A 72,089-nucleotide genomic window follows, 5' to 3' on the forward strand; every position below is an offset into this window, starting at 1 on the left:
AACCGGGGAAGCCCGCGGCACCGGTCCAGCTCCATACTCGCCTCCTCTCCTGAGGCATGTTCGTCGGAGTAGTCGAGCAGACTTTCCGACTTGATTTATGTGCTCCGGAGAGATCGGGAAAAACCGGAGGGTAGCGCCACTATCTCAGGGTCTTGGGCGACCAAGAGGGCAGTCGCGACCGGCTGTCACCCCAGGGTGGCTACCGAACGCTGAACTGCCTGGGGCCGGAGGGACGCCCAGCCCTACCGGGGAACGCTCCCCGGTCGGCGCTTGACTCGCCCCCTCCTACGCCGGTGCGTTCTCATAACGCGAGACGCCTCTGGGCCCTGGCTATAGACACAGCCACACAAATGTCACACCGGGGCGTCACCGCTCAAGCTGCCTCCAGCAGCGGTCGCCCTTCTCCCAAGCATGACCACCTTCAGGGTATGCTTGACGCAACATATCTGAAACACAAGAAAGATTAAAAGAGCACACTATCACCGTAAACCGGAGGTTAGCAACCCAAGCTAGCAGGCTAGCCCCATGCTAGTAGGCTAGCCAACCAAGCTAGTAGGCTATCAAACCACGCTAGCAGGCTGGTCAGAGACCGGCCAGCCTTACAAGTTAGACAGTGAAACTCGACTTTCTGTACGACGAGTCAAACTTGTAGCACTCTAGAGGTAGTGAAGGTTAGAGAACCTTTAACTCACCAGCTCATATCGAGTTAAGTTTAAAATAGAAACAAGTAATACGACCGTCTGGAATGGAGCGTCGAATAGTCCTTGGAACGTCCTAATCTTACGCGAAGATTTTGAAAAGAAGATGGAGAAGCGCGCCGTGGGTTTTATAGGCTCCGGTGGGGGCGGGGCCAGAGCCCGGGGCACTTCTCCCTGCCTAGCGGCGTGAATGAATAAGTTCTTCGAACAAGTCCATGACACTAGGTCAAGTTTCCGTTTATTATATCGCAGTTTCTGCGATAAGGAACCCTCAGCCTACACCTACCCACCCCATCACACTGTCATACACTTTTTACAGCTCTGCGGCTGCTACAACTGACAGATTTTTTTCTTTTTGTAGTAGGAAAACAGGAATTCAAGACATACAACAAGAAATAAATCGCATACCCTGCCTTTAATAACTGGTCTTTCTCAGATGATTTTTTTTAGTTTTCTACGTTCAGCTTCAAAAGCTGCTGCCACTGTCTTTGAGAACGTGAGGAAGTTTAGTTTGGCTAGAGTTGATGTAAAGCAAGACTACTTAAAATGATGTTACCAGGTGACATCTTACGACAGTTTCATAAGCAAGAAATGCCCTCGTCGTTAGCAAAATATGATTTACAACTTTCTCTACACATGACATTCTGACATTATAGGCTCACACCTTCCCCTATTTTGATCAGTAGGCCTATTAGGAAAACTGAGATTTTAAGGTAGGCCAATGTATTTTTATCAGCACTTGAAAGTGGAGCGCTGTTATTCTAGCAAAAAAACAAACAAAAAAACACCTTGCCATATAGCGACTACCTTAATAAATAACACTAGCTTTTTCGACACTGCCCAAACCTATCCGTAAGCTTTCCATTTCGAGTTGTATTAATGCTATGCTGTCCAGAGCTACAGTACAAATACACTGTGCCGCCACTGTTAGTTTGTGCAGATGAGTTGTCCCATTACCCACGCCTCCCACGAAATTTCCTCTGTAAATCTTAGTCTTAGGTCGAACAGCTCATCTGGTTGCTCTTCCTGAGCTGGGACAGCATGACTGGCGGACTCAAGGACAACATACCAGAAGAGGTAGGACCTAATTCTAATTTTTAACGTTTACCTTTACTTTTTACAGTTAGCCTACGTTATAGTATATTATTTTATAAACGAATGCTGCATTTATCCCCCGAGTCTTTATGAGGGACAAGGTCTGTATTTGACGTTATTCTAATACTATTCTAAATAATTATAATCTGCAGCTTACCACTTTTGAGGAACTTTATCTCCTATTTCTGTGCACAGCGCAGCATTTTCTCGTTTTTCTAGCCCACTTGCAGTGCCTACCATTTTAGCCAAATTGGAAATAGGCTACTTTAATCTGACAGTGGTTACAGCGAATTCCCAGCAGATTTGGCTAATGTGGGCTGTAGCGGAGGCTATCTAAATCAAACCGTATTTAGGGTCGTATTAACTTTTCCAATTATTGTGAAAAAATGTGGCGTTATTTCAGTGAAAGTTTTCACTGGGATAAACAGGCGGCTGGCTCCCCTGGTGGCGAGGCTATATTTGGAGGGGTGTGGTGCCTCCGCCTAAACTATGTTTTTTCAAACTTTCCTACACTAGGGAAAATGCAAAGAGGATCTTAAATTGCACAACGGCGGTAGACAACCTTTTCATCATTCTTCAAATTAATTTGGTTGTTTCTATTTGATTTTCAGGAGTATATTCAGGCACCCTTCATAAGAAAACAAGGAAACATATACAAACCAAATAACAAAGACATGGATAACGACAGCATCCTTGAGAAAAATGCGCTGGACGTTCATACGAAGGAAATCGATTTGGTAAATCGGGATCCAAACCATATAAATGACGAAGTTGTAAAGGTAAGGACAGTTTTTTCACAACGAGCAAATTGTACTGTAACCATTATATGTTAAAGTAAAACTCCCAGACTTAGCCAACAGAAAATATACTAGTTTATTCAGCAATTTTAACAACTGCCTTTGGAATGAAACCAACTAGGCTATGTAAATCTAAGGGCTTACTGAAAATGCATTTATGTGAATTCTGATCCTCTGTTCCAGGACTTGTTTAACATATTTAAATGCCGGCCTCTTTCAAGTCAAAATCAGTGCAGTGTGGGGCATGGGACTCTTTCCTTACAAAATAATAATTATAATGATGCAATTTTCTGCGATTTAACATGTATCCAAAGACTTGGGGGGGGGTCACCACAATATAGGCAGGAAAGGGAAGGGAAAACTGGGAAGTCTTCATAATATTACTCAAGAACATGAGATTTCACTTAGATTTTGTTCGCAATTTTAGTATTATCTGTATGACTACAATACATTAGTGAAATCCAGTGCATTACATTTGATGGTTTTATGTTGTATAATTGGTACTAATCCCTTTTTGGTCCTCGCTGCTAGTCAAAAACTGCTCACAATAGGAACTGTGTTTGTGCGTGTATATGAGAGAGAGAGAGAGAGAGAGAGAGAGAGAGAGAGAGAGAGAGTATGTGAGAGAGACAGAGACAGAGAGAGGAATTACTTTTGTGAGCTTTCATATCAGTGTAATTAACAGCCAAGAATAAAAAAAATAGCTCACCAGATGATAATAAGGTTGGTATGCCACCCTGGCTGCAAAAATACAGTCAGGTACACTAGCTGTAATTTTAATTAAAAGTGCCTGCTAACATTGTACTGCTGGGCATTAGTACAGTTCTCTACAAAACTCAGTTACTCATCTCTCACCAATTGTTATTGTTTTATTGTTTCTTTGAAAGTATGTTTACAGGGAACTTACAGTGCCTTGCATAAGTATTCACCCCCTTGAATGTTTTACCCTTTTATTGCTTTTATAAATCAGTCATGGTCAATATAAGTTGGCTTTTTGGACAAAAAAAATCACAAAAAAAGCCCTCTTTAATGTCAAAGTGAAAACAGATTTCTACACAGTTATGTAAATTAAATACTAACTACTTACTAACCGAGAGTGAGGTCATGCAGGCAAATTATCAGACTGAGGCCGTAACGTATCGACCGAGCGATAGCGAGGTAGATACGGCAAAGCCGAACTGCATGACCGAACGGTCGAGGTTAGTAAGTTGTTTATTATATGGCATTTTTAACTCTTTTCATTTTGAGAATAAATGGTAATTGTAAATAGAAAACATGTCGTTTTGTTCAGCTCTCAAGTCTTCTCACGACACAGTGTTTCAGGTGTTGCCTAGCAAACAATGACTTGCTAACTTCAAGTTACAATAATCAATAGAAAACGGACAACAGGGCTCAGCTTAAATGGCTTTAATTTACAGTTAAACACAAGGTTTTCAAACTTCATCATCACTTTCAAAAACACATTTTCGCTGCTTCTGAATTGTACTGACCTGTACTAAGTCCTATAAAGTATTACCCGATATCAAAATGTTCGCGAATTCTTGAGTCTTTATTCTTCAACTGTCATCAACTGTCATGGTACCACGACATTCAACTGGTTTCCTGTTCTCAGATAATTTCATAATAGGAGTCCTGATTCTATCAATACATGCTCATGGCTGTTGATATATCGCACATTTTTAAGGATGTAATGTTTAGTACTTGGTACATGGCAGGTGCGTAGGGAAATAAGGGCCAGGGTGGGCCAGTGCCACTATGATTGACAGCGGGTCCACACTAGCCTATCGGAGGTGTCCAAAATGATTGACAGCTGGCTCACCCCGTCGGAGTTGCCCGTTAACTTTACATTCAATGAACGGCTACAAAAGAGCAACTAACCATAATGTCACATTTAATGTCTCACACAACATATATAGCCTACACTTTGAATGCAGTATTAAATATTACAACTATTTACAGAAGTTTCGCTATATGTTTTGTCAGTGTTTACTTGCCTGCGCATCATTTGGATTGGGGAAAACGGGACTGATAGGCGGTAGCCTAAGAAATAAACATCCGTTGCTGCTAGTGCTATGCCAACACTCGGAAGTTTTGCTGAGAGAAAATGCTAGCCGTTCAGTAGAAAATGTCAAAACAGACATCGTTGTCATCCTTTTTCAGCAATCCTTCCAAGAGGTTAAAATTAGCCCCCACGGTAAGAATATGATTTTAATATTAGCAATCATAATAATAACAATACTAGCGTTGGGTGATGTTAGACCTAATTAAACACAGGTGTATTTTACTCCAGTGTAAGCCTATTTAAGAAACTGGCCCTGCATATTTGTTCTCTTCTGAATGCAAAAATCTTCCAAATCGGGTATCTCAATAACTGGTCTACATAGGCCTTACCTACCACCATTCTTGCCTGTATTCGTGAATCCTAGGGAATGGCGCCCCCTTTTTATATATATATATCTTGTTCCCTCTAACAACACAACCTATAAAGACCTGCTGCCTCTTATGTAGGGGTTTTAAAGTAAGAAAAATAGAAAGAAAAAAAGGTCCACACTCTTTCACTAAAGGTCCACACTGTTTTACATTTCTCCCTACGCCACTGGTACATGGTATCACTCATTTTTAAGATTGATTTCACCGGAGTGCAATAACAATAGTTATCTCCCTCTGGAACGAAATACTGTTTTCTGATTGGCTAATGGGGTGTACAATAAGTTCGTATAGATGGACACCTCGGACGTAGTCCCAGTAGAAAAGTTAAATCGCCGTTCCATATCAACGCTCTTGAATGGTTACCATTGACAACCAACGTAACGTTTGTTTTTTGACAGCTAGGATAATTCGAACAAAGATGGCGGCGTGTTGGGAGAAGTAAGTGGGAAATGTTTTATGTGAATTAAGCTATCTACACGACTTTTCAAGTCTAAATTGACTCGGTTCGTTGTTTATGTACTCCACGAATGTTGCAGAGTATTGTAAGTCTTAACTGAAAGTCTCGAATATTATTTGTAGGCGGCTGCTAACGCGTAGACGAAAAACCCATTCAAACAGATAGTAGCTCACACGGCTAACTCGCCGACTCGATTGTGAGCCTTCGACCAAAATCACCAAACTTGACCTCCCTGTTGCTCTGTCCAACTTCACCATCAACGGAAATGTGGAGTTCAACTTTAAATAGTAAAACCTTATGAACAACACCTTTGTCCGTGTGTCCGTTTACAGAGGAGAGCTCATGAGGGTCACTTTGCAGCAATGCCCGGGGAAACTAAAGGTCATATGATAAGACCAGTTCCACGCACTACTTTCTCTAACGGGAACACTAGGCTTCAAATCAAGAATTCATCAGGTTATTATGCATATTTAGTTTCCGCTAAAGATAAAGGAAATTCTAAATAATAATAATAAAAACATTTTTGGATGTTGTAAACAGGAGATAAGCGGGATATTATCTTTGTAGAACTGTACAGCTCGTCGGCCGTTATCCCTTACTTATCAGACCGCAGACCGGCTAGAATGTCAAAACGCAGCTGGCATGACTACCCATTAGCCAATCAGAATGCTTGTACTGTCGTTGCCATATCAACAGAGGTCCAGCCAATTGGTGCTAGAAGTCTCACAATTGACCCTTCGCTAAGCCACGCCCAAAAACCGCCCCAGGCCAATCGTAGTTTAGCAACGGGTAACTAAGCGCGGAGGACCTGACAAACTTTTGGCAAAGTGAAGATTCCGAAGCACTGTGCCTATGGGTTGTGCAAAACCGACAGCCGATACCCAAAGAGTTTGGAGGGTTTTCCATTCCCAAAACTCAATATGAGAAATGCCGTGAGTGGATAAAGAAGTGTGGGAGGCCCCAATCGCAGCTGAATGTTTACAAAGAACACTTACATTTGCTTACAACAAGCTAATGTTAGCAAGCGAGCTAACTCATCTCAGTATTGCTTGCATATAATTACGGTCCTTTGTTCACAATGCACATATTTTAACGTAAAATGAGACTGTAACAGTGGTGGTCCGTCAGGGCCTTCAAGGCCTTCTCTGCTGGCCTAAATATCATCAGAAAATAAATGTAATAAAATAAATTTTACTTTAATATTTTCTTCCCATAAATATGTATTCAATTATTCCCTATAGTCCATTATCTTCATTTCATAACTTCCAGCGTTGTTGAGCTTTCATCCAATCATATTTCAGCTATCGTGTGTTGCCACGCTCCGCGAAATCTTCCCCAAGAACAGAAATCTTCCCTGAGGCCTTCAGAATTCACATTGAAGGCCCGTGTACATCTGATTGGTTATCACAACTGGCTGTTTCATTTAATTTAAGTTGAATGAACTGAAACAGACAGTTGTGACAACCAATCAGATTTTGAGTTGGCGACACTGGGCCTTCTAGAAGGCCCGGAAGATTTCTTTCCTCGCGTTGAACGTGACACGTAAACGTCCTTTGATTGGATACTGAGGCAGACCCGTGCAGTGCTTCAGTGCTCAGTTTAGGCCGCGTTCACACTAGACTTCTTTTTTTAGAAAAAAGCGCCGCCTTCTGCGCCTTTTTTACATGCAACTCTATGGGAAAAAGCAAAAAGGCAAACGCCTTTTCAGAAAGGCGCCGCCTTTTATAAACTTCTAAAAAAGCGCAACCTCCGACGCCTTTTTGAGTTCAATTTTCTCAACTTTTCAGAAAGGCGCCGGGTGACGTCAAGCGCCTTTTTGACAGCTGACCTATCAGGACGAGGAGAGTAGGTAGTCGCGTACCTTCCCTAGTAACCTTCTATCTTAGTTTAACCGACCAAACGCAGTAGACCATCGTATTTGAACCTAGAAGTTTTTAGTTTAACTTTTTTTTGCTTAGATTTTTAGAAAGTTACCGAGAAATAGACACTGTACAATTTACAAACCACATTATTGTATCTGAAAAATACGTCTAAGAGGATTTGCGAGGTGTCTGAGCTATGATACCTAACTAATGTTAGCATGCTACTAGCCGTTAGCGATTAACTGTGTTTTTGCAAAGCATCTGCCCCAACTTTCTTTTCCCGACATTGACATGTACATAATCCATTCCCATAAACCGGAGATTTCAAGCGTACAGAAACTCTTCTGAGCAGGCAAGAGTGCCAATATTGGCTAACGAGTTGTAGCCAAATTCCTGGGTGAAGGGCTAAATAGCTTGCTAGCTTTGATAATACACAGCCATTACTACGACTGTATCAATGTGCTGCGTTTCACTTTACAGGTCAGTCATTCCCTAAATCTTTAGCTATTGTATATTTAGGTTGTCACATTCAACAGCGCAACATATCCCCTAGCGTTTTGAACTTTCTGTGAGTTGTGACCGTATGTTATGACTGTAATGTGTTTGCATCAGACACAAATATGGCGGTGCTTAAAAGACAGTGACGTCACATAATATCCATGAATTCTGAAGCGCTCAAAAGGCGCTGAAGGCTGCGCTTTTTTCTTAAAAAAGAAGTCTAGTGTGAACGCCGCTTTAGCTGGCTAATGCGAAAACGACGTACATGCTTATGCTAGTTGTTTCAATTGGTAAGACTAAATATACTTACATTAACCAACTCATATAAACTAGTTTACACCAACTTGATAATTCCAGTTTTTGATACAATTACAACGCCATTTTCAAGACGGAACTTTCAAGAAAAACTGGATATCGTGAGGATGGGAAGTTTATTGAAACTGCTTTGCAGGTGGGACAATGCGATGTTTAGTGGACAAACTTGTTAAAGCTTTCGGTGGACTTAATAAAACTTTGTAGACTAATCCCTGAAAATCGCCTTTTATTTTTAAGTTGTGACAGTAATATCCAAGCGATCATATAACTGAGAGTTTACTACTCTTAATGTATTGTTAATACGGGTGTATTGATTTTAAATGCTCCGGAAATATTAATAAAGTCTGTTGTACTCGACTATGTTAAGGTACTCACTGCCTTTCTGTATAAATATAATGGTTCTAGAGCCATGGCGTCATAATGATGGTATTAGGAGGCGGATTCACTCCGTTTAACATCGTGTAGGACACTTTTTGAGATCAGTGGTAGGACATCGCTGAAGGCCCAGTCGTGAAATGCACGGACCGCCACTATAAGATACATATCTACTGTTCGCGTTTGACATACTGTTGAATGTATTTTGGCACTTTGTTAAGTGTCCAACATGAGGACAAGCTAATGTTATCAAGCTAGCGGATAGTTAACTCATCTCAGTATTGCTTGCAAATGATTACGGTTCTTTGTTTAGAATGCGTACATTTTGACGTAAAATAAAATGGTAAGAGACAAGATGCAGGCTCGCTTTGACATACTGTTCAATATATTTTAGCATTTTGTTAAATGACGGCCGACACACGACTTCCCCAATCCGATTGCTGCTCTCCCTGTGTCAGTTCCTACGTGGGAGCATCAGGGGGGTTGCTGGAGGTTTCCATATGTATTTTCCCATTGTCTGACTTCGCGCAGATATCATGTATGTATCCCTCAAAAGCATACTGAAGCCCCTTTTGCCTCGTTCTTTCAGAGATCTCCCCTGAACTCCAGAAATTAGTTATTATCTCTCTGAGGACGTCAGATAACGGCACTTATCATTGAGATTGATATGCCAGGTACGAAAGCTTGTCAGGCGTAGCAACAGTAGTTAAGGTGGGCGGGGCTTAGCGAAGGGTGAATTAGTGAAATGGGGATCAGTGTGTAGTGAATATGTCTCAAGTGATTAGAGTATAACGACACCTGTGTCTGGAAGGTCCATTTACTGGTCAGTATGTGTAAATCTGCCTAGATCAGGCCGTCCTCACAAACTGAGTGACCTTGCAAGAAGGAGACTAGTAAGAGAGGCCACCAATAGACCTATGACTACTCTGAAGGAGTTTCAAGCTTCAGAAGTTGAGATTGGAGAAACTCTGCATACAAAGACTGTTGCCTGGGTTCGTAACCAATCAAAGCTTGTGCCATATTCCTTCCATTTCTTGATGATGGATTTGAACAGACTTTCAGGGGATGTTAAGTGCCTTGGACATTTTTTTGTATCCTTCCCCTGACCTATACTTTTCAATAACCTTTTCTCTGAGTTTCTTAGGGTGATCTTTGGTCTTCATGGTGTAACAGTAGCCAGGAATACTGATTACTGAATACTGACCAGTGAATGGACCTTCCAGACACAGGTGTTGTTATACTTCAATCACTTGAGCCACATTCACTGCACACTGATCCCCATTTCACAAATTGTGAGATTTCTAGCACCAATTGGCTGGACCTCTGTTGAATTAGGTCAGTCTATTTAAAGGAGGTGAATACTTATGCAATCACTAATTTTCGTTACATATTTTTTATTTAATTTACATAACTGTGTAGAAATCTGTTTTCACTTGGCCATTAAAGATAGCTATTTTGTGATTTTTTTTTTTTTCCAAAAAGCCAACTTATATTGACCATGACTGATTTATAAAAGCAATAAAAGGGTAAAACATCCAAGGGGGTGAATACTTATGCAAGGCACTGGTAGCTAGCTTATATAGTATTGCTGTCAAACGATCAAAATATTTAATCGCGATTAATCGCATTTTTGTCATAGTTAACTCAAAATTAATCACGATTAATCGCAAATTTGCATCTATTCTAAATGTCCCTTCAATCATTTTTTTTTTTAATGCTCTTATCAACATGGAAAAGTGGATTGACTTGCTTTATGCAATGTTTTATTTTATTGAAAAACAACATTGCCAAACAGGGCGGTACAAAATAAAATTATAAAATGCACATTTCAGATAAACAAGGACTCAGCCTATAGTCCAGTTAAACCATGGCTTAATATTTTCTTTTTTTCAAGTTTGCTGTGAACATAGAAGTCAGGCCTCTTATTTAAAAAACAATGAACCGTAACAGTTAGGTGACCAATAAAAGGTAAGCCTACTACTTCTGTGTTTTCAGCCAACTGCCTGTTGACATTTCAGACAACAGTGAAGCTAGCTTTTTTTTGCACAACACAACTTTTAAAGGTAAACTTTCTATTCAGAAGCTTTTTATCATCCATTTCGCCGTATCGCGTTCACCATTCACTTAAACGTAACGTTAGCCTACTACACAGTTTGGGAGAGCAAAAAGACAACGCGTTAATCGCGCGATAAAAAGATGTACGGCGTTAAAAAGGGCTTGCGTTATCGTCGTTAATAACGCGCTAAACTGACAGCACTATTATATAGCAATAGCGTAGCACTGACAGGTCTGGTCACACATTTTAGTTAGGGTTAGGGAGATGACTACACTGTGCTAGTTCTTGCAGTTGGAAGATTTAACAATTGAAAAAAATCCTGTAAGCTCTGAATTTACGGGCCATTTGTTTGACCCCCCTGCCTTATAGTACAATTCAAATTGTGCAAGATGACTCAGTACTAGCACAATGCTGCATCATCTTAACAACAAACATTCATACTACCTGGAACCAGCTAGCATTAGCAGTGGAACTAAGCCTGAGTTTGGCCAGCAACATAGCATCAGAGGGCCTTAACAGAGGCTAGAAAGCAACAGATTACAAATGTATTTGTCAGTTTAATCGTTAAGGATATTCAGCCCCTGTCATCAATATAGTTAGACAGACAGTTTTTTTTGGTTTTAACCAAACCTGTGGAGCCACATTGCCTATCAGCACCACTTAGTTTTCTATTATGTTTATGTTAACACATTTTTTTTATTGTATTATTATAGTTAGCTTCTAATATGTAGGCACTCTGATATTCCTCTGAATGAAGGGTGCATTAAAAATCAAATTAATTATTATTATTATTATTATTATTACCTATTCAGACACTAAAATCAACCGGAATGTTGCATATACAGGTTTCCCTCACTGCTGATCTGTGGACGTCATGCACAATTGACACTTATATTACAGTAAACTTCACATTACAGTCGATTGGGTGAGGAAATCTCGATTATTGTGCACAAGCCTGCTATCACAGAGTCACACTGCTCTTAACATTGCATAAAAGCTGACAGAAATGAGAGTGGGGCATGTCCATCTTTTGTACTTCATCATGACAAAGGAAGCAGCATGAACTTGGCTTTGGAGATTTGCAAACATCATCTCAGTTTCACTGGACACAACCACTCACTGAAGCTAGCTGTCAAGGCGCGACTTGACTAACAAGAGATAGCAAAAAGGGTGGATGCAGCATGATGTGTGATGAGTCATTTCCATCACTCAGCAGTGGCGACTTCTGTCTTAAACAACTCAGCGTCAAGGAGAAAAAACTCCAAAATAACTGCAACTTATTGGAACTCAACGTTTGTGATGTTAGAATGACTGTGAACCATAAATTGGTGCAAACTGTTCTGGCTCACCAAGCCACAGACTCGCCATGTGTGGACCCTAAGAGCCTCACTCGTGTGTGTTCAGTTACATGTGTGGACCCTAAGAGCCTCACTCGTGTGTGTTCAGTTACATGTGTGGACCCTAAGAGCCTCACTCGTGTGTGTTCAGTTACATGTTTGGACCCTGAGAGCCTCACTCGTGTGTGTTCAGTTACATGAGCCTCACTCTTGTGTGTTTAGTTACATGTGTGGACTCTGAGAGTCTCTGTGTGTGTTCAGTTACATGTTTGGACCCTAAGATCCTCATTCGTGTGTGTTCAGTTACATGTTTGGACCCTAAGATCCTCACTCGTGTATGTTCAGTTACATGAGCCTCACTCGTGTGTGTTCAGCTACATGAGCCTCACTCATGTGTGTTCAGTTACATGACTCGCGTGTGTTCAGTTACATGTGTGGACCCCAAGAGGCCTCACTCGTGTGTGTTCAGTTACATGTTTGGACCCTAAGAGGCCTCACTCGTGTGTGTTCAGTTTCATGTTTGGACCCTAAGAGCCTCATTCGTGTGTGTTCAGTTACATGTTTGGGCCCTAAGATCCTCACTCGTGAGTGTTACATGTCAAACATTTTGTACCCAGTTGTTTTTAACCCAACTGACAGTGTTCTAATGGCCAGAGAGTCTGATATGGCAGCTATTTGTTCATTTAAGGGCTGCAACAATAACTGCATAACCAGCATGCCGTGATGTTAGGTGTACCGCGGTGTTGAGCCTGTCACCATAATAACAGTCATAACAGCTTGTTGAGTGCTGCCATCCTTATGTAGCTTTTGGCTTTGTCTGTGGTCTTGTCTTCACGTATCTCAGATATTTTCGAAAACTAACCTTTTTTATCAGTTTTGATAAGGATTGTATCCACAGTACACACGTACAAAATAATACACAGAATATTTAGCAAGCACGTCATTGTAACCTTCTGGTTGACTGACCATTAATCGCTTGGGAAAACACAAATTAAATATGTAAATATTGCATTCAAATAAATGTGAATATGACATGCAACATGTAATCATAAGTGGATGTTATGATAGTGATTATGGCAACATTAACAGACAAGATAAGACACGATTAATTTGTAAAAAGTCAAATGTATAATGTAAATTGATAGAAGTGTATTGCAGGAAACAGAAGAGAAAGACATTTTGAATTTAAGTCAAGTAATTCCCGAAAAAGGCTAAAACGTGAAGGTTTCTAGGGATCTATTTGTATGAAACTCTGGGATCGACCTCAGAATGTTGGACACATGAAGTTTTGTGGAAATTAGACAATGCTTTGGGGAGACACAAGACATCTACTGGCTAATCGAAACGGATTGCCATATAGTAACTTTTTGTCAGCATCATCTGTAGATGATGAATGCCAAATTTCATGAAAATCAGTTAAAGACCTCTGTCTTGTTCTTTTTACTTTTTACATTTTTAAAATAGAAGACCTGTGAAGCAAAGAAACTTTGAGTTCATGACTTGAACTTTGACTATGGATGGGTGTGAATTATGTCAGTGCCACCTTGAGGTCCATGAGTATCGTTTTATGTGTCTGAGTAGTAGTCTGCTTCTTCCAACCTAACTGCAGAGTTTGGTGTTTTTAGAACCTTAGATTTTTGACAAACACTCTCAGCAGAGACAAATCAGAACGAGTATAATAATAAGAAGAAAAACAATAGGTTTGACGAATCAGAACAAGTATAATAATAAGAAAAACAATAGGTTTTAGGAATCAGAATAAGTATAATAATAACAAAAACAATACGTTTGACGAATCAGAATAAGTATAATAATAACATAAACAGAAGGTTTACTGCTTGGACCTCAAATCAATAGGGTTTTCTGGGTCCAGGCAGATTTGCAACAGTTGAAAAGAAGGGTGGAATTGGAGGTGGTTCAGTGGCTTTAGCAAGAGAAAGAACAGGTGGGATTAGTTGTGGTTCAGTGGCTTGTGCAGGGAAAAAAAGGGGGTGGAATTGTGGGAAATATAAAAAATTACATTGAAACGGGCTGAATGATTTGTACATTGTTGTGTAAAAAGTTATTGACATACAGAAAATGTATTTGTTAGAGTGCCCCCTACTAGATTTTGCGACATTTAATTTCATGAAGATCGACCATTCAAAAATGCAAATATGGATTACTGCAATTTGATTGGCCGTTGGCAGCCACTTGGTACCATTTTGTACTTCATGCTGGCATAAGTAGGCCTAGTACAACCACACCGAAGTTTCAAATTTACAGTTAAAATGGCTGTTGAGATATTGTTACAGGTCTAGAGCCCCCAATGGACAGAATTTCACGAAATGTGGCATGAGCCCAAAGAATGTTGTAATGACTAACTGTACTGAGTTTCATGAATGTTGTAGTGACTGAATGTACTGAGTTTCATGAGTTTCACAAGGTATTGGCCCATTCAAAAGGGGCCACACCCCAAAGTTATTTTACCAACTTTTTAGCATGGTCTAGAGATGAGATGAGTTTATTTTTTTCCCTGACTTTTTTGTGGAATTGAAATAGAATATTTTTGGGGTGAAAAATTCACAGGTAAAGACCTATTTGATTTGGTAAATTATAAGGAATCAAATAAGAGGTTTTGTTCTGACCCATTTTGTAATTTTGGATGAAGTCGGATGAGCAACCTAAATGTAACACTGGCATCAGGTGAAATACAGATTATAATGAATCGTTTGACAAGAAATAATACACAATGTTTTCATGAAATCCCAAGAGTCTCCCATTGACTTCAATGGGGCTTTTCTTCTGCATAAAAATAATGGTTTGGAATAGGCCAATATAGTATTAAGCATGAATAACAGCCAGATATGTAAACTTGATTGAAAATTAAAGATAGGAGAGTTGGACCTGGAGATTTATGGTTTGGGCAGTGGTGAAATGCAGAGGTTGAATATTAAATGTCTGACTTCAATCAGCTGATTTTCTTGTTAAAACCTTGGGTTTTAAATAGAGCCAACAGACCTTCAAAGTACTCTTCAGGTGTTAAAACTTCTTTGTTCAGCTCTCACTGTACTTTGACATAACACCCGAATATGGTATACTGCTTCTGTCTACTAACAATCACCTTTATTTTCCCACAGGTAGAGTTTGAAGATGTCATTGCAGAGCCAGCAGGGACTTACAGCTTTGATGGTGTGTGGAAAGCAAGCTTCACCACATTCACAGTCACCAAGTATTGGTGCTACCGGCTGCTGACAGCACTTGTTGGCATCCCTCTCGCACTAGTGTGGGGCATCTTCTTTGCTATCCTCTCTTTTGTGCACATCTGGGCAGTGGTGCCCTGTGTTAAGAGTTACCTGATTGAAATTCAATGTGTGAGCCGTGTCTATTCTATTTGTGTGCATACCTTCCTTGATCCCTTGTTTGAGGCCATGGGCAAGTGCTTGGGCGGCATACGAGTGTCCTCCACCAAAGTAGTGTAAAAAAAGGATGTAGAGGGTTTGAAAGGATTTTTTTGTTTGTATGTTTTTGAATTTAATGGACAGTTGTGAACTGTTCTGCTTTTACTATAAAAAACACCACCTCTTCAATTCTTCTTTACTTTAGCTTTTAGGTTAGCCTGGTTTTAAAGTGTGTATCACATCAAAAGGTCACCACACTGCCCTCTGCCTTGTCCTGCTGACTTAGACATAATAACACATAATTCATTCTTTGACTTCAGACACAGAAGTATCTCATAAATTAAAGGGGGCTAATGATAAATGAAATAAAAATAAACAAACTGATTACTGATCATGAAAGAGGGGTTTTCATTTTCTTTGACAGAGTTTGAGCTGGGAGGAAGATAATGCCACTGTCACAGTTACTGACATTCAGCACTGATTTTCAGGCATAGCCTTTGTTTGTGTAATCACAGTGTGTCTGTGAAAGTATGTCGTCTGTGAAAGTGAGCCCACAAACCCCCTGCAGAGTTATCTCCCAATGGGGCATGTGTTGTGTTGGTTTATATCTCAATTGGTCTTTCCATGTTTATGTATCTTTAACTGCTGTTTTCAGGATATGCTGTATCATATATAATATGCTGTATTATTTCAAAATAACACAAGTCCTTTCATGTTTATTATTTCCATATATAAAGCAGATCACATTAAAATTAGTTTATTTTCTGTTGTAACACTGTGAGACATTGAAGTATATAGGTTTCATAACCCTACCTTTGGGCCTTACTCAAGTGTAAGATCCTGTATTTCTGCTTTCTGCACCCTTTAAAAGTTAGTAATTTATCGCATGTCACAAGTGTTCTAAGACTTCAGGTGGGTTAAAAGGTCTGTGCCAAGCACCCTTTAAGACTTTGAGTCTACCAACCAGTGCCTTATTGACCTGACTTTATTGATATTAATCTTTTTAGAACTAAAGCATCTACAGTGGGTACATATAATTAAATTTTTTTTAACACATATACACTTTTATTTATCTGTAACAAGAACAATCCAATCCCTTAATAAACACAGCACCAGATCTGGGGTATCTGCCACCTGTCTGACACTTTCAGTCTGTGCTGAGAGTAGGAGTGGTGAGTGGGGGAGTTATGCACAGTTATGTGTTCGTTGTTTTCATTTTTAATATGATGTAATGTCAGAGGGCTACTGTGTCCTGTTAAATGTGCCATTTTTTTTTTTTTTCAAGAAAAACTACTTGTCAATTCCTGAGGCATACATCCTCTCTCCTTATTTGTTTTGTTTAACACTGACTGCCATACACACATTCGGTCATCTGAAAAGAAGTCATACGAATCATCTCAGTTTTTAGGTCATTAGAAAGTTCTTTTGAGGTTCCCATGTTGCTACTTTCCAACAGAGAATGAAGGGGAAGCACACCTAACAATTACCAATGTTGAAAGAGTTTTTCATGATTAAACTGCAAACTAAGTTACAACCAAGGGTCAATCAGCTAATCAAAATAATTTTGTGTTTCAATCAATCAGCTTTACGTGACTACAGGTATTCAAATCAACACACTTCAAAGGTTTGATTTGATATCATACAACTCAATAATGCTACATTAAGATTTTTTTGTCTGAAAAACATCCCACTATCCAACTTTCTTTAGAAAGATGTTTTTTTATCAAGAGAGAGCAAATTAACATGCAACCTCAAAGGGGTGCCCAAACTTTTGCATAAAACTGTATATAGAGCACTTAAAAACAAAAGGAGTGGAACCTCCAGTCAAGGTAATACAAATATACAATGGCTTGCAAACCATCAGTTATGTGATGTAAATACTTTTGTATTCAGCGTCCCTGGAAGTAATCACCCTTTTCTGGTTCCTGTGTATGCTGGAAGCATTCTTCTTCTGTTGGTGGTACGCAAACAGCTTTAGGTGCATTATGGCCACCTTCTGGTTGTAGTAGTGCATTACCAACTACCAGGCACTCAACACAACAAGAAAAAATGTTGTCCTGTGTATGCCGAGTATTAACCACAGGTCTGTAGACATTTTACAAAATCAATGTATAAACCCCAGGTATAGTAAGGAAGTTACAGCTTAGTAATTATAGTAATGTAACAGTATTTAGCAGACACTTTCGTCCAAAGCTCACAAAACATTAAAGCAAAAACATTTTAAGTAAAAACAATCAATTAATAATAATAATCATAATAATACCAAAACTATCATTATATTTTTAAAATATGCCTTAAACAAATGATCCAATTAGACAAATGATCCTTAAAAAAGGTGAGTTTTAAAATGCTTTTAAAAAGTACCAAGGCTGTCACACGTAATTGACAGCACTAGGTAGGTCATTCCACCTCCGAGGTTCCATGAATGAAAAGAGTCTTGACTGCGATCTCTTCCTGCTGAGAGAAGGTTTGCACCACGGACCTCAGTCCCAAGTCATTTATCAAACGTTTGTTCACAGCCTACACCGTTAACTTATGTATCGTTTTCCGAAAAGGTAACATTACTAACTAGAATGCGTTTCGTGAACGAACTGCAAGAGTGTGCTTGCTCTGCAGTGCAGTGGCCAAGTGCGCATATGTTGTTGAGGGGCCTCACAGACTGATATCTGAGAACAAAATCTGTATAGTACTGTGTTTTCTGTGTTCAGTACAACATTGAATGCAGGTTGTAGAATGAATCTGCCAGCCTTCCAGTGTAACCGTCTGCAGTGACACTGAATACACCTTTTTGTTTTCAACCAATATATTTCACTGCACGAAAACCAAGATTATCGGGCCCGTAAACGCTGTGATACACCCGCGAATGATCAGCATTAATGGTTGATCACGGATATTCCCCCGAAATATCCGTCTGCCGCAAATCATCGGAATTTCCCAGGAAGGAACCTCGAGGGGAGGGGGGGCGATGTGGTACTTCTCACCTCCCGCTGACAGAGGTGCGAAAGACTCTTATTAGCATATTGACTGTAGCCTCACACACAATACAGCCATTGGTTGAAAATTACCAAGATTTAAAATGAAACTGTCTTGTGATTGGGGAAAGAGATTCTTCCCTATTGGTCACTTTCAACTGACAAAATCGTAGCCCCTCCCATTCACAGCTATTGCCTCATAAAAACGAAATTAATAATTTATGTATAATAATAATATTATAATAATATACTAATAATGGTTATATATGAAATTAATTAATTTCTTATTAATCATTTAAATAATCATAATCATAGTAGGCCTAATAGAAAGGCAGTTGCTTTAGACAAATCGAGCATTGAAGACCTTAGTCAGGAATTGAAAACCAAAGCTTTATTTACAAAGACAAACAGACATTACATCTGAGAAGAAAACCAACGAGAAGGAAAAAACAGCAGCAGCAGTAACAGCGACACATCACTGGGACATTTTTTTTTTTTTTACACGGCTTTAATACTGGCGGAAATGTCTCTTTGCAGCCTCAGAGTCATACACCGGTGGTGGTAGTCTTGGCGACGGTGTGCCGACATGAAGCCTTCTGTGGTGCGTCAGCGCATATCTGGGGTCCAGGTTGAGTCTTCCCTGCAAAGTCGCACACAGGTCAGAGAGCTCGTTGCTCCTGAAAGCAGGCTGCCGCACGATCCAGCCAGTTCCCCAGCCAGAGGACCATGCGCTGCAATTACTGTAGCCTACAGCTGATCTAATCCTTATCAATCTTACCCTCTTTCTTCTCTGGCGTAGACGGGATGCAGACTTAATGGCTGATGCCTGGGCTGCAAGGCTTGGCTGGCTGTATCTGTAATTCCTCCGTACAGTTTCGTAGTACGTCTTACAAGCCGCTGGAAAACAAATAATTAAGTTCAAAGTTAAAGTTAAGTTAAAAGTTAAATAGCAGATAACATCGTTGTGCTACCTCAGATGCCACAGATAACAACAAACTGAAAACAAAAGTAATATCTAAGATCACTTACTTAAAATAAGTCCAGGGTCAACACAGCTCATGTCCGGACATTGGGACAGGGCCGCCACCAAATCCGTTGTGACTGCCTCGTTATGCGGTGAGCTCAATCTGTGAAAAACAAAATGTCAATAGTTTAGTTGAATGATAGAGAATGATACACCGACTTTAGCTGAACAGATCCAGTATTTGTCTTTAAATCTCACCCTTGCATTGGGTCATATGGCATGGCGTTATCCTCTCTGTTGTGTAAGCGCCTCACTGTTTCCTGTAGTAGTACAATACACATTTTCAGAGTTAAACAGGCATGTGCAGTCTGGCACGTTTCACAATGATTTCTCTGAATAATTGACATGGCTTGCGGGCAAAGTCTGATGCCTTGTATATCTGTAAGAAGAAATCACCTAAAAATAAATAGACTTACGGCGATTTTTGGATTGTGCGCCCTTCGCTTCCTGGGCGGCTCTGGACAGCTGCAGCTGTGATGCGGCGGTAGGAAATTCCCGTTGAGAGGGAACTGGAGTGAAGAACTGGAGTGAAGAACTGGAGACGTTGACGTCTTGGTCATTGGCATTCTGGCAGCAGTTTAAATTCCGCGGTTCAGGTTGAAATTGTTGGCGGGAGTGATCTCATTTGTCTCGCGAGACCGTTCGTGCGCCCACGACGCGTGTGTTTGGACGATGGCTATTAGTCAACAAATAAATCTAAAGTACCTGACACATAAGCTTGGGAAAAATATGGAATTATAATCTTTTTATGGAGGTCTAAATTGCTGGGGACAAAGCTGCATGAAGAATATACAATGTATGATTTTGAGTATATTAGTGCAGCTATCTTTAAAACAGACATTGGTATTTATACAGTACATAATCACTTGTGTGTCATCCTTTTCTAAAGTGCCAACACTCAATTACACAGTAAAAAGTGGTGCTGGGTTAAAGTTAATTGCACTAGATTAAAATGTAAAGATTTACTCAATTCAATGTAGCTTTTGATTAAACAAACTAATATTGTCTTCAGAAAACTGTAACGTGTCTTAGAAAACTGTAACGTTCTGCCAATCTCTCCATTCCATAAGATTATCTTGGATGAGCATGACAGATGTGCTTTACGAACAATGTATCACCAGATGTACCCTTACAACTGTATAATTGAGGTTGACTGTTTTAGCATGACATGCAAAAGGATATCATATCTCAATGTAAATTACTCCATAGAAGGATCTAGAGCAAAGAGATCAGCGTATAATAAGTGGTGTGCCAACACTAACAGTTTTGAGGTGCCCATCATTGACCCTCTATCTGAACCAAGACCAGCTGTTATAAAGCAGTTCTTAGTTGTTAATGTCATGACAAAAAGTACCACATGCAAACATGTTCTAGCTAAAGTTTCTAGGCTTAATCCCCATCCTGACAGACATTTTTATGGAAAGCCAGTAGAAGTTTGGAGTTTGCAGGGAGCAGACACCACCCACCCAGCATCGTTCCTCCCTGTAGAACGCATTGCTGGGAGATGTGTTGTACACACATCCACTGTGCAGTTAAGCAAGACAAGGGAAAAGGTTACTGTTGTCATGCCACTCTGCACACTGGCTGAAATGTAGCATATTAAGTGCTAAATCCTGTAGGTGACTGTAGTTCTGTACACTTTGCTAATGACAATTTGTAAATATTTTCAAAAGATATAAAAATGAGAAATTATTTTCTTGTGTTCCCTTCTTTTTCTCTGACTGTAATCATACTAATTACCAAGCTGAAGTTTTAATGAAATATGATTGATGCAACCGCCGTTCTCCACAACAACATGGATTAACCTGGATGGCTGGATGTAGTTTCAGAACGAACGTCAAAGATCTTCAATGGTAAGACTTGTCGGTTGTGCCTCTGTTGGTGTTTCGTAAAACGTGAGTTTTATTAAAGCATAGCGTGTGTATTGTGAAGCTATTTCATTCCGAGATGGCAGGGGAGTAAAATGCTCCGCTCTGCTGCTGGTATACAGACAGCCGGAAAGGTTAACAAACGGAATGAAATAGCTACACATTACACACGCTATGCTTTAATAAAACCCACGTTACTCAAATACTGGTTAACACTGTTAGAGCGGGTGTGTAAACTGTACCTGAAACTGTTGCCACTACATTCGTTTTAATATTTTGCACTCTCTATCTAACCACTCGTTCAGGTGTTTTCTTGAGTTGGTAAAGCCAACTACTGCACACGTAGTTCCCGAACCACTTTTCCTCGTTAAGTTTTCCATCCTTTTTCACACTGTGTCTCTGCGTCGATATCGGAGATACCTAGCAAAATAAACCTGAGCCTGGGTGAAGGCTAAATAGCTCGCTAGCTATCATCACTCTATTCACGATTGTATCAATAGTATATCTAGGTTTTCTTTGGTGACTGTTGTCGGGCCTTTTGAACTGTCTGTGGGTTGTGAACGTAAACAACTCGCTAGCTATTACTACTACTGTATCATGATATAAAGCTTAATGGTGGTTTTCGATTTACATGATTTTTATGGCATTTAAGAGATATAAAGCTTGATGGTGGTTTTCGATTAGCATGATTTTTATGGCATTTAAGAGAGCTTCGCCTTCTCCTATCTCAACTGATCTAATTTCAGTTGGCTTGAGTGGGTGACGTCACAATGGCTCAACCTTCCACCATGTTAGTCAATGAGAGAAAAAGGTGATGAAAAAGAGGAATAAAAAAGGAGTGGCAAGGAGTACCGCCACGAAAAGTCATAGCAGGTTGCACCGGATCGGGCCGGACGTTTCGGTGCTTGAATGGCGTCTCTATCTCAATCGGGCGAGGAGTAGTTAGCTGCAAGAAAAACGGGGAGAATAAATAAATAAACTAGAATGCGTTTCGTGAACGAACTGCGAGAGTGTGCTTGCTCTGTGACAGAGAGAACAAGTGCCAATGAATTAACATGTATTTACATCTACTTAATCAGTGTAGTGGGGCCTTCTTCCAATATATTTTAGCAAGCAACCAAGCTCAACCATTATATTTTGGCTCCACTGACGTTTAGACATATGAGGGTATCTTTGTTGTTCTGTTTTTGTTTGTTTGTTTGCTTGTTTATTGTGAAAGGGTCTAGTGTGTTACATTTGGTCATAGCCTAATAGTTCCAGAGTCTCGTTATACTGACTTACTGAGCTAAGTGAATTGTTGAAATTGTTATCTTGGTAAAAGGAAACATCTCTGCAAACAATATTGGAATGAATGCGGTTACATAGCCAGCTTTACTTAAAGTTTATTGTAAGATAGGCCTATATGTTAGACTTAATGCAGTTAGAGTTAGACTGTAGGTCTAGTATCAAACGTAAGCAACACTTTTACTGTATAGCTAGAGAGCACGTGTATCACATTGGTTTATAGTCTGTCAAATTAGTTCTAGTTATTGGTGTTCGTTGGCATAAAAAGTTAGTCTTCTCTTATAAGCCTATAGTACATCTGATTAGAGCTAGCAACCATGAAAAACCTCTTCTGAAACTAAGAAGGATAACTATGACTAAATGTGACTAAAACTAATATGCATTTTTGTCTTAAGACTGAATCTAAAATAGCTGCCAAAATGAATACATCTCAGTGTTCATTTTGGCAGCTATTTTAGATTCAGCAGCTATTTTAGATTCAGTGCATATTAGTTTTAGTCACATTTAGTCATAGTTATCCTTCTTAGTTTCAGTCTAGTTTTCGAAAACTGAGCACACTACAACAGCTACGCTGTGTGTACATCCTCAAACGTTTTTCAGTTAACCTAATGATTCAAGGTCTCTCATGAATCATTACTCCCAGGACACGGGTTAATGTTAACTCACGCTATCGGTCACAACAAGTTACTTGGGATATGCTACCTCATAGTTAGCTAGCTAAACGTTTACAGAGGCTAACGTGAAGCTTCAATCAAAAATTATTAGCTAGCTTTCCAAGCTAGCTGACACAACCTAAACACTCGACTGCCCCTTTGAAGTCAACTTAACGTTGGCTAATATATTCTAATAACTAGTTATCATTGACAGTTACAAGCTAATTTACCAAACTCCTTTCTGTCCTAAATTGAGCAGTTGCTGGTGTGAGCTACAATATGGGAGCTAGCAAAGCCATTTCTAGCTCTACTTCACAATACTGCTGCCTAGTGTAATAAGTTAACGTAAAACATAAATGTTTATAAAGTATCAGACATAAACAGGATACAACACACCAGTTACCAATTGATATTATGTGTTTATATATACCGAAAATGTCAGTAAATCCAGATGATGATTATGCTGCTGCTGCTGTTGGTCCCGTCGCAGGTCCCGTCGAAAACCCTGGAGTCGCGACCCTGTCAGTTGTTTCCATGTGAAATCAATGGAATGCTTCACTTTTTGGCGCCGTATTGACAACTGTCTGTCACTCGCACACTGTGCTTGTAAATTATTTTTCAAGTTTGCACGTACCTATTTATGCGAGTGAAATACTCGCACTGTAGAGCCCTGGAAGGTGTCTCTTAATATTCCTACAGTTGAATGGAGAACGACTGATAGAGCGGGTGACGTCACAATGGCTCAACCTTCCCCATGTTAGTCAATGAGAGAAAAAGGGGATGAAAAAATGGAATAAAAAAGGAGTGACAAGGAGTACCGCCACGAAAAGTCATAGCAGCTTGCACCGGATCGGGCCGGACGTTTTGGTGTTTGAATGGCGTCTCTAGCTCAATCGGGCGAGGAGTAGTTAGCTGCAAGAAAAACGTACGGAATAAATAAATAAATAAAGAAATAAAGAAAACTTGACGATAACAATACTGTGCTTCCCTTCGGGCAAGCACACTAATAAGAACAGTAAGGAACAGGAACATCGTTAGTGGATCACACATAGAAAATGTTGCACCCGCCGCACGGCATTATGGGGCGACTATGCCGGCACGTTACAGTATTATCATTATTTGTTAAATTTAGCTTTGTGGCGAAAGGTATTTTTTCGCTTCAATGTCGTTAAACGAATACGTTATTTTGCGCATAGGCATACGTGATATTGTTGGAGAAAGTTTGTTTTATAACTAGAATGCGTTTCGTGAACGAACTGCGAGAGTGTGCTTGCTCTGTGACAGAGAGAACAAGTGCCAATGAATTAACATGTATTTACATCTACTTAATCAGTGTAGTGGGGCCTTCTTCCAATATATTTTAGCAAGCAACCAAGCTCAACCATTATATTTTGGCTCCACTGACGTTTAGACATATGAGGGTATCTTTGTTGTTCTGTTTTTGTTTGTTTGTTTGCTTGTTTATTGTGAAAGGGTCTAGTGTGTTACATTTGGTCATAGCCTAATAGTTCCAGAGTCTCGTTATACTGACTTACTGAGCTAAGTGAATTGTTGAAATTGTTATCTTGGTAAAAGGAAACATCTCTGCAACAATATTGGAATGAATGCGGTTACATAGCCAGCTTTACTTAAAGTTTATTGTAAGATAGGCCTATATGTTAGACTTAATGCAGTTAGAGTTAGACTGTAGGTCTAGTATCAAACGTAAGCAACACTTTTACTGTATAGCTAGAGAGCACGTGTATCACATTGGTTTATAGTCTGTCAAATTAGTTCTAGTTATTGGTGTTCGTTGGCATAAAAAGTTAGTCTTCTCTTATAAGCCTATAGTACATCTGATTAGAGCTAGCAACCATGAAAAACCTCTTCTGAAACTAAGAAGGATAACTATGACTAAATGTGACTAAAACTAATATGCATTTTTGTCTTAAGACTGAATCTAAAATAGCTGCCAAAATGAATACATCTCAGTGTTCATTTTGGCAGCTATTTTAGATTCAGCAGCTATTTTAGATTCAGTGCATATTAGTTTTAGTCACATTTAGTCATAGTTATCCTTCTTAGTTTCAGTCTAGTTTTCGAAAACTGAGCACACTACAACAGCTACGCTGTGTGTACATCCTCAAACGTTTTTCAGTTAACCTAATGATTCAAGGTCTCTCATGAATCATTACTCCCAGGACACGGGTTAATGTTAACTCACGCTATCGGTCACAACAAGTTACTTGGGATATGCTACCTCATAGTTAGCTAACGTTAGCTAGCTAAACGTTTACAGAGGCTAACGTGAAGCTTCAATCAAAAATTATTAGCTAGCTTTCCAAGCTAGCTGACACAACCTAAACACTCGACTGCCCCTTTGAAGTCAACTTAACGTTGGCTAATATATTCTAATGACTAGTTATCATTGACAGTTACAAGCTAATTTACCAAACTCCTTTCTGTCCTAAATTGAGCAGTTGCTGGTGTGAGCTACAATATGGGAGCTAGCAAAGCCATTTCTAGCTCTACTTCACAATACTGCTGCCTAGTGTAATAAGTTAACGTAAAACATAAATGTTTATAAAGTATCAGACATAAACAGGATACAACACACCAGTTACCAATTGATATTATGTGTTTATATATACCGAAAATGTCAGTAAATCCAGATGATGATTATGCTGCTGCTGCTGTTGGTCCCGTCGCAGGTCCCGTCGAAAACCCTGGAGTCGCGACCCTGTCAGTTGTTTCCATGTGAAATCAATGGAATGCTTCACTTTTTGGCGCCGTATTGACAACTGTCTGTCACTCGCACACTGTGCTTGTAAATTATTTTTCAAGTTTGCACGTACCTATTTATGCGAGTGAAATACTCGCACTGTAGAGCCCTGGAAGGTGTCTCTTAATATTCCTACAGTTGAATGGAGAACGACTGATAGAGCGGGTGACGTCACAATGGCTCAACCTTCCCCATGTTAGTCAATGAGAGAAAAGGGGGATGAAAAAATGGAATAAAAAAGGAGTGACAAGGAGTACCGCCACGAAAAGTCATAGCAGCTTGCACCGGATCGGGCCGGACGTTTTGGTGTTTGAATGGCGTCTCTAGCTCAATCAGGCGAGGAGTAGTTAGCTGCAAGAAAAACGTACGGAATAAATAAATAAAGAAAGAAATAAAGAAAACTTGACGATAACAATACTGTGCTTCCCTTCGGGCAAGCACACTAACTAGAATGCGTTTCGTGAACGAACTGCGAGAGTGTGCTTGCTCTGTGACAGAGAGAACAAGTGCCTATGAATTAACATGTATTTACATCTACTCAATCAGTGTAGTGGGGCCTTCTTCCAATATATTTTAGCAAGCAACCAAGCTCAACCATTATATTTTGGCTCCACTGACGTTTAGACATATGAGGGTATCTCAGAGTTTCGTTATACTGACTTACTGAGCTAAGTGAATTGTTGAAATTGCTATCTTGGTAAAAGGAAACATCTCTGCAACAATATTAGAATGAATGCGGTTACATAGCCAGCTTTACTTAAAGTTTATTGTAAGATAGGCCTATATGTTAGACTTAATGCAGTTAGAGTTAGTCTGTGTAGTATCAAACGTAAGCAACACTTTTACTGTATAGATAGAGAGCACGTGTATCACATTGGTTTATAGTCTGTCAAATTAGCTCTAGTTATTGGTGTTCGTTGCCATACAAAGTTAGTCTTCTCTTATAAGCCTAGGTAGTACATCTGATTAGAGCTAGCAACCATGAATTGCAGATTAAGGGGTCCCCTATCTCAGTGTTCATTTTGGCAGCTATTTTTAGATTCAGTCTTAAGACAAAAATGCATATTAGTTTTAGTCACATTTAGTCATAGTTATCCTTCTTAGTTTCAGTCTAGTTTTCGAAAACTCATTACAATTTAGTCTAGTTTTAGGCACATTTAAAATTCCATATTATAGCCACATTAAACTCATTCCCTTCCCTTCTCAGGCCCAGGGACCTCCTGTGTTGTGTCAACTGCATAGTAGTCTAGCTTGCAGTACTTACATTGTGGATGCAATTAGTCTCCAAGATACAGATCTCATGCCTACAGCTGAATTCGAATTTGTTTGTAATAAATAATCGAATGTGATGATGAAGTACGGTACGCAGCGTCTTAACTGAAGCTCAACTCAACTATTACAGCAGCTAGCTTGCCGCTAACGCTAACTGAAAACACATCGGAACACAGTGGCTAGCTAGGTAGCTAGCTGCTAATAAGTAACATATATAAGTAACACATCAGCAGTAATGAATCAAGTGTACTGATATTAAATGTACTACTTAATGTACTACTAACATGCCATTCTTAAATTAAAGCCAGTGACATGATGGTTAACGATTAACGAGTTAACGATGGATACCGACAATTAGCATACCTAGCTAGGTAGCATTACCATTGGATTTCAATGGCAGTTATGCTAGCTCTGGCTATCCAGTCAAAGGAGCCTTGTTTCTGGACACGTATCACTTGACGAGCGAGGGCAATACAGTCATCTGGAAAGTTTAAAATGATACTAAACGAAGGGAAATCTACTGTATGGAGAATTTTCTGCTCAGTAGACAATGCAGATTCTAATTAGGCTGGTGGATATGTCCAATGTAAGAAGTGTGAAGTTTTAATGAAATATGATTGATGCAACTGTCGTTCTCCATAACAACTTGGATTAACCTGGATGGCTGGATGAAGTTTCAGACCGAACGTCAAAGATCTTCAATGGTAAGACTTGTCGGTTGTGCCTCTGTTGGTGTCTCGTAAAACGTGAATTTTATTAAAGCATAGCGTGTGTATTGTGTAGCTATTTCATTCCGAGATTGCAGGGGAGTGAAATGCTCCGCTCTGCTGCTGGTATACAGACAGCCGGAAAGGTTAACAAACGGAATGAAATAGCTACACATTACACACGCTATGCCTTAATAAAACCCACGTTACTCACATACTGGTTAACACTGTTAGAGCGGGTGTATAAACTGTACCTGAAACTGTTGCCACTACATTCGTTTTAATATTTTACACTCTCTATCTAACCACTTCTGGCATTTAAGAGAGCTTCTCCTATGTCAACTGATCTAATGTCAGTTGGCTAGAGTGCGTGACGTCACAATGGCTCAACCTTCCCCATGTTAGTCAATGAGAGAAAAAGGGGATGAAAAAGAGGGATAAAAAAGGAGTGGCAAAGAGTATCGCCACGAAAAGTCATAGCAGCTTGCACCGGATCGGGCCAGACGTTTTGGTGTTTGAATGGCGTCTCTAGCTCAATCGGGCGAGGAGTAGTTAGCTGCAAGAAAAACGTACGGAATAAATAAATAAAGAAAACTTGACGATAACAATACTGTGCTTCCCTTCGGGCAAGCACACTAACTAGAATGCGTTTCGTGAACGAACTGCGAGAGTGTGCTTGCTCTGTGACAGAGAGAACAAGTGCCTATGAATTAACATGTATTTACATCTACTCAATCAGTGTAGTGGGGCCTTTTTCCAATATATTTTAGCAAGCAACCGAGCTCAACCATTATATTTTGGCTCCACTGACGTTTAGACATATGAGGGTATCTTTGTTGTTCTGTTTTTGTTTGTTTGTTTGCTTGTTTATTGTGAAAGGGTCTAGTGTGTTACATTTGGTCATAGCCTAATAGTTCCAGAGTTTCGTTATACTGACTTACTGAGCTAAGTGAATTGTTGAAATTGTTATCTTGGTAAAAGGAAACATCTCTGCAACACTATTGGAATGAATGCGGTTACATAGCCAGCTTTACTTAAAGTTTATTGTAAGATAGGCCTATATGTTAGACCTAATGCAGTTAGAGTTAGACTCTAGGTCTAGTATCAAACGTAAGCAACACTTGTATAGATAGAGAGCACGTGTATCACATTGGTTTATAGTCTGTCAAATTAGTTCTAGTTATTGGTGTTCGTTGGCATAAAAAGTTAGTCTTCTCTTATAAGCCTAGGTAGTACATCTGATTAGAGCTAGCAACCATGAATTGCAGATTAAGGGGTCCCCTATCTCAGTGTTCATTTTGGCAGCTATTTTTAGATTCAGTCTTAAGACAAAAATGCATATTAGTTTTAGTCACATTTAGTCATAGTTATCCTTCTTAGTTTCAGTCTAGTTTTCGAAAACTCATTACAATTTAGTCTAGTTTTAGGCACATTTAAAATTCCATATTATAGCCACATTAAACTCCTTCCCTTCCCTTCTCAGGCCCAGGGACCTCCTGTGTTGTGTCAACTGCAGTAGTCAACTGCAGTAGTCTAGCTTGCAGTACTTAAATTGTGGATGCAATTAGTCTCCAAGATACAGATCTCATGCCTACAGCTGAATTCGAATTTGTTTGTAATAAATAATCGAATGTGATGTTGAAGTACGGTACGCAGCGTCTTAACTGAAGCTCAACTCAACTATTAAAGCAGCTAGCTTGCCGCTAACACTAACTGAAAACACATTGGAACACATAGTGGCTAGCTAGGTAGCTAGCTGCTAATAAGTAACATATATAAGTAACACATCAGCAGTAATGAATCAAGTGTACTGATATTAAATGTACTACTAACATGCCATTCTTAAATTAAAGCCAGTGACATGATGGTTAACGATTAACGAGTTAACGATGGATACCGACAGTTAGCATACCTAGCTAGGTAGCATTACCATTGGATTTCAATGGCAGTTATGCTAGCTCTGGCTATCCAGACAAAGGAGCCTTGTTTCTGGACACGTATCACTTGACGAGCGGGGGCAATACAGTCATCTGGAAAGTTTAAAATGATACTAAACGAAGGGAAATCTACTGTATGGAGATATTTCTGCTCAGTAGACAATGCAGATTCTAATTAGGCTGGTGGATATGTCCAATGTAAGAAGTGTGAAGTTTTAATGAAATATGATTGATGCAACTCTCGTTCTCCGCAACAACATGGATTAACCTGGATGGCTGTATGTAGTTTCAGAACGAACGTCAAAGATCTTCAATGGTAAGACTTGTCGGTTGTGCCTCTGTTGGTGTCTCGTAAAACGTGAGTTTTATTAAAGCATAGCGTGTGTATTGTGTAGCTATTTCATTCCGAGATGGCAGGGGAGTGAAATGCTCCGCTCTGCTGCTGGTACAGACAGCCGGAAAGGTTAACAAACGGAATGAAATAGCTACACATTACACACGCTATGCCTTAATAAAACCCACGTTACTCACATACTGGTTAACACTGTTAGAGCGGGTGTATAAACTGTACCTGAAACTGTTGCCACTACATTCGTTTTAATATTTTGCACTCTCTATCTAACCACTTATGGCATTTAAGAGAGCTTCGCCTTCTCCTATCTCAACTGATCTAATTTCAGTTGGCTAGAGTGTGTGACGTCACAATGGCTCAACCTTCCACCATGTTAGTCAATGAGAGAAAAAGGTGATGAAAAAGAGGAATAAAAAAGGAGTGGCAAGGAGTACCGCCACGAAAAGTAATAGCAGGTTGCACCGTATCGGGCCGGACATTTCGGTGTTTGAATGGCGTCTCTATCTCAATCGGGCGAGGAGTAGTTAGCTGCAAGAAAAACGGGGAGAATAAATAAAGAAAACTTGACGATAACAATACTGTGCTTCCCTTCGGGCAAGCAGACTAATAAATAAATAAAGAAAACTTGACGATAACAATACTGTGCTTCCCTTCGGACAAGCACACTAATAAATAAAGAAAACTTGACGATAACAATACTGTGCTTCCCTTCGAGCAAGCACACTAATAATAGATACCCTTAACAATACAACTCAAAATGCTTACGACTATGAAATCGTAACACTTACACACAAAATGATCCGTCCCAGAAAAACAAAAGCACTTGTAGGCCCTAGTTTACAAACATAATAATAAATGAGCAATGAGGAAATATGAGCACATAACACCAATATTACACTCACTACACTGGCTCCCTGTCTCTTTCCGGATAGACTACAAAGTCCTTATAATCACCCATACATGCATAAATGGACATGCACCTCCCTACCTGCAAGAATTAATTACTCCCCAAACCTCCACCTGCACCCTCAGGTCTTCAGGTCTTGCTCCTCCGCGTCCCCAAAACCAAGCGTCGCACCATGGGCGACCGGGCCTTTTGCTCGGCAGCGCCACATGTATGGAACAGCCTCCCTGACCACCTAAGGGCAACGCAGACGCTGGATTCCTTTAAAGCTGGACTTAAGACTTTTTTATTCAGGAAGGCATTTCTGGCCTTGTGTTGAATCTTTTCTGTTATGCTTATGTTAATATTTAAATTTGTTTTTAATTTTATTGTATTATTATAGTTATTTTCTAATATGTCGGCACTCTGAGATTCCTTTGAATGAAAAGTGCTTTAAAAATAAAATGAATTATTATTATTACAAATCCTTATTCATGCTAACTGCCTCTAATTCATTACACAGAAACTTTCTGTTCTTTTTTTCAGTAAGGTAAAAATTAGAAATACTCTTACCGTATTTTTCCTTTGAACTTCTTGAACTGGGTGGAAACGCCAAATGAAAGATTGTGCTGTCCTCCTGCAAATTCGTCGGATGCCCACGCTTGGTTCAAGTTAGCTTGTTCAGAATAACAGACTTGTAGAAGACGGTTTAGTGATAGAATGTGTTTATTCAGTCACAAGCCACGGTCAGCTCCATACAGCACAAGCATGCACAAGGCACGTCTGCTGCTGAGGAGTCGGTCTCCTTGCTTCTTCTTCTTCCCATTACAAACATTGTACATACATTTATACTGTGGAATTAATGTATGGTTTAGGGGAGGGAATGGGTGTGTCTGAAGGTCAAAAGGGGATGTCTAGCTTAGAACAAACCCTTGAACAGGTAGGGCCATATGGATGCTAATGTCTTTGCTTCAGCTAATCTTGTCGTGGCTGAAGACAAAAGCCAACTAATGTCTCTGGCTCAGAGACACACAAAAGCTAGGGACCAGGTCTGATGGCCCATCAACATAGACAAAAGGCCAGGTGCCATATTAATCATATTATGTGAAGTTATGAAAATGCCTAAATCAAACAATTTCTCCATCTGATCCTAAAAAAAGTATTGAAAGAAAGAATTTTTTTTTTTTTTACATTAAATAAATATTATTCTCCAAAACAGGTGTGCCACAATTATTGGCACCCCTTAATTTAATGTTGAGAAGCCTCCCTTTGCCAAGATAACAGCTCTAAGTCTTCTCCTATAATGCGTGACGAGTTTGAACACATGGCACGGGATCTGAGACCATTCCTACATACAGTATCTCTCCAGATCCTTAAGATATTTTCTTACATCCTTTTCCGGATTTCTTCAGCTCAACAACTTTTTGTTGAACTTCGACACTGTGTTCTTTTGTCTTCCCCATCTTGATGTACGACTTAGGGTATTTGGCCTGTGTCACCTCAAATTTATACCCGAGTGAAACAGTTGTCACGGTTGACCACTTAACAGTTCCTAATCAAACAGGTGAACTCAAACATTTAAAACATGACTGGCAAAATACTTCAGTTACATTTTAATTATAAGATTGTCTAGGTGTGCCAATAATTGTGGCACCCATGTTTTGAAGAAAAATATTTTATTTAATTACAAAAAAAATATTCTTTCCATAATTTTAGTTCAATAAAAAGGTAAAAATGTAGTGAATATTTTGAGTGAAAGACCAAGAGGATAAACAGCAAAGACAATTCATAGCTTTTTCATAGCCTGTTTTGTATGGAATCAGATCAATGCCATAAATATTTTGTATCTGTAATAGATTTTGTATCTGTGAAACCATCTCCACTTTCAAAACAAAAAATCTACAAATCTACAGATACGGATTTCAAATACAAAATGTATCTACACTTTCAAAAACTATCTTCACTTTCAAAATCTATTTGCAGATACGGATTTCAAATACGAAATGTATCTACACTTTCAAAAACTATCTTCACTTTTAAAATCTATCTGCAGATACGGATTTCAGTAACGAATTACGGATACGGATTTCAAATACGAATTACGGATTTCAGTTACGAATTTCAGATTCTTTTTGGCAGTGTTTTGACGTCCTTTCTAAAGAGCCAATCAGCGCTTTTGGCAGATTTTCTAAAGCGCCAATCAACACATTGTATCCTGTACTGACCAGCCAATCAGCGCTAGCTTGCTGGCAACTGCTGGGAGAGTTGAGTGAAGCGGTGTATGCAGGCAGCTGGAGGAGAGTTACGAGTTTTATGTGTTTGCTTCTTCGTGGTAGAATGCAGTGAACAAAGACCTAAACGGTGACAGTTTAGTGGTGTATTAAAAATAACTGTAGGCTGACGATCTCCGAATCTCCATAGCCTGTGAAGAGTTACGGGTTTTGTGCAGAGGAAAACTACACGTTGCTTGCATGCAGAGCTCATGTCAAGCACAGTAAAAGTATTCCACCAAGCACCGCATTCCCACATGAGTGTCATAACCACTGCGCCTTTGGGCCAGACATAATGCATGCTTGTGTAACTTCCCCCACGGCGTTCGTACACCCAATTGTATTCAAACCATGCGAGGGAAACCCCAGATCTCTCCCTAGGCAGAGCGGTGGCAGATCTAGGTTTAGAACTATTGAATAATGAGCGGGCTAGGTCCGTATTTGAAATCCGTATCTGTAGATAGGTTTTGAAAGTGCAGATGGTTTCACAGATACAAAATATTTATGGCATTGATCTGATTCCATTGTTTTGCCCGTATTCACTAAGGGTGCCAATAATTGAGGAGGGAACTGTATATCCATGGACGGATTATGAAACCATGGGCCCCTGGGCCTGGACATGTTATTTTCTTCACTTGGGTAGGCAGTTGATCATGATGGGGGTCATTACCCACCTCTAAACAGGCTGAATGGTTTCATACAGTCCAGCTCACCATTATTGGCACCCATGAAATTTAAGTACATAATGTGGAATATCTCCTGAAAAAAATAATCAAGTGAAACTACTTTTTTTCTATGGAGAATTTGTTTTTGATACAAAAGTGCAAATGATAAACAACAATTTAGAACAATAAACTTTAAAAACTTAAAGCTTGCTATGTCACTGATATTGGCACTGTCGTGGCAAAAAGTGACTGGGTGCCAAAAAGAGCTCGGGTGATAGTTGCTATACCAACCATTGCATTACATTTTAACAAAACAGGGAATTGTTTGCACAACCTTTTACTATACAACAACGTGAGGATTGCCAATCGCTAATGATATGCTAGCGGTGAAACCTATTGACATTGCTTACAGGATACCAGGAGGCAGAGAGTCTCAAGAGTTGTTTGAAAGCCATCAGCTACTTTTTAGTCGCTTAATATTGTCGCACAACAGAGGAATTGAAAATTGCTAACGAGATATGTTGATATTGATATGTGCTTACTTACAGGAGACCGGCAGCCAATATTAAGTGACTAAAAAGTAACTGATGGCTTTCAAACAACTCTTAATACTCTCTGACTGATAGCCAAAAAGTGTCCGGGTACGTAGTGTCCATTTAGGCACAATATCTTGCGACTAAAAAGTAGCTGATGGCTTTCGAACGACTCTTGAGACTCTCTGACTAAGCCAAAAAGTGCCCCACCTACATGGCGTCCGGGTTACGTAATGCTATCGTTGGTATAACAACTGTCACTCAAGAGTCGTTTGAAAGCCAATATTACAATCACCCAGGTTCTTTTGGCGCCCGGTCACTTTTTGCCATGACGGCACCCTTTGCTGTAAATCAGTATGGAAACACATTATCATACACATATCACTCAACTGTGGTAAATCAGCTGTGATTGTCTGTGCCCATGTGTCATGAATGAGCCAATGAATGAAGACTTCCGTGTTTTAAAAAGCCACCTGTTATTTCCTGTTTCTTTGTCACAATGGTGAAGACAAAGAAGCTGTCTGAGGGCATCAGAAGGGCTATTATTAGCGTACACAAGACCTCCAAAGCCATTTTCAAACACCTTGGTATCCCTGTTTTAACAGTGTGTAATGCTATTAAGAAGTTTGCCCAGCATGGAACCGTCAAGAACCTCCCTGGACGTGGGGGGAAGAGAAAAATTGATGAGAAGTCTTCGAGGGTTGGTACAAATGGTGGAAAAAACACCACGTCAAACATCCAAAAGACCTGAAGGCCAACCTGGAACTGTCCGGGGTCATGGTTTCAACAAGTACCATACGACGCACAACAAACCAAACAGGGCTTCATGGGCGAATGGTTTATGGACAAAAATAGAGCTTTTTGGCAATACACACCAACAGTTTGTTTACAGATGGCGCAATGAAGCCTACAAGCAAAAGAACACCCGACCAACAGTTAGGCATGGTGAAGGATCCATGATGCTCTAGGGCTGCTTTGCTGGAGGTACTGGAGGCCTTGACAGCATCACAAGAATCATGAAATCAGGAGTTATCATGAATTATCAAGAGATTTTAGAGCGAAATGTCCTACCCAGTGTAAGAACTTGGTTTGAGTGGAAGATCATGGGTCCTCCAGCAAGACAAAGATCCAAAGCACACATCCAAAGGCACACAGGAATGGTTGAAAAGGAAGAAATTGACTGTTTTAAAATGGAATTTAGGAGTCCTGGGGCCGTATTCACAAAGAATCTTACGGCTAAAAGTAGCTCATAAGTGGCGAATTTAGGAGAAACTCCTAAAAAATAATGGGCGTGTCAGTCTTAAATGTAGGACTCCTATTTTTTTTACTAAGAGCAATTCACAAAATATTTTATCCCTAAAAGTAGCACCTAAGTCTAGGACAGCTTAAAACTCCTCATGAGGACTCCTAAGTCACTAAGACCTATTCACAAAAAGTCTTAAAATGGCTGAAGCCAGACGTAACGTGTTGGAGACAATGAACGACTCTGAATTGTTGAGAAGATATCGTTTAAACCGTGAAGGCATGAACATTTTACTAGAATTAGTGCGGCATGCAATCACGTCTCCAACTATCCGAAACAACCCAATCAGTCCGGAAGTTAAATGTTTGATAATAACCCCGTAAGATTTTTGGCTACGGGGAAAATGCAACTTTGCAACGCAGACGACTTCAGAATATTGCAATCATCAGTAAGCGTATTCATTCATCAAACAATCACCGCACTCTGTAGACCACACATTGTACAACAGTTTATTCGGTTCCCTATGGACAATCGCCTACTTCAAAGGATCAAGGTCAATTTCATGGCGTTTGCAGGAATACCCGGTGTCGTGGGTGCCATCGATGGAACACACATTAAAATAATTGCTCCATCCAGAGATGAGGACGTCTTTGTAAACCGCAAAAAGGTACATTGAATTAATACACAGATAGTGTTTGATCCAAATTTCACAATCATGGATATTGTTGCGAAGTGGCCTGGATCTACTCACGATTCGCGCATTTTAATGGAGAGCGCGGTCTGCGCCAGCTTTTTGAGCGGCACCATGTACCTGCTGGATGCCACTTGTTGACAGTGGCAACCATGCAAGACATGGCTTTTGACACCCTTCCTCAATCCACAACCGGGAGCACAGTTGAACTACAACATGCAAGTATACACATGAGGCCTATTTTGGTGACACAATACCTGTAGCCGCGACGGCTCTTTTAAAGTCCACTCCGCAATCTCCATCCTACATTGTGACTGGAGCGCATACCACCGCTTCTCGCAGTCATCGACAGAGCGACACACGGCAGGGAATGAAGCATTTATGTTAACACATATGTCCTCCCATGCCTCACGCTTCTTTTTTGTGGTCACCCCACAGCCAAATTTAGCTTTTATAACTCCCTTCCTCTCCAGCACACTCTGGGCCAACATGGACAGTTGGTCCTGGGACCAGTTCGACTTTCTCTGTCTCGCCCTCGTTTCGTCCATTATGACAGGAGGACTTAAAGAGCCGTATGGACTGATATTTGAAGTGTTTAAGGGCTGGAACTATGCCGATTACCTAATAGTTTGCAGGGAGCTTTAATTATTACTTCCTTGATTTCATGCAATTTCCGTGTTTTTTTCGGCAATTTCTCTTTCTCTAACGTGCAAAGCGTCATTCACGTTGGATGCACAAACTTGTCATCATGCGTGTGCATTCTGCTAAGTGCACTATCCATAACTATTTAATATGGCTTCATTTGAAGCCTAGGTTATTCTCTTATTTTCTGTTGATTTAGTGGGATCGTTAGGGGGATGTTAGGACTGAGTTTTGAATGAGAGCGCCTGTCAGCAACCAATCACCGTACGCACCGCTTCTAAACTCGTGCATGAGAATGGACGTCATCCATAGCAACGGAGTTTTTATCTTAAGCTTAGGAGTTGGTATTATCCTTAGTATGAGTAGGTCTCAGAGCCGTTGTGAATCACTTTTAAGAAATTACTCCTACGTAAAAGGTTTTAGCGCGAGTTAGGAGCACTCCTAGTGGTAAGATAAAAGGCTTTGTGAATACGGCCCCTGATCTCAATCGGATTGAAAATCTTTAGGGTGAGCTGAAATCTGCTATCGGGGGAAAAGAACCCTGCAAACATTCAAGAGCTTGAACAAATTGCAAAGGAAGAATGGGGAAAAAATACCAGCTGAGAAGTGCAAGAAACTTAAAGATGGCTACAAGAAACGTTTGGAGGCTGTCATCACTGCCAAAAGGTGTGGAACCAAATATTAAAGAGGGGTCCCCTTTTTTGCTCCACATGATGTTTTTTTTCTGTTTCTTATTTGAAATTACAATATGCAAGTTGAAAAAAATTGTCTTTGTTCAATTATTTTGGACCTCCAATTATTGTAAGGGGTGCCAATAATGGTGAGCAGGACTGTACACACATACACAAACTTGTAAATCGAGTAACTGCTCAGCTTGCTGTATCCTGAGAGGAAAGACCCATCTTGTGATGTGTAAAGAGGCATCTCCTGATGTGTACATTATCTTACAAAATCACTTCCATGTTCATTTGCTTTTTTGTTATTGACCATTTTATTTACACATCAAGACAGCAAACATCAATTTATTCTTAAAATCAGAAAGACAAAAAATATTCACATTTCCAGTAAACATAATCTCCTTCTGTGTGGCATCGAGTATCTTCAACACATAAAAGCTTGTATAGGTCTTGAATTAAGTGTTTTACAGATGATTTCTTTTAACCTGAAATCATCTATGATATCATGTTAGTCTGAGTCAAACAATGTGGTACAATATCAAATCAGGGAGGAGACCAATGCAGAGATTTCTCTCAGATTAAAATGTAAGAAACAAATATTAACACATTTTCATTAAAGACCAGCTAAAACTACAAAAGTCAAGTCTTAGCATTCAGATTGTTAAAACATAAGGCAAGTCTTAAAAATTGGTTAATAATTCAAATGATCTCCATTTATCTCCATGGGGTAAACTATGATAATCCATATCCCAATGAAACAACAACAACAATCCCTTAACCAAAAACCTTAATCTGCTTGGCATCCTCCAAGATTCTCCTGACCTTACATGGTGCTGAACATCTCATAGAACTGTTCATCTTCAGATTTCCATGTGTGCTTCTCTCTGCTTTTGGAGGGAGTGCTTATCTTTAGCATCAGGTGTAGAGAGATGTTCCAGCTCATACCTGCCATTCTGCTCAGCTGGACGCACGTCGCTGTTTATTTTCTTTTGCGAAAGTATTTGCTGAAGCTGGTCCTGAGCATACTCTGGCTTACATGTCAGGGGACACTCTGGCACCTCCATATTCAGAATATCTCCTATCATGTAGGGCCGCAACCAACCCACTAAAGGGGTACTGCCAGGAGTATAGTGGGTTTCCTTGTGGTAAAAGAGGAAGCCATCTATCTGAGAGGGGAAAATCAGAATAAACAGATTGGCCAAAGCAGAACAAACTGAAAGAGGGATCAAAATGAAAAATATGCTTCAGACAACACTACCACTCTGTTTTTCAGCTTATAAAACAATATTTGTCTGTTCAAATTGATGACAGATATACGATACAACTTGTTTTTTTGCTATTCAACTATTCTTACATTGAAGGTGTACTCCTTGACAAGTGCTTCCCGGATGGATTCCTTTGTGCATATAGTGCTCTGAAGGCTCACAAACCGAAACTGTAAAAACAAGAGACAAAATATATCTGTGGTATTCTTAGAGAAAATGTATTGCTCTTCAGGAATACTCAGTTGCCCCTTACAAACACTGATTGTTCATACTCTGTAAATATAAAGTCCTAAAGAGTAGGACTACACCCAAGCACTATCCTTTTTTCCACAATCTTTTCCGTCAGCAAGCTACACCCAGCACCATCTTTCTGAATTTGTTGTTGAGCTGGAAAGATGGATAACATCTTATTTATAGCCATTGAAGGCACATCAACACTGACAACATGTTTTATCAAGGCATGTTTCATCTTGCAACTGAACAGAAACTGATCCAAACCGGCTTTAGCCCCCAGGAGTCTTTCGTGCTACTGACATGCTTCAAACAGAGGTTCCAAACCCAAATATATTTGTGTGAATTCTGCACAAGTTAAGTTAGCATGATATCTAAGTAGTCCGCTTGTTATATTTGTATATAGGTACAATATTATGTAAGTAGTATGCATGTTATATTTGTATTTAGGTACAGGTTTGAGCTGGGTTGTGCTCAAGGTTTCTTCCTGTTAAAGGACATGTTCCCTCGCAACTTGTTTGCCTTTTCTAAGACCCGGAAATCAATCAATTGTAACTGAAACTGAACTTACAGCATTACGCTTGGTTATTTCCAACAGGCCACCTTCCTCCTCCATCTTTGACTGAAGCCAGAAAAACCTGAATTCTGTCTGAGAAAAATATTCAGATAAGAAAGAAACTGAACACATGAACTGAACAAACAGTATGAAATAATGTTCTCCTCCTTCTCCTTCAACTAAGAGGTGGGTTGAGGGAATAGCTCATAAGGGCTGAAGCTTCATCTGTGCACATTTTATAGCTAAACTTAACTTATTAAGATAAAAGGCTAGCAAACACACATTGTATAGCTAAACTTCACTCATTAAGATAATAGGCTAGCAAACTGTTGTGAAGGAGCTGAACATGAGCAGCGACGGTAACGTAGCTAGAGATGGAGTATACGCAACGTTACATGGGCTAGCATCTCTCAACGGTAACGTAGCTAGAGATGGAGTATACGCAACGTTATATGGGCTAGCATCTCTCAACAAGCCACATTGGTAATGTAAGCTGGCTTTCATATATACATTTCAGTGCTGAACATTTTTAGAAAAAAAGGCTGGCTAACCTTCTGCTTCAAGACATGTTATGCAGACTGTGTTCAATGAACTTTTGTGTATCACTCTCAAAGACCTAAAATCAGCTTTTACATAATGTAATATTACATTACTTTGATTAGTTTAACTTGTGTAGAGTTTTTTAGAGAACATTGGTTTTGGCTAACGAGTCTGACTAAAATCTATTATCCTCCAATGGCTAAAAAAAGACTAAAATGTTAGCATTTTTTATCTACTAACACTTTACAAAAATACAGTTTTAGTGTAGTCTGCCCAGACTTTTAGTCGACTAAAACTTGACTTAATAAAACAGGAGGATGTAATAACTAACAAAGACAACTGACCAAATTAAAACTAGTCAGGCCCTTCTATTTATGAAATGTAGGATTATATTATGTAAAATGTAGAGTTATTTGTTGAAGGCAAGAATATGTTTGAGTACAATGCTAAATGTAGAGTAAATGCTATATACAGACACAGCCATAGTGCCTACAAGTTTATAAGACGACAACATTAAATGATAACATTTATAAGACGACAGGGTATACACCATCATAACAACTTTAAAAATATAGCTCACTGATTCTTGAGATAAGGGACAAAACTACTTTTGAAACCTAAAAAAATTAAATGGGCAGCACACAGGTCTGACCTAACAAACCAAATCACTTTTTATATAAAAAAAAAAACTACATTTATCCAATCTGGGTGTTGACATTTGTCAACTCCGTCTGATGCATTAGAAATCATTTTATAAATATTTTAAATGTAAATGATTTGTTGAAAGTTTGAAGTATTTAAATATCTAATAATAGTGTGCCTACTTAAGCAATAAGGTTCGAGAGGCAGTACTGTATAGTCAATAATGTACTTGTTCGAGGGTGTTGTTGGGCCCGACGCGCAGTATTAAGTACAATTCAATTATAAATAGTAAGCTGCCTTTCAGCACAAAAAAGTTGTAGCCACCAAACATTGTGTATCGCATTTCACTAGCCTAGAGAAAATAGTCCCCCTTTGTGTGGCTGTTGCTATGCAACAGACAAACAGCTTGGGAACTTCACGTCTGTTAATAATGTAATGTCTAGAACCAACAGTTTGTTGATGATTAGCTAGGAGTTCGACATTGATCTCGCACCATTTTATTCATTCACATTGCTCATTTTATAAAGTTGCCATTAAAATAACAAAAACTACAATGGGACACTTTCAACTTTGTTAATATTTGTTTATTTGGATATCGCCACTAACTCGCGTGAGAGCTACGTTATACTTATTAGCAGCGAGGCTAGCTAGCTACTATGTGTTTCAATGGATTTTTGGTCTACGCGTTAGCAGGCTCCTACAAATAATATTCGAGACTAATCAGTTAAGACTTACAATACTCTGCAGCATTCGTGTAGCACAGAAACAACTAACCGAGTCAATGTAGACATATAAAAAGTCGTGTAGATAGCCTTATTCACATGAAACATTTCCCACTAACAGGCTTCCAACAGGCCGCCATCTTGGTTCGATTTTTTTTTTTTTGAGTGCGCACTGATATGGAACGCTCAGGTAGATGTAAGCAGGTCGTACAGTTACTATATCGCTGATTATAGCACACCCCGGAACTCGCTCTCAGAATGCTTGATTTCATCTATCCGTGTTATAATCCTAGTTAAGTGATAAAAAACATTGTATTCCCTTTTTTATTATTTTACACAGTTGAGGATGAACGCCATTGGAAAAAAACTTAATTTTGTTATTTATTTTTTAAATGTAATATATTTAATTAGTGGTTATATGCAATCAGGACACCACTGCATGTAGTCCATGCAATGTTTTAGTGAATGAACAGAAGTAAGGTATTTTTTTTTTTTTAAGACAAAAACTCACATCTTAGGGTGGGACAAAACTGACTGTGTTGATGGACTAATGTAAAATTACAGCAAACAAGGTCTGTTAACAAGGCCCATAAAGCACGCATGAGAAATGTATGTGTTTTCAGTCCCTCTGTGCTTGGACTATAAGTGCATTTAACTGGCGCACGCTATGAAGGAGGCGATACTTCCTTAGAACCTTGCCAGACAATGCCAATTTTCCGTGACATGGTTTGTCATTGGCTCGTCTCCGTGATACAGGAGTTTCAATGTTCATTCTCAATTCTTGGGACAGAACATTTTGAAAGAGAAGAGCTCTCTTGATGTAAGGATTCCAAAGTTGACATCCTGTTACCATCTTCTCTGTTTCTGTTCTTGGAGGGTCTACTGTTTTACTCATTGTTTGTTTGACACTTGATTTGTTAGTCATTTGAGCCTTGTTTTGTCGCCATTTGTGCTTTCTTAGCCTGTTTCGCTCTTTTCCCTTCATAGCTTGTGTATCCCTTGAATGATATTTCCTAGCTCTTCTTCTCTGCCTCTCATTTGCAAGAGCACGTCTACTGGAAGTTGGCTCCTCTATAATCTGCTGTAGGGGACTATCTGGAGGGGTGTCTACTTCCTACATTGCATTCTGCACTGCTCTGGACCTTCTTGAGCTTTCCTACAATACTTCCTGCGATGCCTCTGTTCCCTTGGTCCTTATTCTCCTATATTTCTGACTTTTTCATTTTGGACCCTATTCTTTATCTCTCCTTCTCTAGGATTGTCCCTTCTGCTGTCTGGATCACTGTCTATTCTCTGTCTTCTTTTTCTTTGATACTCCCTATTTTTCTTTCTTTGCTCCTCCACTGACAGTTTGCATCTAGCCATATCTGCCTACAGTACAGATAAAAGCAATACATATAAATTTACATTTGTGTTGATCATTACATTTTTGCCAGTCAGTCAGTTTTGTATAAGTATTATGACATGTGTTTATTTTGCATCAAATAATAAGGTTTTTGGAGCATTTATCAACTCCGTCAGCTTGAACGTCAACACCATCAGACGGCCATTCTGAATCGTATCCCGTACACTGGAGCCATTTAGATTTTTCCCAGCTGCTAGTTGCCTACATAAACTCACCAAAAACACCTTCATTTATTTCATAATTCTTATTTAAAATAATCATTTTTGGATGACAAAGTTGACATACAAAACCTGTGACGACAGTTATATCAACTTTCTATAGAAATGTTAAACTTACGAGACCATATGCTGTACTGCTGCATCCATCAACAGAAGAAGCATGTAAAAGGGGTCCTCAGGGTTATAGTTCAGACCATAATATGCCAGCTTTTTATTTATTTTTTAATTCTGACGGAGTTGACATGAACTGAGGACACTACTTTGAGCGGAAAATGTTAATGGATAATTTGATCTGTATTTTGCTTTATGTATTCGGTTACAATTTATAAAGCCATGCAATTCATTTCATAATGTAATGTATTTATTACATTTTTAATTACTTTTCTTTGCAATTAGAACCTGTGACATCTTGCAGAGGACATGTTATTTGCATGTACTTTCTAGGGCAATGCTTGCACTTGGTCAAAATATGTGAATGTGTACTGCCCCTTTAAGAGTTTAGGTTTAGGGCTGCTGGCATTTCCATTTAGTCTTCAGTCTGTGATTTTTGATCTTGCCTTCTCTCCCCCCCCTTACACACAATTTTGTTATTGCATTGGCTGCATGTCGCGTTGTTTGAATCTGTTTGTGCAAAATACAGCCACACTTTTGATCGCTTACCTTTCGGCATTTTCTCTGTTATATTGATGGCTAGCTCTGTTTGTGCTTGCTCTGTGCAAGGCTGCCTGCTCTTCGCTGTCATAAGACTGTTGCAATGTAATCACCAATGAGCGTGAGCAACACAGGCCAGAGTTTACATTGGGAGATGGAGCAGTTTTATATGTGACCCACGAAATATGCTAGCAACCCAAAAAAGTATACAGATCGTACTCAGAAAGATCTACGCCACTAACGTTACTGCTCGTTAGCTATCGCTAGTTTTGAACTGTTTTGGAACCAGCCTTCGTGTTTGATGTTGCCGCCTGAAATAATTCCTGTTTATAAAACAACATTTTACGGAAGTTTTGTTCATTTAGCTGCATGATTTGTTGCTGTATTAATTAAAAAAATAAATTGGCTCAGGCACCGAAAGGAATCTGCGTTGCTTTTCAGTCCGGGTTGGTACCGGTTCTCGGTACCCAAACCTATATATGATGCATGTATATATCTATATATCTGTCTATGGACGGGATCTCAAGCATGCGCAAAGACGTCATCTCCAGATGTTCTCTGATTTCAAAAGTAACATGCGCGCGTTCTCTGATAAACCTTGGGGTGTAAATCGGACTTCAGTCGGACACAAAAAATCTAGATATCTGGAGTTACATGAAATGGATCTTCGATATAAATCCGATAAAGCCTGAAATCCGGACACATGTAACCGCAGTGAGTGACACTGGAGCAGATACAGCTGGGCAAACCAATGGGCCATCATACGGTCTGGAATGATGTTATTAATCGGCCAAATCCAATTTCAGAGACTAATATAAAGACTATAAGTTAAAGTGTTTGTGAATATGTACAAGATGGAAAGTGTTTTTTCCGTATAGATTGTCAATCCCTTTTCAGCGTGCCAGATTGAATTCAGGAATACACCCCAAGTAAGCATGGCCATCCTGTCGTTGGTAGCAAGTAACTCAACACCAATCCAATTATGATTGTTAGGTGAAATTGTACCATCAGCTAGCTAGCTAAGTAAACTTTTAAATATCCTTAAAGCATTTTAAATGCCAGAGTCCCTTTTTTTTGCATAAATTGATAGTCCTTTTGTGACGTAGCACCGCTGTGAGTGGCAGCTGTCTTAGCAGCTCTCCGTTTTTCTACTGTTTTCTTCTTTTTTTCTTGACTTAATTGTTTTATACTGTAATGAGTTTGTTTGTATAGGGATAGTGTACTGACCTACCGTCAGGTGTATAGTTTTTTTCATGGTCTCACATGGCCAGATGAACGTGTTTTTTTTTTTTTTAAACCAGCCGGAGCAGCGGACACTACCGGCATTATTTGATTTGATTAGATTCTATCACTGCATTGGTTGTCATGGCGTAGCAAGAGACAGTCCGTAGCTTTATGTTGGATTTATGACTACAAAGATGATGACTACTTCAACTAGAGTTGTTTACACTAGGCATGCCCTTGTGGCGCTACGTGGGACTGCTATACTGGGAATAAAACACTCTATCCCAACGGAGCTACGGAAGCCGTTCCGCGGGTGCAGAGCCGGAGCTAAGCGAAGGCTAAGCTAACAACACAGAGGATGAGATACAAGCCGTCCTTGCCTTCGATAGTGATGGGAAATGTCAACTCCCTATCAAACAAGTGTGACGAGCTGGAGGCACTTGTGAGGAATCAGCCAGCGTACCGTGAGTGCAGTCTGATGTGCTTTTCAGATAGCTGGTTAAACAACGACATTGACGACTCCTGTGTGGACATAGCTGGCTTCACTACGGTGCGAGTGGACAGGGATGCCAGAACGTGCGGCAAAAACAAAGGTGGGGGACTGATTCTGTATGTGAACAATCGGTGGTGTAACCCAGGTCACATCACTATAAAGGAGAAGATTTGTTGTCAGGACGTTGAACTCCTGGTAGTTGGGCTTAGACCGTACTATGTTCCGAGGGAATTATCACACATCGTCGCCATTGTTGTTTACATCCAGCCACGGGCTGTGCGGGCAGTGGCGTGTGACGTTATCCCGACTGTTGCAAGAGTACAGACCCAGCACCCTGATGCAGCAATCGTGATCTCTGGAGACTTCAACCACGTCAGTCTCTCCTCCCATCTAACTGGCATTGTGCAGTATGTTGACTGTCCCACCAGAGAAAATAAGACCCTTGATCTTCTCTATGCAAATGTAAAGGAGGCATACACCGCTACAGCCCTTCCACCACTTGGCAGATCAGATCACAACCTGGTCCTACTCCAGCCCTCCTATAAACCCTGTGTTGTGAGGCAGCCTGTCACCACCCGTACATTCAGGAAGTGGACACCAGAGGCCAAAGAAGCTCTGCGGACCTGCTATGAATGCACAGACTGGGATGTACTGCAAGACACAGAGGGAAATAGGGGAGTCATGGAAGTTGACAGGAGGGTTGATTGCTACACTGGCTACATGACATTCTGCAGGGACATGATTGTACCAGCGAGGACTGTGCGTATGGAGCTTTATTCCTATCTTTATTCGTAAGCGTGTTCTTTCAGTTTGCAAGCATGAAACCCTGCCCTCGCACTCAAAAACCCAGTCTTTGCACGCAAAATGTGCTGTGCTTACGCTCAAACTGTATGCTCGCACTCAGATACACCTTTGCGCGCACACATTTCCTGCTCGCACTCATATTTTCCACGTGCTTGCGAAAAGTCTCCTTGCAGATTTTTCCTGCTTGCGGATTTTTTCGTGGGCAACCAATAGAATGCCAGATGTAGTGTTGACCAATGAAATGCTCGCTCGCCTGGTTGATGGTGCGTTCGCTTTAGTTCAGGGCTTACTCTGTAACCCATTCATAGATCACAAGTGACGTCACTGTGTCTAAGCCCCGCCATCTTTGTGACCGAAAGTCTAGCTGAGCGCCATTCACAACGTAGACACAGTCGGTCCAAACCCACAGAAAGTTAAAAATGCCCGGCATATGTTCTGCAGATGGATGCGACACCAGTCGCGAAAATAACCCAAATAAACAATTTAATTGTATACTAAAAGATTTAGATCGGCGGAATAAAGTCCAGCAGCCTCTGTAGCGGGCGGCTCAACACCATAAGATCAAGGACTGAGCGACAGAGGAGGTCATTCGTCCTTGCTGCCATTAAACTTTAATCATTATGCACTTTACACCATACATCCTTTATCCTACACTGTACATAGCTGAATTGTATTGTTTGTAATGTCTGTATATATTGTTTGTAATTATTGTAAATATGTGAGAGCTGCAAGATCCCAGAATTTCCCCACGGGATTAATAAAGTATCTATCTATCTATCTATCTATCTATCTATCTATCTAGCTTATGTTACAGCCTTCTCAACTTGAAGTTGATGCTTACTCCGGAATCAATGAGGTGAATGAAGGGGGGACACCATAACACTCAATAAATGCTTTTTTTTTTTTTTTTTTTTTTTTTTTTACTGTGAGGGGGAATGAGGTAGCCTGTTATTGTGTGTGTGTGTGTGTGTGTGTGTGTAGTATTTTTGCTTGAAATGCCCCTTCCTACTTCATTCAACTTTGAAATGGCTAATAGCGCTCGCACCACATCATGGCATTTAGTTTCACATGTGTAACATTGAATTAACTGCCAGTATTGCCAACATTGTGGTGTGCCAATCTGTACTCAATGGTTCCAAAATTAGTATTTTCCCCAGTAAATTTGTATTGTTCCTTAAGTGAAATCTGTACTGCGTTAATGGGTGCATTGACAGCAGACTCTTATTCCCTTGGACTTGGGTGCTGGCTGTTTTTTGTTTGATGGAAGACATGTGTGTCTTAACATCATAGAGTCCACTATGGGCAATGCTAAATGTGGACCGAAATACTGTATAGTGCAAAAGGCATGACTGGTAGACACAGGACTTTAACTAATGTAAGTGTATTCCTTGGTTTAACTCTGGGAGAAAGTCTGTTTCCTAGGAAATGGCTTCTTCTATTTTTCCCAGCCATTATTTTAGATTATAAAGTTTGCATGCTATATTTAAAAACTTGAAATGAGAAAAAAATGAGAAATTGTTCGTCCACAACAGAAAGATTGAGCTAAATGAAAAGACTCAGTAAGGCAAATTGAGCGAAGTAAGAAAGGAGCTGGAATACCGTCACGTGGAAAGTACTGCTCGACAACGACCACAAGAGCAGTGACAGCAGTGCTCATGTCAGTTTGTTGCCACGGGAATAACAACAAATGCGGTCTGTTCCAACTTCAGTCTTTTGTCTTTTCATTTAGCTCACTCTTTTGACAGAAATATACCTTGATTCGAATGGAAATTCTGCGTTAACCATTCGTATTTGTATTAGAAAAATATATATCGCTCGAGTCAAGAAAGTTTTATTCTTGATGATTAGTTTAATGATTGGGGTTCCATATTACTAAGCAGTAGTTGATTAAAAAAGAAAACATCGCAGAAACGTACCCAAATCTGTTGGTTACGGCCATTTGTAAACTAAGAGCAGATGCAACAAGGTAACTTTATCCATCAACGTCAAAAGTAAATAGTCTTCAAAACGATAAAACACATTCCCAATCGCCTGTGCGCACTTAAATAGATAACAATGAACCGAACTCTCCTATTGGTTTCCATGTCGCTGCAGCTATAATATCGACCAATCAGCACAAACGTATCACGTCGGTCAATTTAAACTAAAATGGCGCCCTCCGCGTTAGTAAGCAGGAGGCCAAATCATGACACATTTGTGCCTATTTCTCGAGTTACCGCAAATATTCTTTTCAATAAATAATATTGCAAGTTGACCCTAAATTCGTATGAATGAGTCATTATATTCGTATCGCCGTATTTCCACCACATTTTTGTATAAGTACGGATAAATTCGTACGAGTTGGCATCACTGAACTGCGGTTAATACACAGATGTGGCCAATGCACGGGTTTGTCCTGTACAAAACTGTAGTGCGGTTTATACGCGGTTACAGTAGATTTGAAGTCGGGAAAATATGGTATATGCATTTGAAAGTGGACCTATCAAAGTTTCAAACACATAACATTAAACCATTAGAATATCTTAGCAAAAAAAAACACAAAAGAAACTCACCGAACAATCATACAATGGGTGACCCCTCCAGCACATTACATCCAGAATGTAGAAGGTCCTATCAACTTCACTGTAAATGCAGTCAAGGATGGTATAATCTACAAGGGAGAAAAAAAAAAAAGACACAATTCACTTGTTACTCCTATGAATGTCTTATTGAGGTTAGTGGTGAACATAAAGTAAATAATATAAGTGTCCCCTTGAGACCGATGTGTTCAGTTCAGCACATAGCTTCTGTGTGCCATTATGAATGAGCTTATAAAACAAATACGCAAATATTGGCTGCTGGAGGCCGTCTTGGTGAGCCAACCAACTGGCACTTTAGGAAACGTATGCAAAAGGTCCAAGTAGAAGTATACCAAATTTCAGATTTTTAGCTTATAGCGCCCCCATGGACGATATTTTACTAAATATGTGTTGTGTATTGAGTGCATCAGGTTTCATTATGTTTGGGTCTTCACATTTAAGATAGTCATTATTGGCAAATTTGATGGATGTGTAATTTTGAATTTTCTTCAAGCTAAGAGTGAGAAGGGGTTTGGTCATCCCTACATTTCCTTAAATGTTGTGTGTGTGTGTGTGCTTGCGCGTGTCAAAGGAGCCTGTCCGTGTCTGTGTCCGCGTGTGCGTGTGCGTGTGCGTGTGCGCGAGCGAGCGAGCGAGCGAGAGAGAGAGAGAGAGAGAGAGAGAGAGAATCTGGAGCACACACGCGCGGAGGCACAAAGGCGCAGAGAGAGACCTTCTACTGAAAATCACCCTAGAAATTAGCCAAGCATGCTTGTTTCAAATATTCACCAAAAATCCACTTTTCAGATTTGTGTACTTAACATTCTCAAGTGTCTCCACATGAACTTGTGATTGAATCAGAGTATCACTTTTTGACCTGTTGATGTGTAAAGCATTATTTTAGCATTAACAATGTATCCAATTTGCTTTATATCAATCATTTTTTTAAGATATGAAGTTGCCTTTGCACATGGGAGCATGTTGTAGTGTCTTCCAAGTGACATACCAGTTTGGTGTTGATATCTCAAAGATTAGCTGAGATATGACTTCACTTCCAGTTTGACCGCTTTTCTGCTGACGTAGACCATGGGGGCCAGCTGATAAATTTAACTTTTACCAGATCCCGTAGGAAGGACGAAAAAAACACCTTTTCGATTGACAAATGCCTTGATCGCGTTTCTTCGATCCTCTTTCAAAATGAATGCGCTGTGGATGTCTTCTAAAACAGAATCAAATCTACACATCTCAGCTCTCCAGCGGCAGCCATGTTTGTTGAAAACAAATTCAACTGTTGAACTGTTGATCATCTGTCCATCATTTTTAAAGCCTGCCATGACAATTTGATTGGTCCATACAGCTTCTGTTCGGGCATAGTTTCGCCTCAACAGAGCAATGCCAGACCTAACTTCCCAACCTCAAATGTTGTGGGCGGGGCTAAGTTCAGCTGGCACCCAGGCTAACAAAATGCATTAGTAAAAACAGATTTTCGACTCACAGGGGTCAAATAATGCATTAGTTTGGACACCTCGGGAAGGGGTCCCAGAGTCCAAGTTTGACGTGTAATTCCATCATACTTGTGCCTTTACATCATACTTGTGCATTTACAAGTATGATGCAAATACATCACACAGTTTCTGAGATATGAGCCCACTTCCCATTTGTCACTCAGTAATGATGTGTTTGAAACGTAATGATCAAACTCACCACCACGATGGAGTATTTGGAATGGCGTCAGAAACGAGCTAACTAATAGTTGAGAGCTTAATTAGAGCTTAATTTAAGACCTACAATATTCTGTTTGACCTCACAGCATTCGTGTAGCATATAAACAACAAACCGAGTCGATTAGACATAATACAAGTCGTGTAGATAACCTTTATTCACATAAAATATCCCCCGCCTTCCGCCATTCCTCCATATGTGTCTCCCTCTTCTTCTTTTTTTTCACTGACTGCAGTGGACTTCACTCTAATTCATGAGCGCCCTCATGGGTCTTGAAGTAGTGACTCTGTAGATTAAATCTGTAGCGGGTTTTTGTGAGAGAATCTGTTTAGAACGGCTGTATGTTTATTGTTTAAATATCGATATTTGGCGTCAGCATATCGATAACGTCCCCCAAGACGAAATATCGCGATATGTCGTAATATCGATATTTTGGCATACCCTTAGATGACACCATAAAGCATTACGTAGTTCTCACAAGAGATCTCGTGTCCGTTACCCCAAAGGTACATTTGTTACATTAATTGTTGTATGTTACTTTATACAGTTACTATACCTTTTCCTGTAGCCGAGTTCTGTCTGTTTCCACCTGGAAGTACAGAGGCGAAGCGGTTGACACAGTAGCCACTCTTTGTGTACGCAGCTGTCGACCCCTAAAAGCAAAGTATATACATTTAGTTTATAGCTCAACATAACCAAAATTCCCATACACCATGCCAGGCAGCCTCTCCCTCTCCCTCTGATATCACATTATGCTAAGGAATTAATACTGATAAATTGGCCATACTACCTACTTTTAATTGTTTTTAACTCTCGTGACCTTTGCCCACAAATGCAATTGGCTGTGAAAACATTGTTCCCCATCACCATAACCTGATGACTAAATAAGTAAATAAATATATATCAGGCAACGAGCTGTGCCTAATCATTTTGTCTCTTTATTCCCCTCCTGGTCGAGACTGTCTCCACTGTGGCATGCTGCTGTAGTGTCTCATCCTGATCTACTTGCAGTAACCTCTGCCTACCCCTTACCATTCCCAACACAGTCATGCATTCATTCTACCCCTCATGATACATGTATATACACTGTGCTAGCCTATTTATCTGTAATGTAAATAATTGCCACCATCAACATAGTTTTCTGTTTTATTGCTCTACTTACCCTTGTAATAGTAACTGTACAAGCACATAGCATACCCACTAAACTGTTCTACAATACTTGAATGCTCTCTCTGCATCTTATCCACTATTCATTTTGTAAGTATCATGTATATACCATCTTTATGTTTGTATGTATCGTGTACATTTGCCACATGTATGCTAGCATGGCTATCCTGATGTGTATGAATTCATCTGCCACGTTTCTGACGGCTGCCGCGGTCATTATTTATGAAATAATATAAATATTATAGAATGTGAACCGACAAGACCTCGAGACAGAAGAAGGTCAGAGAAATTAAGTTGGTCATCAAATATAACTCATCCATGCTTTCGTTACTATGGATCATTGTATTTACATTTTTTTAATAGGCCCTATTTGCAATCTGTTTGTTGTCAAGTTGTCCGTAAGTCACACATTCATCATGCTGGGGACTGCCTGTACTCATATCTAGGGATGGGTATCGTTTGGGTTTTTTTCCGATACCGCTACTTAACCGATACTTTTAAAACGATACCGGTACCTAAACGGTGCCTGAACCGATACTTTAAAAAAAAAACACACAAAACGAGTATTGACGACATTAAAAAAAGAAAGGCTATTTTTTCTTGCCAAGGCCAATTTTTTTCTTCAAATTGAACAATATATTAACTGTTTAAAGTATACTATGAATATAAATACATACAAAACACTCAGCTTCAAACTATGAATATTATATTAACTGTTAACAACAGTTTATAGTATGCTTAAATAAATAAAAATAAATACAAAACACACACACACTCTTTACAGACTACAGCTTCAAACTTATGAGCATATTTGCCTTTGGAGTCAAACATGTATTATTTAGTTTGCATTTTTTCATGAAATTTCACAACTTTCTGATTTGTTTATACCTAGCTATCTTTTCTCTCCTGTTAATAGTTAATCTTACATGAATTATATTTTATTTTGTTGCCAGGCATTTTTCGTGGGTCACATTTAAAACTGCCCTATCTCCCAGTGTTATCTTTGTCCTGTGGCGCTCACGCTCATTGGTGTTTTCATAGCAACAGTCTTATGACAGTGAAGCAGGCAGCATTTAACAACGCAAGCACAAACAGAGCTCGCCATCAACCTTTTAACAGAGAAAATAGCGGAAGGTAAACGGTCAAAAGTGTGGCTGTATTTTGCGGTTGCAGATCTGCCCAGGACTCTTGCCTTCTCTCCCCTCTTTACACGCAATTGTTTTGTTGCATTTGCTGCACGTTGCGGTGTTTGAATCTTTTTGTGCAAAATACAGCCACACTTTTGACCGTTTACCTTTCGCTGTTGCTATGAAAACACCAATGAGCGTGAGCGCCACAGGACAAAGTTAACATTGGGAGATGGGGCAGTTTTAAATGTGACCCACGAAATATGCCTGGCAACAAAATAAAATATAATTCATACAGATCATACTCACACATACATACGTCACTCACGTTACTGCTAGTTAGCTATCGCTAGTTTTCTACTGTTTTGGAACCAGCCTCCATGTTTCATGTTGCAGCCTGAAATAATTCCTGTTTATAAGACACCATTTTACATAAGTTTTGTTCATTTAGCTGCATGATTTGTTGCTGTTATTCATTTCAATCGGCTCAGGCACCGAAATTTGTGAGACATTTCGATCCGGTTTGTTCATTTAGCTGCATGATTTGTTGTTGCGATTTATTTCAATCGGCTCAGGCACCGAAAGGAAGCACAGAAATCTGCGTGACATTTCGGTCCGGGTAGGTACCGGTTGTATAGTCCCGGTGCCATATTGGTACCGGTTCTCGGTACCCAACCCTACTCATATCTCATCTGATGTGACAGTAGGCCCATATACATGTGTCAATGTGTCCCGGTCAGTTTATCGTATCGTATTCGTGTGTAGGTGTGAACATTTTTAAGGGAATCGGCTCTTGTCGTTGCGTCTCTACATGTGCAAAATGTGATCCGGTTACCTTGCCTCGGGCATGCGCAAAGACGACGGAGATGTGCTCCCACCTGGTTTGTTTACTAACAACATCAACGTGGATCCGCATCGTGCAGTGTAGTGGCTAAAAGTTCCCTTCTTTCTATCAGCATATAGTTCTTAATATTTTCTTTGAATAACCACTCTCAGACGGAAATAAAACGAGTCTACGCGTGGATGTGTTTCAACAATGGTAGAAAACTGTGCTCCGTCTTTTACTGAACTCATAATTATATGACAGTGGTATTAGTACAGTTGAGACATGCGTACAGTTGATACACCCGAAATAACTTGCATGCGCAGCAATCCTGAGATGTGATTTTTAGTTTGCACATGAATACTAACGTCTTCTTTGATCCCAGGAAATTTGAGCACATAACCCATCTCCATTACGGAGGTATTGGCGAAAGTTGTTTTACCTACTTCATTGCAAACGTCTAGTTTTGCAAACGTGTCTAGTATTTGTGTAGTAGTGAATAGAGTCTCAGTCTACTACACCATACATAGCATATCATGTTTGTAGAAAATGATTAAGGTGCAACAAATGCCAATAACCATATTTAAATTAAATGATTCACATTGCAAGTAAAATGGTGCGGCTGGAGCACATACAGGGAGGGACAACGGTGACGCATAGTTTGGATGTAGCGACAAACATTTATGTGCTGTAACAAACAGTGTTAACCAGTATGTGAGTAACGTGGGTTTTATTAAAGCATAGCATGTCTAATGTGTAGCTATTTCATTCCGTTTGTTAACCTTTCTGGCTGTCTGTATAACCAGCAGCAGACGTAAAGGAAAGGGAATTAACCCCGAAGTTAAAAACATGTAATCTACTTCGGCAGTGGAGCATTTTACTCCCCTGCAATCTCTCTACAAACTTCCATATAGACGCGGGATCAGCAGAGGAAAATCTACTTTCCTTTTGGGAGAAACAAGGCCAGTCGTTCCCACGACTACAGCACCTTGCAAACCCAATTCTATGCGTTCCAGCAACAAGTGCTGCGAGTGAGCGCTCCTTCAGTGCAGCAGGGCGCGTTATAGAAGCCAGGCGCTCTCGCCTGAATCCGGACACTGTAGATGCTATTTTATTCCTGCATAGTGCTAAGACAAATTCTAAATAGAATGAAGGTTAGGCATATCAGCAGAGGTATATTTTGGTTACATTAGGATGGCTACGTTTATAGCTTGCGTTTTGGGCGCACCACAATGCCAAGAAGTTTGTCGCAAACCTGCAAGCTATGAGTCAGCTGTCAGTATTGGAAGAAGCCTTAACGTCTCGTAGATGAAACTGCCTGGGTTATTTTGTTTCGTTAGGCTATTAGTTATATTTTAAAACAGCCAGTAATTGTAGCCTACCACTCGTGGAATAAGGAATTTCAAAGAGATGATGGAGTGATGACTCTTTGGGCATTGGCAGCGCGAGATGTTCAGAACAAGTTAAACTTCTAGCTCAGTAACATCAACAGCTAAGAAAGAAGGTAAGAAAAATAGTCGGAAAACTTTGATTTGCAAGGGAAGCAGGCAAGTGTCGGGGTTGTTACAGTATAGCCTACAACAGGGGTAGGCAATTAAAATCCTAATGGGTCCAGTTTTTAAAAAAAATCCTCAAGCTTGGGTCCGGGGGTCTATCACACATTTTTTATGACCGTTGTTTTCACTGATATAGGACTGCATGTGTTTTATGTACCAACAGTCAAGGTGTGCATTATGATTCAGAGGCATATTTAGCCAATATAAGTACTTTAGGCGCTAGTAGTATCAGTGTCTGTTTGGTCAACAACTGACTATCAGATCAAATGAAGGTCTTCATTTCAAGCTTTTTTTATCCTGACCCAAAATCCATGCTACTCGGAATGAACACTCGTTTGCTCGTTGTTGGGCAGTGAATGAATTAGTCAACATGTTTGTAGATCGGGCATAGGCTACTGGGCTTTAAGATTGTTTATTTTTTGTGCACGCACTTCGGATTTGAGAGGGTAATTTATATCGGATTATTTGTGCTTCATTTCGTAGTGGCATTTTACATTGCTGCTTTTGACGAGCGCCACCATCTCGGAGCATATCAGTCACACAGGCTTATAGAGCTGCACGCAGGCAGAAAGAACATGAATAAGTCTGTCCACTCCTCTTTAAAAGCTCTGTTCTCACTATCTACCTTTCTCTTCTTAGAGCACGCCATCTTTCTCTTGAACTGCAATGAAGCTTTCTCTCTCAACCGAAGGCACTCTTTTCTTCTGTCAATTTTGCAGCGCTTGCGTGCCGTGCACCAGTCCCACAGCTCGCAGCTTTGACAGCGAGCACGTGCTGCGTATAGGCTATCATCTGATTGGCTACTGGCATTATAAGGTTTAAACAAAAACATAGCCTACCATAAAGTTATAGTTAATTTAATGTATTTAACGGGTTCATAAAAGTCACCCAAGCATCAGTTGTTAAAATTGCTTGGTGAAAATTATATATATATATATATAAAAAAAAATCGCATTATTAATTTTATTGTTGCAATTGTGTCTCGGTCCGGAGAGGACGTCAGTTGGGTCCGGACCACGGTCCGCCTATTGCCGACCCCCGGCCTACAATGTGGTGACATTTCGGAATGAATAGGCTCGAGTCGGCGTTTCCTTAATAGGCTTTCTTTCATTTCGCAAAAAACAGTAGGCTATATTACCATATTGAAATGGTGTACCAAATTGCGTTTTATTACAATGATAAAAAATTGTAGGCCTACTAGCCTATGGTAAGGTCAGGTTTGCGATGTGCTTGGATATTTATTTATTTATTTATTTAACTCCCTGTTCATCGATAGGAGACAGATGTCACTTCACTGATAATATTCTGGGGATAGGCTACAACATAGTCAATAGGCTATCATACTAGGGACTTTATCCTTTAAATATCTTTGCAGCATTGGATCAGTCTCCTTTCAAGAACAGGCAAGAACTTTCTAGCCTCTAACTTTCTAGCCTCCTGTCACCGCCTCCCCCATGGCACATCGGTCTTATTTGACACGCCCTTTTCTGAGCTGAACGATCGGCGTAGACCACCTCTCTCAAAAGGCAAAGACATCGTCGGAAAAACGACCGGATCATATTTTGGCGTGTGCTACATGAGGCAATTATAAGCGCATTACGAGTTTCGATCGGATCACACGCGATCTGATCGGATCACATTGACACATGTATAAGGGGCTAGTAACAGAATCCTATCTCAGGCATATTTCATGCATTATTGAAGACTAACTAATAAATTAAAATGACCAAACCTTGGAGGCAATGACAAGAGATCGCTTTCCTACTGGACAGGACAACAACAGCCAGTCCGAAGCCATTTCTGCAGGCACTTCTACTAACCACTCCGATAACATCAGCTAGAAAAAGAGGCATGCAGAGACAGTTAGTGACCAAAACTATGTGCCAAACTAAATAATCACATGAGCATGCATGTGACAATACATCCATTTAAAGGGCTATTCAACTCGCTGTCAGTTTAGGAGAAAATGTATAAAGGAAACCTGGTTAGCATAATGCTTTGGCAACTTCCGCTGGATCTCCATGTCCTCCTCTTCGGGATCCTGCTGGGACACTTGGGCTTTCTCTGCCGTCTCTGCCATCTCTGCAGTCTCCTCATCTTCACTGTCTGCTCCAGTCCAGTCCCCATTTGCCAAACGGCGGGCATGGTTGACGTAGTTCAGCCTCTTCCTGTGAACAGGAACACATGATCATCTTAAGACACCAGGATGTGCCAGTTACGTAAATCTTTGCTGTAACTCTTAAGGAGGGGGAGGAAAAGGAGACAGTGACAGTCAAAAGTTGTGGGTCTATGCTCTATGGTTTGGCCACTTACGTTTTCTGAAGTTCCAAGAATCTGCGCCGCCGTTCTCCCTGCTCCAAGGCGCTGTATTTACTCTTGTATTGGGCCAGCCGCGGATGAGGTGCTGATACACAGTTGTAGTCTTGGGACACAGAAAAACTGCCAGATAGAGCTTTGGTCAAGTCATCCATGTTTGCCCTGTGCAATCAAATGACAGCATTTGATGAATGTACAGCAGCTAGGTATTGTACCTGAGTGACACATCCAAAACAAAAGCAAAAAGCGAACTGAAATGGCTTTCTTTGCATTTATGTTTTTGCTGCTCTTATTACATCTAAAAATTGGACCTTATAAGAAGGCAGGGTAAGGGTATCCACAATTATTCTTTGAGACTAGCAACATCAATGCATTTGGTTGAGTGGTACTCCTTGGGGTACACCTTTACCAAAAACTGCAAATTCAGAGATTGTCTGACAGACCTTGGCCACTGCAGAGTAATCGCTTTCCTTTTTTCAGTACTTGGAATTAAAACCTATTCAAATAAAAGCTACAAAGACAATACAAAAAACACAGGTCAAGAAAGATTAAGGAAAGTAGGGTAAATGTTAGCCGTGTAACGATTCACTAATAGAAATCAGGAACCAGTTTTAACAATAAAGATTCGATTAAATCGGCACGTGGCTCGATCCAAATGTACCATGAAACAGTCGATGCCCTGATTCTAAAGTTACGAATCAGCTGACTGAAACTTAATTGTCTACTTTGTATAAAATAACATGTTACAGAGGACTCACTGATCTACTGTTAAGTCATGTTACTTTCAAAATAATCACCTCTCTTACGCTAATCAATCTGCACAGCGTACGGCATTGACCTTTTTAGAGTGACGTTAGCCGTATGTCACTGATACAACAATGGTCAATGCTCAAATTAAAAACCCACGACGCTGCCTCCAGTCCAAGATGTAACAGTGTTTCGCTTACGTTACTTCATCATGCAAAACCGGATACATACCACCGTTTCATTCATGATACTGACGTCAAAACTGATGTGTGCTGCTCATCACGAACATAGACTCGCAACATGTTAATGAAGTAAACTTATTTATTGCAGTATATTGGATGAGGTCTTTAGTCATTAAAGCCTTGGGTGAGTGCTAGCCATGTCTTATGATGCTAACTTATTGGTCAACTGGGGACACAGGCTAACATTAAATATCACCTGTCTATTACGGCAACGAGGCAACTACCTACCATTTCGAACGCACTCTAAATTAGCATAATACAGTCGCGGCGCGAAAAGAACACAACTTCGAACGAGCAAGCTTCAATAAACTTGTACCGAACTGGGTGCACTTACTCTGGGTGCGGACGTTTCGAACACGGACCTTAAGCGTTTTGCCTCGCAGTTTAGGTGTGTATCCAGTGTATTAAGTGGCCTTAAAATGCTCAAAATCCCGGTAGGTTAACAAACTATGCTAACCATAGTCTTCTTCTTCTTCTTCTTCTGTAAAGTTTTATGGCGGTTTACATTCAATGTGCATTACCGCCACCTTCTGGACCGAGATGTAGTTCATTGGGGTCGTTAAAGAAAACTTAACGAAATCATAAAAATAAAAAATAAAACAAAACAATTAAAACTAAATAAAATAAATCAAAACAATAATTCTAAATCCTGTTAGCTAATTGTGTTTCTTTAATGATATAACAGAATTTGTAATATTTCCTGTTCTAGGCTCACCCAATAACGTCTCCAATGAAAAGACTTGCTTTGCTGCACTAACAGCCCTTTTCATTTTTACCCTCTGTCTAGAGAATCTCTCACAACTTAACAAAACATGTTTAACATCCTCTTTTACTCCACAACCCTCACAATTTCCTGATGTATGTTTGTTAATGATGTATAAATTGCTGTTCAGAGCAGTGTGCCCTATTCTCAGTCTGTTAAACCATACCTCCTCCTGTCTGTTTATGTAACTGATCTTTTTCCATGCAATCTCTTTTTGAATGTTGTAAAGATGTCTCCCCTTTTCCTCCTTATCCCATTCAGCCTGCCACATTGAATTCATTTTTTGTTTGATGAGTACCTTAATCTCTGCTTTACTGAGTGTAATGTTTAATTGAACCTCCTCTTCTTTCGTTGCCTCTTTTGCCAGTTTGTCTGCTTCCTCATTTCCTTTCACACCTTTATGAGCAGGAACCCACACAAACTGGACTGTCCTTCCTTGTTGACTGATTGAAAATATGTTTAGATTGACCTCATCCAATAAATCCTGTCTACATGCTGAATCTCCATTCTGTATAGCTGTGAGAGATGACATGGAATCAGAACAGATGATTGCCTTAGGGAGCCTAGCCTCTTCTAGCCACTGTAACGCAATGATGATGGCTGCCATTTCAGCTGAAAAAATGGATAAATGATCCGTAGTCCTCTTTTTAATGTATATTTCGGTTTCTGGTATAAATACCCCAATGCCAGTCTTACCCTCACCATCTTTTGATGCATCTGTATACATTTCTGTAGTGTCGTAGCACATATTCCCTAGATACTGCCCTACATTGTCTTTTGTTTCTATTATCACCCTAGGGGAACCAAATAGCCAAGGTGAGGTTGTTGACAGATGCAAGGTCTTACTGCATTCTATTTCCTCTATCCCCAACTGGCTAGCTAATCTGTTAGCATCCCATCCAAAACTACTGATCTGAGACCTGCCATATTCCCAACATTCTTTAAGGACCTCTTTCGTAGGATGAGATAGACTATGTCCTTTTAAATTGACCCAATAGCCCAAACTCAGTTTCAGACGCCTGAGGTGTAATGGCATTTCTCCTGTCTCTACTTGCAGTGCTGGTACGGGAGACGTTCTAAATGCACCACAACATACTCTGAGACTTTTGGCTTGCATTCTATCCAGTACTTTAAGGTGTGTCTTTGATGTGGATCTGTACACAATACATCCATAGTCAAACACTGATCTTATCAGAGCTATATAAATTCTCTTTAGAGATGTCCCTGATGCTCCCCAGTTGTAAGCATTTCATTACATTCACCCCCTTCTGACACTTCTCAATTACCTTCTTAATGTGTTCCTTAAAATTCAACTTACTGTCGAACCACACTCCCAGGTACCTAATTGTGTCGACTTGCTTCAACGCTTGACCGTAGAGCTTAATTTGTACATCAGGCTTAATTCTTTTCTTTGAAAAACAGATGATTTGTGTTTTTTCAACTGATAAATGAAAACCCCACTCAAGTGAACATTTCTCAACCTTGTTTATTGCTTGTTGCATTTTGTCAGTAATGTTTCCAATGTTTCTCCCTCTTATCCACAGAGCTCCATCATCCGCATATAAAGCTTTGTTGACTCTTAGATTTTTTATTTGTTCAAAAATGTCACTGATCATTAAATTGAATAGCACTGGACTACATACACTTCCTTGCGGTGTACCATTTTCTATAGGATAGGTCTTGGAATAATCAACCCCAACTCTTACTTCTATAGTTCTTCCTTTAAGGAAATCCCTAATCCAATTGAACATCTTCCCGCCAATACCCATCCTATTCAACTTAATTAATAACCCCTCCTTCCATAGCATATCATATGCTTTTTCTATATCAAATAGTGTGGCCAATACTAACTCCTTGTTATTTTGTGCTTTCCTTATTGTATTTTCCATGCATACCACAGGGTCCATTGTAGTCCGTCCACTACGGAACCCGCTCTGATGGTTGGAGAATAAACCTTTCCTTTCTCCCTCGTACATTAACCTTCTCACAATCATTCTTTCCATTAGCTTACATAAATTAGATGTTAATGCAATTGGCCTCTAGCTTTTCACTTCAGCTCTGTCCTTTCCTGGCTTTCCAATTGGAATCACTACAGAGTGTTTCCAATTCAAAGGCAATTTCCCTTGTTCCCAAATCATATTATACAGTTTTAAAATTCCATACTTAGCCACGTCATCTATCTCCTTAATCATTTTGTAGCATACCCCATCTTTCCCTGGTGAAGTATTCTTGGCCCCATGAAATGCTCTCCTAAGCTCATATAAGGTAAACTCCTTATCGAGTATGCTCTCACTATTTGCCTGTTTCCCTAATATTCCTTTACTTCCCTCTATTGCTTTAATTCTCCAAGCTAATTCTTCCTCTGTTAAGTTTTTTGAACTATGAACCTTAACAAACCCTTTTGCAAGTATCTCAGCTTTCTCTTGAGTACTCACCGCCTCTACATCATTATCTTTTATCACCGGTATAGAGAATTCCCTTCTAATGCCACCCATCTTTTTTATCATGCTCCCAACATCACCTACTCTAACTTCTGCCCCTATCTTACCACAGAATTCACGCCAATATTTCCTTTTAGCCTCTCTTACCACACGTTTTACCATAGACTGTGCTCTTTTAAAATCCATATAATTGGCATATGAGTGGTTAGATTTCACATTTCTGAATGCTTTATTTCTGGACTTGACCGCTTCCTTGCAATCCAAGGTACCATTTTCCTTTTCCTCATGCCAGAAGATTTACCAATAACCTCCTCTGCTGCCTCACACAATATATTGGTAATTTTTGAATTTAATTCATCTACATCACTACTCCTATCCGATACTATTTCCATCAGTTTACCACTCACCTTAAAGTTATACAACCCCCAGTTCGCCTCCCTCATTTTCCGTCTTGGAAACCAATTATCCTCTATGCACACATCTTGATTCCTAACACTTACCCAGATGATATAATGATCACTACCAAGCGAAATTTCATTAACCTCCCACTGACTTACCCCTGCTATCTGATCAGATACTATCATAAGATCTAATGCAGACTCTGTTCCATGATATAAATCAAACCTAGTGCATCTTCCATCATTTAAACAAACTAACTTATTGTCATCCATAAATTCCTCAATAGTACTCCCATTATCATCCACTTTCATTCCTCCCCACAGAGTGTTGTGAGCATTAAAGTCTCCACATAATATTATCTTTCCATTTCCCCCCTCATACAAACTGTCTAGAGTCTGTCTCAAAATCCTTTTACAAGGATTATAATAATTCACAATTTTAGTTCTAGTTTTATCTACCCATATATCAACCATGACTACCTCTATATCTATATTCAAATTTATAACTCTATAGTTAATCCCTTGCTGAATAAATGTAACCACTCCACCTCCTGTAGTATCCCTATCTTTGCGCACTGCTGTGTACCCATGTATCTTAAAATCTAGTGATGGTTTTAACCATGTTTCCTGTATGCAGATGATATTTGGTTTGACCTGTATTTCCTCAATATATTGCTTAAATTCCTGTCCATTTGCTATTAAACTCCTTGCATTCCACTGTAGAATAGACAAGGTCATTTTGTTTGAGAATCCTCTAGCCCCACCTCTGCTAGTAATATATCATTTATACTTTCTATCGTAATTTCCCCCATTCCCATATATTTCTGTGCCGCTCTTATTATTATTTTAATTCTCTCGGTCTTACTGGTTGTTTGTGCAGAACAGTTAATCACTTCCGCTAGAAACGCTACAAACTTTACCTTATTCACTGCAATATATGTTGTATTTGCCTCACCTCCACTATGTTTGTTCCCCTGAGAGTTCCATTGCTGCCTCTGCCCAGGTATTCCTGGACCAGCTCCTGTTGGTATCGCGTTTTCTTTTTTTGCCTTAATTTGTTTAATAGCCTCGGCATACGTCACCTTTTCCTCCACTTTAACCCGTTGAATCTCTGCTGCTCTTTTATGCGCATCACACCCTTTATACGCCGCGCTATGTTCTCCACCACAATTACAGCAATTAACTTTAGTGCCTTGTTTACATTTGCCATACTCGTGATCCTCTCCACCACACTTGCCACACCTCGCCTCCCCTCTGCATATTGCTGCTACATGCCCAAATTTCTGACACTTAAAGCACCTAAGTGGTGGTGGAATGTATTCGCGCACTTGATAGCTCATGTAGCCTACCCTTATTCTTTGTGGTAATTTCTCCTCTCTCATTGACAACAGTATAGACAAACTCTCCTTCTTAACACCGTCTTTGTTGTACATCAGCCTCTTCACCCTTTCCACCTTAGCTCCCGTTACATTACGCATAATTTCTTCGTTTTTCAGCTCCGCTGAGACCCCTGTGATTACTCCTTGCACAATTTTCCTCCTCTCCCACAAAACACACCTGATCTTCTTCCCCTCTAAAGTTGTCATTTTAATCAATATATCTCTTTGTCTGTTATCAACACATGAAATGATTAAACTGCCATCTCTCAACGTATTGACTGACACCGCTCCTACCTTCTCGTGTAACGCTTTAGATATCTTCAGTGGGTCAAACGAACATGGCGTATCAAACTGAAGCTTTACCTTAATTACAGTGCATGAAATGCCCTGTATTGTTATTCCTAGGCTTCTTCTTCTTCTTATTCTTGTTACCTTTTTCTGCGATTAATTCAGCCCGAACCGCTTAACATAGAAACTTCATTCAAACTTTGTCGCGTAGGTCTTGTAAACGACACTTATGCTATGTATTTTTCACTTTTCTAAACTGTATACTTTTTAAGATATTAAAGAAAAACGAATATAAATTTCTCCCATTGACTTACATTGGGCCATTATGACATCATAATAGGGTCTTTAAACTGGCTTGCACCTGTGCTTTACTGACACCTGTGCCAAATCAAAGGAACCTCTTCTCTCTCTGTCCCTCTCAATTTAACTGTAACTAGGAACATTAAGACACCATCCATTCTCTATTTTTTTTTCTCCATCTCTCCATCTTTCTCTCTCAGTCAACTTTCTCTCACACTCAATCTCTCTTCTTCACTCCATTTTTATCTCCTTTTTTCAATATTTTCACTCTCTTTATCTCTTCATCCATAGCCACTCTTGTTCACTCTTCTTTCCTTCTTCCACTCTTCTTTCCTTTCTTATTTTCTTCTTCCATTTTTCTTTCCTTCTTCCACTCTTCTTGCCTTTCTCTTTTCCTTCATCCACTCTTCTTTCCTTCTTCCACTTTTCTTTCCTTTCTTCACTCTTCTTTCCTTCTTTCACTCTTCTTTCCTTTCTTCTTTCCTTCTTTCACTCTTCTTTCTTTTCTTATTTCCTTCTTCCACTCTTCTTTCCTTCCTTCACTCTTCTTTCTTTTCTTTTTTCATTATTTCACTCTTCTTTCTTTCCTTCTTCCACTCTTCTTTTCTTTCTTCACTCTTCTTTCTTTTCTTCTTTCCTTTCTTCTTTCCTTCTTCCACTCTTCTCTCCTTTCATCACTCTTCTTTCCTTTTGTCTTTCCTTCTTCCACTCTTCTTTCCTTTCTTCTTTCCTTCTTTCACTCTTCTTTCTTTTCTTCTTCCTTTCTTAACCTTTGCATTTCATGCACTGGTATTTCCTTCAGGAAATGCATTTTCTAGTTTCTTCCTGCTGTTTTACATTTACTCTAATATTTTCCTCACTCGACTCCGGATTGTCACCTGACCCATTATCACTGTTTGTTCTTTTTTACAGTGCATGAAATGCCCTGTATTGTTATTCCTAGGCTTCTTCTTCTTCTTCTTCTTCTTCTTCTTCTTCTTCTTCTTATTCTTGTTACCTTTTTCTGCGATTAATTCAGCCCGAACCGCTTAACGTAGAAACTTCATTCAAACTTTGTCGCGTAGGTCTTGTAAAGGACACTTATGCTATGTATTTTTCACTTTTCTAAACTTTATACTTTTTAAGATATTAAATAAAAACGAATCGAAATTTTCCCATTGACTTACATTGGGCCATTATGACATCATAATAGGGTCTTTAAACTGGCTTGCACCTGTGCTTCACTGACAGCTGCGCCAAATCAAAGGAACCTCTCCTCTGTCCCTCTCAATTTAACTGTAACTAGGAACATTAAGACACCTTCCATTCTCTACTTTTTTTCTCTCCATCTCTCCATCTTTCTCTCTATCCCTCTCAGTCTACTTTCTCTCACACTCAATCTCTCTTCTTCACTCCATTTTTATCTCTTTTTCAATATTTTCACTCTCTTTTTCTCTTTCACTCTTCTTTCCTTCTTCCACTCATCTTTCCTTCTTCCACTCTTCTTTCCTTCTTTCACTTTTCTTTCCTTTTCTTCTTTCCTTCTTCAACTATTATTTCCTTCTTTCACTCTTCTTTCCTTTCTTCACTCTTCTTTCTTTTCTTCTTCCACTCTTCTTTCCTTTCTTCACTCTTCTTTCTTTTCTTCTTTCCTTCTTTCACTCTTCTTTCCTTCATCCTCTCTTCTCTCCGTTCTTTACTCTTCTATCCTTTCTTCTTTCCTTCTTCCACTCTTCTTTCCTTTCTTCTTTCCTTCTTTCACTCTTCTTTCTTTTCTTCTTCCTTTCCTAACTTTTGCATTTCATGCACTGGTATTTCCTTCAGGAAATGCATTTTCTAGTTTCTTTTTAGTTTTTCTAGATTTAACATTCTCCCAATTGTTTGTACTTCCCGCGTCCTCGTCTTCCATCTCATCGCTCACTCCATCTACGTCACTTCCTGCCATTGCACACCCAATCCAATCTAACTGCACCCCTCACCACCGTCTCAGTCCCTTCGTTCCATAGTCTTCTTCTTCTTCTTTTTTTTTGTTTTATGGCGGTTGGCAAGCAACTTTTAGTGTGCATTACCGCCACCTTCTGTAATGGAGTGTGGATCTGAACACCCGGTGCAGATCCATTCAAGCGATCTGGGCGACCCCATGCATTTCAACGGGAGCCAGCTCCATTGTGACGTAGACCAGCGATCTGAGCGACGCGACTGATGAAAATTCGAACATGCTCAAACGTATGCAAATGAGGAGCGATTTTTCTCGTCTTTGACGGTTTGAAAAATCACTAGTCCAGTCTATTTCCACACGCTACACCACACCCACTCAAAGCGATGGAATTTGATCGCGTCGCTCAGATCGATCAAATTCCATCGCTTTGAGTGGGCGTGGTGTAGCGTGTGGAAATAGCATACAGTCCTACAATTTTCAAACCGTCAAAGACGACACCAAACAATCTCATTGGCTGCTGCCGGGAAATATCGCTCCTCATTTGCATACGTTTCAACATGTTCGAATTTTCAACGGACGCGTCGCTCAGATCGCTCATTTACGTCACAATGGATTGGCTCCCATTGAAATGCATTGGGTTTAGAGATTGCGTCGCTCACAACGGTGGCATGGGTTTGCACCGTTACTAAATCCTATAAAATAAACCTGTTTTTTTAAGAAAAGGAAAATAAAATTGAAACAAATATCTCCTGAGTTTCTCTGTAAAATGTTGGAAATCTTCAATGCCATTTTCTCTTCTTTCAGGAGACTAGTAAGTACCTTTCTCTGCCTTCGATATCTTGGACACACCTCTATTACATGTTCTATGGTCTCTTGACTATCTCCGCAATCACAGAGTCCATCAACATGTTTTTTAATTTTGACTAGAGTGTTATTTAGTCCCATATGTCCAAACCTCATTTTTGACAGGATGTTTTCCTCCTGGTTGTTCTTAACAGTACTCCTGCTACCCCAAACTCTTCTTTGAATTTCATAAAAATTCCTTCCTGTTGTTTCATGGTCCACATGTACTGCCATATATCCCCAACCTTGTCCTTAATAATGCTTTTGATCTCTGTTTTACTGTGACTTTCATTTATGTCTACATCATGTTTTAGTGCTCTAACCATAGTCGAGTTGTAACTGTCCTATGCTATCACGTAACTAGCTAAAGTTAGCAGTTAGTAGTTAGTAAATAAACAAACACCGGAGATGCTAAAATAATATTACAAACTAACTAAGTTCACTTCACATTAATTTACAAGAAAAAGTCAATTTACTCACCGTGCATCAGACAGTGCTTCTACGTCTTCACAAATTTTGACCATAGACATAAGAAGAACTGGACCAAAAGAAGGTGACGTCACAGTGACGGCGCCTTTCTCATACCTTTGGGTATAATGTATCCGGTGCTGCGCAGCTCTGATTTAACGTGATGCACGCTGGGTTTAACGCATTGTATTTTGTTTAGTAATGTTGTCCGACATTCTCCGTCACTGCAGAATTTGACCCTAACACATTTATTAAAAACTCGCGAAAGCAAGGCGGTTGCAGTTTTCCGAGTCAGGTGCTGCAGTTGCTGTCTCTTGGCAGCACTAACTGGGAACCACCTCTGCAACCACAGAAATTGGCCTTCAGGTTTCACTGGTATACATGATGTGTTTTTTTTATGTTCTAGAACGTAAGATCCGTTATCGCTTCCAAAAGGATGCAATCTTTTATCTTCTCCTTATAGCAGAAATGTTTTTACATTCTATCTACACCACTTTCTTATTAGAGATCATCCTTCCCAAGGGTTCTCCTTTCACTGTTAACCGGATGAGACTACCCTGTCCTCTCCCATGCATGATCCCCAATCTCGGCTCAAATTTCTGCACACCTGCACATCTTTCAAAAACTGAGCCCCTGGTATTCCCAGCCAACATGGCCATCCCATAAAATATTATCTTTCAGCTTGGTTCATCTTCATTGACCTCAACTAAAACTTCACAAAACTAGGGTGAAAATTGCCAATTGATGACCAACTGAATTGCTTAATTGTGGGTTGCACTCTAAGATTCAGAAGATCAGACCCTGGTCTCACACAGTATGCTACACAGCTTCATGTGCAGGCCCTTGTTATTTCTGAACTGGACTAAAGAGTGTGGGAGTACATTCCTCATTTTGTATGCAGTGGAGAAGCATTTTTGCACTTTCCAGGTTTAAAATTAAAATCCCTATGAGAGAATGTAAGGGGTTTTGGAGATGGTTAACATGGCTGTTACAGTTTTTCACTGTTGCTAAAACCCGTTTTTCAAAACAATAACGGCTTTCTCAAAACTGCACACAGAAAACTGAAAACCTCACACACAAAATGCTAAACCTGACACTCCCTTTGCAAGATGGCTCTTTGCTATCAAATCTCTTAACTGTTCACAAAATGGAACTCGTGTTTTCATTTGGTACACACAGCCATATTTTCAAAACACACACACATACATTCATTTAGTACACACAACTAAGCATTTGCTGCACACTACCAAGCATTTACAGCACACAGAAGTGCAAAATTGAAAACACAATCATCGAATCACACCATATGAATGACAATGACTCATTGAGCAATTTCTCCTTGTAAAATGTATCAGTGTAGGCCTACATTGTTCATAGTCAAACATAAAACAGCAATACCGTTGTTCTCACAAACCATATTTACAATTTCAGTCTCCTGTTCCACCAAACACTGGATTGTATTGACATAAAATTGTATACAAAATGCTTACAGTTTTTCTCAATTGCTTACATACATTTTTTTACGTAAAGCATGCCTCGTTTTCTCAAAACTCTAAACACAAATCCCAAAACAACTAACAAAAAATGCAAAACCCTTTATATCTCCTGGAAAATGCTACTTTGCTTTCAAAAAATATTGAAAGTGTGTTTTCTTCCTCCACAGTGTGGTTCTCTTTCAGTCCTGCAAAATACAAATACTGTGAGCACACTATATTCTATTGATATGCGGTATTACAGTACACAAGGCAAACAGATTTCGTACTTGTTCTCCATCCTGAAGGTTCTAATGAAAAACCATGAAAACATGGTCTACCACAGCGGCCCAAATCTCATTAGAGATGACCATTCTCCTTCTTCTTTCTTTTTCTCCTCTTCCTTCTTCACCTTGTCCTCATTCTCTTCCTCCTCCTTGTCCTCCTCTTCCTTATCTCTGTCCTCCTACTCCTCAACCTCCTACTCCTCCTCCTTCTTGTCCTCCTCTTCCTCCTCCTCTCTCTCTTACTCCTCTCCTTCTCTGGTTGTCGATCTTTTCAAAGTTTTCAATAGTTTACCAAACAAAACAGAGGCTCAAGACTCTTTTAGGGTGCAGTCCTCACTGCAAATTGGTCAAAAGACCTGAAAGTTTAGAGATTTGACTATTTGTGTCTTGCAGGTTGATGCTTTGAGATTTTACTTGAAAATTGTGTGCAGCAACAGAACATTGTGTACAGTGTTTTGACAACAACGTGATGTATAATTGACATCAATGTGTTCACAAGGAAAATCAGAGTCTAATGCAGATAAGGGAGTCTTAAGTATTTCCCACTTGGGGCGAGCGATTGACACATGACGTGAAGGTTGTGCAGATTGTGCCGAATTTTCGCTTTTTACTTCTTAACAATAGTGAAAAACTGTAATATCAATTGCTTGAGAGATGTATGTCGTCTTTGTATAGTCCGTAGTCCCATTATATCTCTAAAATATGTCTGTAACTATCCCTCTGTTAACCACAGCTGGCTTTAACGATTATTGAAAGTGTTAATCTTGCAATGCAAGTCTAACAACAACCACGGAGTCAGTTTAAGTAAACACATCGATTACCTAAGGATTTGATAGCCACAATCTGGTGATAGAACTGTAATGTTCAGTTTCATAAGGAACCGTGGTGTATTACAGTTTTTTACTTTTGCTAAAACACTAAAACCCATTGGCTGAACAAAGTTCTCAGTTGCCTGAACTCATAAAGCTAATTGGGCAGTCTGTTGTCAATACCTTAAACTATTTCACACGGTAAAACACAATTTGCAGATCTCACAGACTTTTCAGCAAAACTCTAAACACATTCTCAGTCTCAAAACACATTCGGCACTCCAATGCACATGTCATCCATACTGGTAAACACAAGTGGCAACAATCAAATACAAATAGTGAACAAATGTCATTGATTAAACACAACCACTCAAAATTGATTTAACTTATCAAATGATGTGACACAACCAATATAAGCCAGTTTAGAGAGCAAACAGGTTGTTGAAGGTGGGAAGGAGAAAGTCTGAGAATGGATAGAAGAATCAGAGTTGACTCCTTTGATTTTGTCCCTTTTACTCTAGTAGTGTATACTGTAGTAGGCCTATAGGCTATATAATGTACAAAAAACAAGATGTATGGCCCTGAACATTGTGCTTTCTATTTGGTACAGGAACAGTCCTGACTGCTCAATAGATTTTGACTGGTTGCAGGTTCATATCAACAAAGAACAAGAGGGAGTTGTGAGTAGTGAGGTGCAGGGTACAGTACTATAGGGGTAAAAGGAGGAGAAAGAACCAACTGAAATTAGAGAAAAGCAGAGTAGTAATTTCTGATACATTTTACATTTTTTTTACGATTGCTAAAACACTAAAACCCATTGGCTGAACAAAGTTCTCAGTTGCCTGAACTCATAAAGCTAATTGTGCAGTCTGTTGTCAATACCTTACAGTTTTTTACAATCGGATACACACTAAAATCAAAAGTGTAACACAATTATCAAAACCTTCACTCAAGGAGCAAAACAACGGCTCAGATCTGCAAACAACTATAAGCACATTTAAACATCACACTTTTGGCAAAACCATACACACAAGTGATTTGCAAAGCACTAAACACACTTTTATGCTTTAGACACAGTCGTATATCAAGAGGTCACTTCCTTGCAATTCCAAAACACTCTGTCAAGTTACCAAACCTATGAGCCGGTCAAATACAGTTTTTCCCAATCGTTTTCTGGCATTTAGCTAATCATGGGTCAACTTCATCTAATGCTCACATCTTCTTTGCACAGCAAGAGTCTTCTCTGTCAAATGGGTTTACCATTTCTCATTGCTTTCACGCAAATTTCTTTGAGTGTCAATACACTTTTCAAAACAGTTTACACACTTCTCAGAGAAAGACACAAAACCTAATTGAATAACCATGTCAACACATTGAAGACACTTAGTAGCAGCCTACTGGCACTGCTCTCTATATTCTAAATATCGTCAGCACCTGTGTGAACTCTCTGTGCAAAACTAATCAAGCAGTTCTCAACCTCTAAAAAAGAGTCAATAGATTGAAGTTGATACCAAGCATGTATCGAATAGGCCACCACCAACAACCTTAGGATGAGGACAAGGAAGAGGTTGTGGTAGAGGTAGAGGGGCCCCTGTCAGGGGATGTGGCATTTGTGTAAGATGCTCAAATGAAATTAGGGCAAGAGTCATTGATCCATAATGAATCATGATCTCTCCATGAGAGAGGCTGGCCAAAGGGTTCTTTCAAACCTGAGCTGTCATACTGTGGCATCAATTGTTTGTATGTTCAGCAATGACAATGACACTTTGCTGGCCTTCACAGTCAATATAATGTATTGTGTTTCACTGTATTTGCACTCTTGGCAACAACCATTTCTATAATTTTGTAAAGTATGTTGTCACAATACAATGTATACTGTAGTTTCACTAAAGTTGTTTACAACATATACGGTCGAATTCTGATTACTTTATGTATATTTACAGTATTTACAGCCTATTGCACTATTTTTACAGAATCAAC

The 72,089-nt window shown here is 39.7% G+C and overlaps 2 protein-coding genes across 4 annotated transcripts; one reads left to right on the forward strand and one right to left on the reverse strand.

The window, feature by feature from the left end:
- Positions 1-1,640: 1,640 nt before the first annotated feature.
- Positions 1,641-16,417, forward strand: cav1 (caveolin 1). The gene is made up of 3 exons (XM_080842957.1): positions 1,641-1,775; positions 2,405-2,572; positions 15,040-16,417. The coding sequence occupies exons 1-3, from the start codon at positions 1,740-1,742 to the stop codon at positions 15,379-15,381; spliced, it is 546 nt and encodes a 181-aa protein (XP_080699083.1). The 5' UTR covers positions 1,641-1,739; the 3' UTR covers positions 15,382-16,417.
- Positions 16,418-38,124: 21,707 nt separating this feature from the next.
- snupn (snurportin 1) lies at positions 38,125-59,215 on the reverse strand. 3 transcript variants are annotated; one of them, XM_080841997.1, is made up of 9 exons: positions 59,078-59,215; positions 57,752-57,916; positions 57,420-57,606; positions 57,171-57,275; positions 51,322-51,418; positions 49,038-49,135; positions 39,802-39,879; positions 39,089-39,169; positions 38,125-38,900 (listed from the first exon to the last, which is right to left on the reverse strand). In XM_080841997.1, the coding sequence occupies exons 2-9, from the start codon at positions 57,907-57,909 to the stop codon at positions 38,595-38,597; spliced, it is 1,110 nt and encodes a 369-aa protein (XP_080698123.1). In that variant the 5' UTR covers positions 57,910-57,916; positions 59,078-59,215; the 3' UTR covers positions 38,125-38,594. The 3 variants fall into 3 exon arrangements, with proteins under 3 accessions (XP_080698123.1, XP_080698124.1, XP_080698125.1); XM_080841998.1 differs by having other exon boundaries at positions 59,106-59,150; XM_080841999.1 differs by lacking the exon at positions 57,171-57,275.
- Positions 59,216-72,089: the final 12,874 nt, after the last annotated feature.

Source organism: Sprattus sprattus, assembly GCF_963457725.1.
Source record: "Sprattus sprattus genome assembly, chromosome: 7".
Classification (NCBI taxonomy): Eukaryota; Metazoa; Chordata; class Actinopteri; order Clupeiformes; family Clupeidae; genus Sprattus; species Sprattus sprattus.

Excerpts from the sequence above, each read along its gene's own strand:
- cav1 (XM_080842957.1), top strand. The coding sequence starts at position 1,740 with ATGACTGGCGGACTCAAGGACAACATACCAGAAGAG. Across the intron at positions 1,776-2,404 it reads AGGACAACATACCAGAAGAG|GAGTATATTCAGGCACCCTT; the intron begins GTAGGACCTAAT and ends TTTGATTTTCAG. Across the intron at positions 2,573-15,039 it reads TAAATGACGAAGTTGTAAAG|GTAGAGTTTGAAGATGTCAT; the intron begins GTAAGGACAGTT and ends ATTTTCCCACAG.
- snupn (XM_080841997.1), bottom strand. The coding sequence starts at position 57,909 with ATGGATGACTTGACCAAAGCTCTATCTGGCAGTTTTTCTGTGTCCCAA. Across the intron at positions 57,607-57,751 it reads TTCTTGGAACTTCAGAAAAC|GAAGAGGCTGAACTACGTCA; the intron begins GTAAGTGGCCAA and ends TCCTGTTCACAG. Across the intron at positions 57,276-57,419 it reads CAAAGCATTATGCTAACCAG|CTGATGTTATCGGAGTGGTT; the intron begins GTTTCCTTTATA and ends CTCTTTTTCTAG.